The 68571-nt window shown below is 55.2% G+C and overlaps 3 protein-coding genes across 8 annotated transcripts; 2 read left to right on the top strand and 1 right to left on the bottom strand.

Moving 5' to 3' along the window:
- The first annotated feature begins 12731 nt into the window (after positions 1 to 12731).
- GIPC1 (GIPC PDZ domain containing family member 1) lies at positions 12732 to 22306 on the top strand. Of its 2 annotated transcripts, none has more exons than XM_038772452.1 (7): positions 12732 to 12771; positions 16234 to 16567; positions 16948 to 17133; positions 17541 to 17721; positions 20465 to 20577; positions 20668 to 20749; positions 20979 to 22306. In XM_038772452.1, the coding sequence occupies exons 2-7, from the start codon at positions 16280 to 16282 to the stop codon at positions 21128 to 21130; spliced, it is 1002 nt and encodes a 333-aa protein (XP_038628380.1). In that variant the 5' UTR covers positions 12732 to 12771; positions 16234 to 16279; the 3' UTR covers positions 21131 to 22306. The 2 variants fall into 2 exon arrangements, with proteins under 2 accessions (XP_038628380.1, XP_038628379.1); XM_038772451.1 differs by lacking the exon at positions 12732 to 12771 and adding an exon at positions 14592 to 14612.
- An 11005-nt stretch (positions 22307 to 33311) lies between these two features.
- On the top strand, positions 33312 to 37182 carry PTGER1 (prostaglandin E receptor 1). Its single transcript, XM_038739988.1, has 3 exons — positions 33312 to 33422; positions 35040 to 35934; positions 36257 to 37182. The coding sequence occupies exons 2-3, from the start codon at positions 35056 to 35058 to the stop codon at positions 36506 to 36508; spliced, it is 1131 nt and encodes a 376-aa protein (XP_038595916.1). The 5' UTR covers positions 33312 to 33422; positions 35040 to 35055; the 3' UTR covers positions 36509 to 37182.
- A 1842-nt stretch (positions 37183 to 39024) lies between these two features.
- Positions 39025 to 65087, bottom strand: PKN1 (protein kinase N1). 5 transcript variants are annotated; one of them, XM_038772316.1, is made up of 23 exons: positions 64790 to 65087; positions 56738 to 57035; positions 50938 to 51238; positions 49965 to 50110; positions 48945 to 49080; positions 48557 to 48702; positions 48120 to 48333; positions 46432 to 46623; positions 45542 to 45651; positions 45195 to 45338; positions 44909 to 44984; positions 44531 to 44672; positions 44244 to 44337; positions 44012 to 44091; positions 43809 to 43884; positions 43514 to 43605; positions 43247 to 43423; positions 42452 to 42514; positions 42294 to 42370; positions 40735 to 40877; positions 40399 to 40506; positions 39944 to 40024; positions 39025 to 39455 (listed from the first exon to the last, which is right to left on the bottom strand). In XM_038772316.1, exons 2-23 carry the CDS (start codon positions 56900 to 56902, stop codon positions 39252 to 39254), a joined length of 2967 nt encoding a protein of 988 aa, XP_038628244.1. In that variant the 5' UTR covers positions 56903 to 57035; positions 64790 to 65087; the 3' UTR covers positions 39025 to 39251. The 5 variants fall into 5 exon arrangements, with proteins under 5 accessions (XP_038628244.1, XP_038628245.1, XP_038628248.1 ...); XM_038772317.1 differs by lacking the exon at positions 56738 to 57035 and adding an exon at positions 62484 to 62569 and having other exon boundaries at positions 64790 to 65086; XM_038772320.1 differs by lacking the exon at positions 56738 to 57035 and having other exon boundaries at positions 64790 to 65086.
- Positions 65088 to 68571: the final 3484 nt, after the last annotated feature.

Here is a 68571-nt window from a genome sequence, read left to right as displayed (position 1 = left end):
GCAAGTGGCAGAGACAGGATTAGAACCCATGACCTTCTGACTGCTAGGCCCATGCTCTGTCCACTACACCATGCTGCTTCTCTATCATAAGCGCAAGCCTATGATGCCCCTTGCCCGCTATGTGACCTTTGGCAAGTCACTTTACTTCTCTGTGCCTCAGTTTCCTCATTGGTAAAATGGGGACTAATACTTGCCCTCCCTCCTACTTAATCTGTGACCCCCATGTGGGACAGGGACTGTGTCCAACCTGATTATCTTGTGTCTACCCCTGCACCTGATATACGGCTTGGTACATGGTAAGCGCTTAATATACACCACAGTTATTTATACCATAGCAGGGTGGCTCAGGAGAAAAGAGCACGGGCTTTGGAGTCAGAGGTCATGGGTTCAAATCCTCACTCCACCAATTGTCAGCTGTGTGACTTTGGGCAAGTCACTTAACTTCTCTGTGCCTCAGTTACCTCATCTGTAAAATGGGGATGAAGACTGAGCCCCACATGGGACAATGTGATCACCTTGTAACCTCCCCAGCGCTTAGAACAGTGCTTTGCACATAGTAAGTGCTTAATAAATGCCATTATTACTATAATTCGATAGTTTTAAGTGCCCATTTCTAACCCTTGAGTCTTCAATTTGAGGTGCTCCTCCTCATCTGCTGATCTGACAGAATTTAACCTGGTGAAGAGCCAACTTTACCTGTCCCAGAACTGGAGTGGGGCTAGTACTTAATAAATGCCATTATTATTATTATTCGATAGTTTTAAGTGCCCATTTCTAACCCTTGAGTCTTCAATTTGAGGTGCTCCTCCTCATCTGCTGATCTGACGGAATTTAACCTGGTGAAGAGCCAACTTTACCTGTCCCAGAGCTGGAGTGGGGCTAGTACCTTAGAACTGGCCACTACATTTTTATTTATGCTATATGGGAAATATAGGCAGCACCAGCCTAGGAAAGGCTTTGCCCTGTTCCTCATATCCTGCTTTGCTCCCTGGGTCTCATTGCCTTAGTACCTTAATCAATCAATCAATCGTATTTATTGAGCGCTTACTGTGTGCAGAGCACTGTACTAAGCGCTTGGGAAGTACAAGTTGGCAACATATAGAGACAGTCCCTACCCAAATTAGTGCCTAAGCGCTTAGTACAGTGCTCTGCACACAGTAAGTGCTCAATAAATACGATTGATTGATTGCCTGTAACCTGCTGCTCATCAATTCCCAAAGGAGCATGTGATGATATGATGATAATGATAATACTAGTGTTAAGTGCTTTCTATAGCAGCATGGCTTAATGGAAAGAGCACGGGCTTGGGAGTCAGAGGTCGTGGGTTTGAATTCCGGCTCCGCCACTTGTCAGCTGTGTGACTTCGGGCAAGTCTCTTAACTTCTCTGTGCCTGTTAACTCATCTGTAAAATGGGGATGAAGACTGTGAGCCCCACGTGGGACAACCTGATGACCTTGTATCTACCCTAGCGCTTAGAACAGTGCTTCGCACATAGTAAGTGCTTAACAAATACCATCATCATTATTATCATAGGCTAAATTCATTCATTCAATCATATTTGAGTGCTGTGTGCAAAGCACTGTACTAAGTACTTGGGAGAGTACAATATAATAGACATATTCCTGCCCACAATGAGCTCACAGTCTAGAGGGGGAGATGGACACTAATAAAAATATATTGATAAATTACAGGTTTATACATATGTGCTGGGGGATGGGAGGGAGGATGAATGAAGGAGCAAGTAAGAGCGCAGAAGGAAGTGGTAGAAGAGGAGGGCTTCTTTCAATCATTTGAGTGCTTACTGTGTGCAGAGCACTGTACTAAGCATTTGGGAAAGTACAAAACAACAACAGAGGGAGACAGTCTCTGCCCACAACGAGCTCACAGTCTAAAGTGGGGGAGACAGACATCAATCCAAGTAAACAGACATCAATATAAATAAGTGGGCTTAGTCAAGGAAGGCTTCTCGGAGGAGATATGCTTTTAATAACTCAAATAGACACATTCCTTGGCCCACATGGGACTCACAGTTGAAGTTACACCAGGTATTTAATCCCCATTTTACAGATGAGGAAACTGGCACAGAGCAATGACTTGCCCAAGGTTACACAGCATGCAAGTGGTGGAGCCACCAACCCTAACCCAATAGTAATAGTGTTTAGCAAGCAATTACCATGTGCTAAGCATGGGGGAAGCAATATAAGGATGAGGTATAGATGGGGGATCACAATCTAAGAATAATAGGGAGAGGGGGTTGATGACAAATGAGGAAAGGTGAATCCAGATCTCCTAACTCTTTCCTCTAGGTTCATTAGACGATCTACCCTGGTTTTCTTTCAATTACACCTCCAAGAGCTAATTTTCCCTGTAAGGTGGCCAAGGCAGCATCTAAATCTAAAAACCTCAGGTGTTGGGCCAAACTGACACTTAGTTTTTGGCCCCAGATCATAATTCCATTTCAGACTGTCACCTAGCTTTACCCACGGCCCATTCAAACCTTTCCTCTGCGGTTGACAGAGCTGATTTCACAGAGGGGGTTTATGCCCTTTTGGTCTTTTGTCTCACACCAGCAGGAAGGCACTCCCTCTTGAATCAGTCACCACTTCCTGCCTTACCCTGGATTTCCTTTCCCCGACCAGCGTTGCCCAGCCCGATCCTGTTCAGCTGGTAGGGTGAGCCTGTGCCTGCAGAGTAACAAAGAACAGGGCGAGGACCAAGGTTCAGAAATGCAGATCAAATTGAAATGTCATCCTTGCCCTTCCTCCTGTTTTCGCCCCGTCAGATTGAGACCATCTTTATTCTGTCCCCTGATCTTCTCCTTTCTCCCCCCTCAGCTTTCCTGGCTGACACTTCTCTAGTACGACTCTTACTTCTGGGGAAATCCACCAGAAGTTACTGTGAAAAGCATCTTCCTTTTCCCTCCAAGATGACCAGAATGGAATCAGTGCCCCTGGTCTCCACCTTATGCTGTTTCCCTTTCTCCTTGAATCTCTTTCCTAGCCTGGGTCTGTCTGGTTGAGATGGAGTCTGTTTCCATTTTCCATCCTTTCAGGGTACTGTTGGCCTCTTTGGTATTGTGCTTCCTCAGGATTCTTGGAACAGCCAAGGAAATCAGATTGCTCCGAAGAAGATGGCAGAAGCTACCAGAAAGGCCACAAGGGAAGGACAATAACACCGTTGTTGCTGTCTGCCTTACACACAAGATTGATTTGTTTGCAAGTGGGGGTGGGGCAGATGGGACAACTAGTCTCTTGAGCTGGCCCTAAATGCCTCACAAGGCCTGCATTTTCCTTTGCTCTTGGGATTTTTCTCCAATTTACCTCACTTGCTCTAGCTCATCCTCAGGGCCTCTTTTCAGTCAAACCCCAGCGGTGGAATCTGGGGGTGGTTTCCGGTCTCGCTTCTGCCTTGGGAACTGCAGAAATAAATTCTCACAGAGGAAAAGGGATAAACAAACACAACCCTGCTGGTTTCCTTGGCCCAAGCTGGAAGTTTAAAGAGAACTACACTTCCCAAGTTGCTGAGGGAACTAATTTGCCCAGCCCTCTTCAGGATGGTAGCTTACAGTTTCTCCCACAGTTCTAGCAACCAGGAAGCCCTGAGGATATCTTCACTGCAGGGCAAAGGCAGGGTTTTTGTCGTGTCTCGACCCCCCGCACTGCCCCCCCCACACACAAAAAAAGTGGTATTTAAGTGCTTACTATGTGCCAGGCATTGTACTAAGTGCTGGGGTAGATAAGAGAAAATCAGGTTGGACACAGTTCCTGTCCCAAGTGGGGCTCATAGTCTAAGTCAGAAGGAGGATCTAATCCCCATTTTACAGTTGAAGTAACTGAGGCACAGATAAATCAAATGACTTGCCCCATGTCACACAGCAGAAAGTGACAGAGCTGGGATTAGAACCCAGGACCTCTGACTCCCAGGCCCATGTTCTTTCTGCTAGGCCGTACTGGTCCTCAAGTAGGATTCTGGGGATTTTTTTTTTTTTTTACTCTGGTATTTGCTAAACTAGGCACTGTACTAAATGCTGGATAGATACAACTAATCAGGTTGGTTGTAGCTCAAGTCCCACATGGGGCTCACAGTCTTAATCCCCATTTTACAGATGTGGTCACTGAGGCACAGAGGAAGTTAATTGAGTTGCTCGAGGTCCCACACCAGGCAAGTGTTGGAGTCAGGATTAGAACCCAGATCCTTCTGGCTCCCAGGCCTGTGTTCTATCCACTAGACCATGCTGCTTCACCATTTCTATTTGGGGGGGACCACAATGGCAGCTTATCCCAAACACCATCCCACCAGCCTCCCTGTCACTTCACCCATCTCCAGGTCCTCCCCAACATAATAATAATGATAGCATTTATAAGCGCTTACTATGTGCAAAGCACTGTTCTAAGCACTGAGGAGGTTAAGGCAATCAGGTTGTCCCACAGGGGGCTCACCATCATCATCATCAATCGTATTTATTGAGCGCTTACTGTGTGCAGAGCACTGTACTAATTGCTTGGGAAGTACAAGTTGGCAACGTATAGAGACAGTCCCTACCCAACAGTGGGCTCACAGTCTAAAAGGGGGAGACAGAGAACAAAACCAAACATACTAACAAAATAAAATAGAATAGATATGTACAAGTAAAATAAATAGAGTAACAAATATGTACAAACATATATACAGGTGCAGTGGGGAAGGGAAGGAGGTAAGATGGGGGGGATGGAGAGGGGGACAAGGGGGAGAGGAAGGAAGGGGCTCAGTCTGGGAAGGCCTCCTGGAGTAGGTGAGCTCTCAGTAGGGCCTTGGGCTCACAGTCTTCAGCCCCATTTTACAGATGAGGTAACTGAGGCCCAGAGAAGTTAAGTGACTTGCCCAAAGTCACGCAGCTAATAAGTGGTGGAGCCGGGATTTGAACCCGTGACCTCTGACTCCAAAGCCCAGGCTCTTTCCACTGAGCCACGCTGCTTCTCCATGCTGCCAAGCATAATAATCCTACCACAACTGAGGACCCATTGAAGAGTGTTAAAGGGGCAATTAACTAAAATGTAGAGACTCACTAAAATGGCCAGTTTGGGGGAGCCATTTTATTAGGACAGTCCTCAGAATGCCTCAGGGGAAGCGCTGTGGCGAAGCTGCAGGGTGCCGATTTAGAAGCCGGAGGACCTGGCTTCCAGTCCTAGCTGTTAGCCTGTCGTGTGACAGTGGGTGAATCGCTTACCTTCTCTGTACCTCAGTTTCCCCATCTGTAAAATGGTGATAATAGTACCTGCCTTATCACCTTACCTCACAGGGTTGTCGTAAGGGTTGAAATGAAGTGATTAATGTGAGAGTGCTTTGGTAATAAACGTGCTATGGAAACACAAGCAGCATGGCTTAGTGGATAACAATAATAATAATGATGATGGTATTTGTTAAGCGCTTACTATTTGCCAAGCACTGTTCTAAACTCTGGAGTAGATATAAGGTAATCAGGTTGTCCCACGTGGGGCTCACAGCCTTAATCCCCATTTTACAGATGAGGTAACTGAGGCACAGAGAAGTTAAGTGACTTGCCCAAAGCCACAGAGCTGATGAGTGGCGGAGCCGGGATTAGAGCACGGGCCTGGGAGTCACAGAAAGATCTGAGTTCTAATCCCGGATCTGCCACAAGTCTGCTGTGTGACCTTGGGCAAGTCACTTCGCTTCTCTGTGCCTCAGTTACCTCATATGTAAAATAGGGATAAGAGTGTGAGCCCCATGTGGGACAGGGATTGTGTCTGACCTGATTAACTCGTATCTAACCCAGCGCTTAGAACAGTGCTTGGCACATAATAAGCACTTAACAAATACTATGATTATTATTAATTATGAATGTCATGTTTTCTGAAGTGAGAGTTTAATGCTGCCCATGTGGGAAAGGGACTGCGTCCAACCCGATTTGCTTGTATCCACCCCAGGGCTTAGAACAGTGCCTGGCACGTAGTAAGTGCTTAGCAAATACCACAGTTATTATTATTATTGATTGATTGATTTCTCCTCTTTCTCTTTTGAGTTGCTGGGCTGGGGGCTGCTGCTGAGGTAGGCAGCCCAGGTAGGGGTGTTGATTTGGGTGGGGGGAATAGAAGGAGGGTGGCAGGGCCCGTGTAGAGGCAGAGTAGACTTTAGGCTCTAGCACTGGGGACGGCGGAAACAGAGGTATGGCCGAGGGTGGCGGGGGGTGGGTTCGGGATGTGCACAAGCCCCTGGCCACTGGAATTTTGGGGCAGTACCTCCAGGCAGGCCTGAGTAGCAGGAACCTCAAAGGGATTTCCCGTGGCTGACAGTAGCTGGCTGCTCGGGACAGGGTAGGGTCCGGGCGGAGAGTCTGGAAGCTGGCAGGGGTGGCTGCCTTGTAGTATGGAGAGATGACTTGCCCATGGACAGGGAAGGGGTGGAAAGGTTGAGGTAGACCAGCACTGGCCAGGCAACGGCCATGGTCCTGCTTGCGGACCCACGCGCTCTCCGGATCTCAGCCCCGTTGAGGCAATCTGGCTGTCGATGGCCTCCAGGCCCAGGGAGGTGGGTTGGGAGAGGGAAGGAAAGGAGGGAAATTAGCAATCCTGCAGTGCTGAAAAGGAAAACAAGCCCTTAGAAGACATGCTTTTATTTCAGGGAACGGCAGGAGGGATGTGAGCCCGTTGTTGGGTAGGGACCGTCTCTATGTGTTGCCAACTTGTACTTCCCAAGCGCTTAGTACAGTGCTCTGCACAGAGTAAGCGCTCAATAAATACGATTGAATGAATATAAGGGGAGGAAGGATCGCTGTCAAAATGTAACTTCTCAGGATGGTTGCCATGCAGGCATGCCATCAGAGGAAGCAGGGGCTGGGGCAGAGGGGACTCTATGCTTATGTGGCAGTCATTCATTCAGTCGTATTTATTGAGCACTTACTGTGTGCAGAGCACTGTACTAAACGCTTGGGAAGTACAGTTCATCAATAGAGACAATCCCTGCCCACACCAGGCTCATCTTTAGGTCTGGTTTATGGCATTATCTTCTTGATGCCCCAAGCAGCAGCCATCTTGGGAGGATCAGGAGGCGGACAGCCATCCCTGATATGTCCTCTCTTGAGACAACTGTTTACCTTACTTATTGAATCCGATCCTGCGCTCTGGGCCTGAAAGCCAGAAGGAGGAAGTTGTTTTGGGGTAGTACGGCTTAGTAACTTTATGCTGAGACTCCTTGGCGGGCCTGGAAGACAGGACTCCTGTCTCCTATTCCCAGATTCAGGAGTGTTTTCTTGGCCACGAGCACTAAAGACCGAGTGTTCTGGGCCCTTCCAACCTTAACATGGAATGATTTTGTCTCTCTGGGCCTGTTACCCAGCTCCCACCCAGAAAAATCTCAGGTGACAGCTGGCTAGATTCAAACCGGGGCATATTAAACCCCCTCCCGTGAATGAGTCAGTCAGATTAGCCACCCGCAGTTACCCCCCATTTTATCCCTGTGGAAACTTTAAGCTGATTAAATAATGCCACTCACTCCGAGCCTCTGCATGCCACATCGTATTGTTTCCTGTTGTGCTTTTCAGGGAAAGCGTAGATGAACTAGGAGATACTGAATCTGTCCACCAAAATAGTTTTACTCTCCTCCCTGGAGATGTCGCTATTTGTTCTGGTTTAATTCAGAGAAAGCCTCTTTAAGCTAACAATATCTCTCCTGGAGGGAACAGAAGACAATGTTTAGAGGGAGAGTGTGAATGGAGAAGACAGGAGCATGGCATATATGTATATATGTTTGTACATATTTTTTTACTCTATTTATTTAATTTATTTGTACATATCTATTCTATTTATTTTATTTTGTTAGTATGTTTGGTCTCTGTCTCCCCCTTTTAGACTGTGAGCCCACTGTTGGGTAGGGACTGTCTCTATATGTTGCCAATTTGTACTTCCCAAGCGCTTAGTACAGTGCTCTGCACATAGTAAACGCTCAATAAATACGATTGATGATGATGATGATGATGATGGCAGAGTGGACAGAGCACAGGCCTGGGACTCAGAAGGCCATGGGTTTTAATCTTGACTCCACCACTTGTCTGTTGCGTGACCTCGGGCACACACTTCTCTGTGCCTCTGTTTTCTGTAAAATGGGGATTGAGACTGTGAGCCCCACAGGGGACAAGGACTGTGTCCAGTCTGATTTGCTTGTATCCACCCCAGCACTTAGTACAGTGCCTGGCACATAGTAAGTGCTTAACGAATACCCCAATTATTATTATTAAGACAGGAGGTTGGGGAGAGGACCGTGGGGGACTTTTTTATGGTATTTGTTGAACGCTTACTGTGTATTAAGCAGTGTTCTAAGCACTGGGGTAGGTACCAGTAATTCAGGCCGGACACAGTCCCCGTCTCACATGGGGTTCACAGTCTAAGTAGGAGCTAGAACAGGTATTGAACCCCCATTTTATAGTTGAAGAAACTGAGGCACGGAGAAGAGAAGCGAGGTGCCCAAGGTCTCACAGCAAGCGATTGGCAGAGTCGGGATTAGAACCCAGGTTCTCTGACTCCTAGGGCCATGCTTTTCCCACTAGATCACGCTGAGTCTTCCTTTTTTTAAAATGGTATATGTTAAGCACTTACTACGTGCCAGACACTGTACTGACTACTGGGATAGAATCAAGATAATCAAGTTGGACATGGTCCAGGTCCTGCATGGGGCTCACAGCTTTAATCCCCATTTTACAGCTGAGGTAACTGTGCTACAGAGAAGTGACTTGTCCAAGGTCACACAGCAGACAAGTGGTGGAGCTGGGATTTCCAGCCATTAGGCCATGCTGCTTCTCACTTGCTCTTCCTTGGAAAGAAATAGTAGCGGAAAGACCAAGATGTTTTCCCAAGAGATCACTGTGGGGATTACCCTTTGCTGAGGTTTCCCCTGACCTTTCCCACCCTCGTTTTTGTGTAGCAACGCTGTCCTCAAAACTTCCCAATTCCTCAGAGGTTACACTTTGTTGCCTTTATGTACTCTCCCAAGCACTTATTACGGTGCTCTGCACATAGTAAGCACTCAAGAAATACCACTGATTGATTGATTTACAGTTCCACATGAGCTTCATACTCCGTTCCTTCTGCTCCACTAGGGAAATCCAAGCCTAATAGGCAAAATTCAGGCAGTGGCTCACCTAAGTCTTCACTTAGAGGGGCACCTGATCCATGGCCCCCTTTAATGTCTGATAGCTGATTGTAGATGCAGAACATCATTCCAGTCTCTGGGCATCAGGAAAAAGCATCAGCTGTTGGAGGTAAAGATGAATTTGCTGGTTCTCCTTCAGATGATTTTTACAAACGAGAACAATGAAATATGCATTTAGCCCTCTTTCTGTTTATCTCTGCAGTGGGGCAGGCAGCGGGGGAAAGAAGCAGGGTGAGAGGAAAGATAAGGGGAGGCCTGTCAGAACACAGCGTAACTAGGCCGAGTGTAGTTTTGAGCAGCCTGCCCCAGCTCAAGGTCGTGATGTAGCCAAACCAAGAAAGTCAGCAAGTTCTTTGTAAAGCTGATAAAATGTGGCAAGAAGTTTCACACCAAACTGAAGATAATCAAAGCTGCGGCCTTCGATCTTGCTTCTCTAGGCAGCCCAAACACTGGGGAGGCATCAATGACAGACCGACCATCCTGACACGCAACAATCAGGAGAGCGGTGGCTCTTCTCAAGTAGAAGCTTCTAGAAGATTATGATATTAAGAAGAAGAATTTCAAAAAAACAGTGATGTATACTGCAGCAGCTCAGCAAAAGGATTTTTTTTTTTTACTTGAGCGCAGAATAGACAGTACCCGTGGTGGCCTATTGTTTGTTCTGACCTCACTTGCTCATGTGGATTAGGTATCATGGCCAGGATCCTTCTTCAAACACGAAGGTCAATCAATCAGTCAATCAATCATAGTTATTGAGTGTTTACAGTGTGAAGAGCACAGAACTAAGCACTTGGGAGAGTAAAATACAAAACAATTGATAAACACATTACCTGCCCACAAGGAGCTTACAGTCTAGAGGGGGAGAGAGAACTGAAAAGAAATTACGGATATGGACATAAGTGCTTTGGGGCTTAGGGTGGGGTGAATATTGAGTGATTAAAAGGATACCGCTCCTAGTACATAGGTGATGCAGAAGGGATAGGGAGTATGGGGAATGTGGGCTTAGTTGGAACACAGTAAGTGCTCAATAAATACAATTGAATGAATGAATGAGGAGCAGCATGGCGTACTGGATAGAGCACAGGCCTGGGAGCCAGAAGGTCATGGGTTCTAATCCTAGCTCCTCCTCTTTTCTGCTGTGTGGCCTTGGGCAAGCCATTTCACTTCTCTGTGCCTCAGTTACCTCATCTGTAAAACAGGGATGAAGAATGTGAGCCCTGTGTGGGACACGGATTGTACCCAACTGGATTTGCTTGTATCCACCCTGGCGCTTAGGACAGTGCCTGGCACAATGTAAGCGCTTAAAAATACCATTATTATTATTATGAGGATGTCTGTCTACTTGTTTTGTTTTGTCGTCTGTCTCCCCCTTCTAGACTGTGAGCCCATTGTTGGGTTGGGACCATCTCTGTGGCCAAATTGTACTTTCCAAGTGCTTAGTACAGTGCTCTGCACACAGTAAGTGCTTCACTGATGCAGTAGTCAAGGTGGGATAGAAGTGCTTGGATCAGCATAGTAGCCATTTGGATGGTGAGGAACGGGCAGATTTTAGTATTGTACCCTCCCAAGTGCTTACTATAGTGCTCTGCACACAGTGAGCACTCAATAAATACCATTGATTGATTGGTTGGTTTAGGGATGTTGTGTGGGTAGCGCTGACAAGATTTGCTGACACTGAATGTGGTGAGTTGAATGAGAGAGATGAGGCGAGGATAATGACAAGGTTACAGGTTTGTGAGACAGGGAGGATAATGGTGTTGTCTACAGTAATGGGAAAGATGGGGGAGGACAGGGTTTGGGTGGGAAGTTGAAGATGAAGAGGAAGCCAACCGTATATATAATATAAATTCCTCTAGGATACACTCTGCCAGTGACTACAGTTACCAGAGGCCTCCGCACTTCCTGCACTTCACTTTACTGTATGGGGCATTCAATCGATGGTATTTATTGAGCACTTCATCATCATCATCAATCGTATTTATTGAGCACTTACTATGTGCAGAGCACTGTACTAAGCGCTTGGGAAGCACAAATTGGCAACATATAGAGACAGTCCCTACCCAACAGTGGGCTCACAGTCTAAAAGGGGGAGACAGAGAATAAAACCAAACATACTAACAAAATAAAATAAATACAATAGGTATGTACAAATAAAATAAATAAATAAATAAATAAATAAATAGCACTTACTTTCATTCATCCATTCAATCGTATTTATTGAGCACTTACTTTCATTCATCCAATTGTATTTATTGAGCGCTTACTATGTGCACAGCACTGTACTAAGCGCTTGGGAGAGTACCACACAACGGAATTAGCAGACAAGTCTCCTGCTCATAACGAGCTTGCAGTCTAGAGGACTAGAGTCTTTTCCCGTCCCCAATCTACCTGATTTACAGTCCAGAGATATGAGCCCCTCTGACGGAGACTGTGAGCCCACTGTTGGGTAGGGACTGTCTCTATATGTTGCCAACTTGGACTTCCCAAGCGCTTAGTCCAGTGCCCTGCACACAGTAAGTGCTCACTAAATACGATTGATTGATTGATTGATATTAGACTGTGAGCCCACTGTTGGGTAGGGACTGTCTCTATATGTTGCCAACTTGGACTTCCCAAGCGCTTAGTCCAGTGCCCTGCACACAGTAAGCGCTCACTAAATACGATTGACTGATTGATTGATTTTAGACTGTGAGCCCACTGTTGGGTAGGGACTGTCTCTATATGTTGCCAACTTGGCCTTCCCAAGCGCTTAGTCCAGTGCTCTGCACACAGTAAGCGCTCACTAAATACGATTGATTGATTGATTGATATTAGACTGTGAGCCCACTGTTGGGTAGGGACTGTCTCTATATGCTGCCAACTTGGCCTTCCCAAGCGCTTAGTCCAGTGCTCTGCACACAGTAAGCGCTCACTAAATACAATTGATTGATTGATTGATTTTAGACTGTGAGCCCACTGTTGGGTAGGGACTGTCTCTATATGTTGCCAACTTGGCCTTCCCAAGCGCTTAGTCCAGTGCCCTGCACACAGTAAGCGCTTACTAAATACGATTGATTGATTGATTGATATTAGACTGTGAGCCCACTGTTGGGTAGGGACTGTATATGTTGCCAACTTGGACTTCCCAGGCGCTTAGTCCAGTGCTCTGCACACAGTAAGTGCTCAATAAATACGATTGATTGATTGATTGATTGACTGATCACAGACACGCACCCCGACCCCCAGATACCCCAGCACGTGGGACAGCGACCCATGTTTCTGCAAGGCCCTTCCCCCGGCTCCCACCTCCCCCCTGGCGTTCCGCCGGGTGGTACAGCCCACCACGCTTTGGACGGGTGGGACGGTCCATTATGGAGAGGCTCGGGGGGGGGTGGGAGAGGCGAAGACTAAGCGGGGAGAGGCGGAGGGATCCCTCTGGAATGTTTCCGCCGGCCGCACCCGCCGCGTCTCGGCGCTGATTCGCTAAGGTGCCCGGGAGCTGGCCCGTGATTGGTCGGTGCGTGGAGCTGACCCCGCCCCCCTCCGCGGACGCGGCTGCGGGAGAGAGGCGGCTGGAGTTTGCGGAGGGGCGAGCCGAGGCGGTGGCAGTGGCGCTGGGAGCAGCGACGACGCGGCGGCGGGAGGAACAGGTGACTATTCCCCGGGGGCTGGAATTTATTTCTTTTATTTAATTTATTCTATTTTGTTAGTATGTTTGGTTTTGTTCCCTGTCTCCCCCTTCTAGACCGTGAGCCCACTGTTGGGTAGGGACTGGCTCTAGATGTTGCCAATTTGTACTTCCCAAGCGCTTAGTACAGTGCTCTGCACATAGTAAGCGCTCAATAAATACGATTGATGATGATGATGACTGTTTATGTTGCCAGCTTGGACTTCCCAAGCGCTTAGTACAGTGCTCTGCACACAGTAAGCGCTCAATAAATACGATTGATTGATTGATTGAACCCTACGCCCCGTCCTTCCTCCCTCTCCCCCTGCCCCCACGGGGGACCCGGACACGCCCACTGTTGGGTAGGGACTGTCTCTATGTGATGCCAATTTGTACTTCCCAAGCGCTTAGTACAGTGCTCTGCACATAGTAAGCGCTCAATAAATACGATTGATTGATTGATTGAGGGCCACGGTCGTGGGGACAGACCCGGGTCGTTCAGAGGTGGGACCGGGCTCCCCGGGGGAGAGGGGCCACGGGCCCAGTGGGCTTGCGGAGCGAGGATAGGGCCGGGGCCCACGCCACGAAACGGGTGGGAACGAACACGTAGGAGCTCCGGGGTACTTATGCCAATATATGTTGCCAATTTGTACTTCCCAAGCGCTTAGTACAGTGCTCTGCGCATAGTAAGCGCTCAATAAATACGATTGATGATGATGATGATGATGAATGCCAACGTGCCGCGGGGAGGAGATGCGTCTCCAAGACAGTGGGAGCGAGGATGGGCCGGTGTAGATATCCAAGGGACTGAGTCCCACGAGGGCCGTGGAATTGGCAAGGTCGCCGGTGGAACCCACTGTGCCTGGAGTTTGGAGGCAGTGCTGACGCCCCCCACCCTCCCCCCAAGCGGGGAGGTCTGCGTGGTCCGGGCTTAGACCTGGAATCCGAGTGGTTAATGTAGGGAACGGGAGCCATAACATCTGGGTTCTCTTTCTGGCTACCCTCCAGCAGACTTAACCCTTCCCGCCTCCTGGTCAGTTTCCCTTTCCAACTTGGGGAGCCCCAACCCAGGCGGGAAGGAGCCAGGTAACCGCCGACCCCCATCTTATCCCAGGAGATGGAAACCTCAGACGCCACAGTCCTAGAGGGAAAATCTGAAAGCTTATTCCTCTCTCGCGGTCCTATTAAAGGATTCCCTGGGAGTTCACTTCACCACCCCCTCCCCCGCCAGCCTACCCATAAGCTAAGGGGATGGGGGGCGGGGGGGGATAGGGTTTCATTTTGTTTCTGGAGACCCCACCCATTTGGTTCCCCTGAAGGCCAGGGGTCCTGTGGCCCCCCTCAGTTCTGGGAATCTAGAAGGCAGAGGTTTGGCAGCCTTCTCCCATCTTCAGGGCAGCTGCCTTTATGTGCCACTTTGGAATTGGCTGCCTTCGAATGACATCACGATGTGTGGATGCTAAGCAAATGGGGAGGGCTTCTCCTTGAGATGGGCCGCTCTCGTACCAATCCTCCCCTACCTGCTTCACCTGTGTGGTTTGTGAACAGTAGAAAAGCCCACTAACAAGTGGGGCTGGGAACCTGGATGTCTGGGTTCTTTTCTCATTTTGCTCTGAAGATGCATTTCAGCCACCCTCCTCTCCCCTCCCTGTTCCTTCTCGAGAGGAAATGAGGTTGCTAGCGGCTCCTCTCCTTCCCATAGTACAGCCTTCACGTTGCTATCCGAAAGCACCCGGCTCCAGCCCCTCCCACCTGCTCCCTTCCTTGGAGATTACCCTGCCGAGTGAACTTCCGTGCTTGGTAGCAAATGCAGCCACCTCTGAGGTAGGTGTGTTAGCCCCACAGCAGTGCTGGAAGCTGTTCGGAGTAATGGTATTTATTGAATTCATTCATTCGATCGTATTTATTGAGCGCTTACTGTGTGCAGAGCACTGTACTGAGCGTGTGATATCTCCCGGGTGTGATTCACTGTACTAAGCGCTTGGAAGTGAATACACAAATGGATGCTTTTTATAGAGATCTGAACTGGGGGCCGGGAGGCCCGGCTCTTGGGTTCTGGAAAAAGTTCTGGGCAGGATCTGGTGAGTGGGGTGGGGGGGAGAGGGGAGGAGTAGGAAACTGGAGGTGAGGCACGAGGGGTCTAGGAGGGGAAGACCCAGGGTCTGGGAACCAGAGCAGTTGGAGGCTTGTGGGAGGGGCGGCTAGTAGGGAAAATGGGGGCTGGGAGAGAAGGGTCTGTTCCTTTCTATCATCAAACCTTAGCTTCCCCCTCTGTGCCAGCCCCTCCCTCTGGCCAACACTGGCAGGAGCTGGGCCAGCCGTCCCTCCCCCTTTTCTGCTCTCCTTCCTTGGGAAACACCCAGTAGCCGGTTTGGCTGGACTGAATCAGAGCTGCCCCACCCTCATTCCGGAGGGACCTACGCCTCATTGGAGGGACCTCGGGGGGGGGGCGGGGGGGGGGTGCCGTCATCCCCAAAGAAGGAACTCTCACCAGCCCCAGAGTCAACCCCCGCCCCCCCCACTCTCCCCCCCCCCCCCCCCCCCCCCCAGATCCTCTTCTTCCTGCCTGCTTTCATTCTCACTATCTACTTTCATCCTCCGGTGACTAGGAACTGCTCCTTTTCAGAACTCTGGAGCTAAAAACCTGGAGTCCTGACTTTCCCTTGTCCAGGCACCCCAGATCTCCTACCAGATTCCTGCTTTCCAATTCCCAGTCCACCACCACTTTCTTCCCAGAGCCCCTGTTCTCTTCCAAGCTGGAGACTCAGCCCAGGGAGACCTATCTCCTACTCCCCTGTCTAGCCCCCAGACTGCACTACAGAATGTTGATTGGACCAGGGCCAAAAGTGGTCCAGGCTTGCTTTTGGGACTGCTACCACTGGGTAACATGCAGTTGGGAGCTTCTGGGAATTGAGGTCCCAGGAGACAACCATGAGTGGGGAGAACTACTGCCACAGTTTAGGGCCCCCTTCTCTCCCCCCCCCCAACCATATCATCATCATCATCAATCGTATTGAGCGCTTACTGTGTGCAGAGCACTGTACTAAGCGCTTGGGAAGTACAAGTTGGCAACATATAGAGACAGTCCCGGGCTCACAGATCGGAGGCCCACGTGAGAGACGGGCCAAACCAACCAGGCTTGTCTTGCACCAGTCCAACCTAGCCCCTGAGGCTTGTGGCTCCCAGGTCAGGCTTGGCTGGGCAGGCCTCTACCATGTTGCTCCCAGAGAAACTAAGGAGGATCAAGAGGTGCTGGGAAGGGGTGGGATGTGGAGAGAAAGCTTCTCTGCCAAGAAAGTTTCGCTCACACCCACCGGGACGCTCCTCAAGGAGAAAGAGGAGCCTGGCCTCAGTCCTCCCAGGGATCCGTCGGCTGAAATCTGGCGCCGTGGCCCACGTGAGGTCCCCTCCTCCAGCTCAAAATCTCTCTTTTCCACTCCTGCAGATCTCCCAGGAGTTCCTCGAAGGCGCTGCTCCCCTCTCCCGCTCATATGCCGCTGGGACTAGGGCGTCGGAAGAAGGCCCCACCGTTGGTGGAGAATGAGGAGGCAGAGCCCGGACGAAGCGGGCTGGGTGTCGGGGAGGTGGGGTCCTTGGGTGGAGGTGGGGCCGTGGGGGCCCAACTGGGCCTGCCTCCCCCCCCACCAGCCCTGCGACCCCGCCTCGTCTTCCACACTCAGCTGGCCCACGGCAGCCCCACTGGCCGCATCGAGGGCTTCACCAACGTCAAGGAGCTGTACGGCAAGATCGCGGAGGCCTTCCACCTGCCCCCTGCCGAGGTGCTGGGAGTCAGAAGCCTGCGTTTCATTCTCGGGGCAGGGGAGGGGGAGGAAGCTGGATGTCCGGCTCACCAAGGGGGTCCGGGAGGCAGAAGGCCTGGGGGCCGGGCAACCCTCTCTGCCTCCCGAAGCGTTCGGCTTTTAATGTCCGGGAATGGGGTCCAGGCGTCTGACGTGGCTCCAGGATGGTGGACTGGGCGGCAGGAGGCCTGAGACCTTCTTCCCCTGGAGACTCCAGCTGGCACTTAACCAGCCCTGCCCTTGGGGAGGGACAGAGGGCATTCTCCTCTGAAGCTGGGGCTTTTGGGCTGCCCTCTGGAAGGGCTTCTGGCCTGCTGCCCGGGATGCCCCTCCTGCTCCTCATCCTCCTCCTCCTCCAGGTGATGTTCTGCACGCTCAACACCCACAAGGTGGATATGGAAAAGCTCCTGGGGGGGCAGATTGGACTAGAGGACTTCATCTTCGCCCACATCAAGGGGCAGCGCAAAGAAGTGGAGGTGTTCAAGTCAGAGGAGGCCTTGGGGCTGACTATCACCGACAATGGGGCCGGCTACGCGTTCATTAAGGTACCGGGGGGGGGGGGGGGCAGGTGTCGAACCTCCTCCTGAACCTCCTCCTCTCTTCTGTTTTCCTGCCTTTGGAGCCACCTGGCACCTTCCCTCTGGGGAGACAGCAGCCCCCCCTTCCCCTCCCCCGCGAGCCCCCCAGGGCTCTACCATCTTTGGTGAGCGGATGGTCAATCGGGTGCCAGACGGCATTCTGGTGAACCCCGGGGCCAAGCACGGGACCCAATGTGTCCCGCCTTCCAGCAGGGAGACCCAGGGTGGAGCTGGGGATTCCAGGATTCCCAAGGAGACAGGGAAGGAGCCAGAGAGCTGAGCTGCCCTTCTCTGGGGGCTCAGGCTGCGGGAACGGCAGGGTGGGGAGGGAGCCGGCCTGTCGGAGCTAAGCGTGGAGATGTATGTGCTGACAGCGGATCAAGGAGGGGAGCGTGATTGACCGGATCCAGGTGATCAACGTGGGGGATATGATCGAGTCCATCAACGGGCAGAGCCTGCTAGGCTGCCGGCACTATGAGGTGGCCAAGATGCTCAAGGATCTGCCCAAGGGGCGCACCTTCGCTCTCAAACTCACAGAGCCCCGCAAGGCCTTTGGTGAGGGGGTGGGGCTTGTGCAGCTAGAGGTCTCGGTTGGGAGGCTGGGCCCAGGCCACTGGGGCCCCGGGGCCTGATACCAGGGACGTAAAGGGGCACTCTGTTCCCGGGTTTGCGGAGGAAGGGGAGCCGCAGGGGTGGAGGAGCCGCAGGGTTCCCCTATCATGTCAGCCCCAGGGTTGGGGGCTGGCTGCTAAGTAGGGACATATGCAGCGTGGCTCAGTGGAAAGAGCCCGGGCTTGGGAGTCCGAGGTCATGGGTTCTAATCCCGGCTCCGCCACTTGACAGCTGTGTGACTTGGGGCAAGTCACGTAACTTCTCTGGGCCTCAGTTCCCTCATCTATGAAGTGGGGATGAAGACTGTGAGCCCCATGTGGGACAACCTGATGACCTTGTATCCCTTCCAGCGCTGAGAACAGCGCCTGGCACATAGTAGGCGCTTACCAAATGCCGTCATTATTATGATTATTATTATAATATGGCCAGCCTCCCCCTCCCCACTCTTCTACACCTTCCTCTGTTCCTCATTGTCCTGCTGCCAAGTGTCCGGCAGGTGGCGCCCCAACCCCACCACAGGACTCCTTGGGGAGCCCCCCCCCCCCCCCCCCCCCCGCCCCCCTTTCCTATTGCACTATTGCCCCTCCCTGAAGTGGGGCCCGGGAAGGAGTACTGGAAACTTGGATTCCAGTTTCGAGTGGCCTGTGATCAGCCCCGGGAGTTGACTGACAGCTCCCCTTAGCCCACTGGACTCCTCTGACCGGCTGTGAGTCATGCTCCATGCGCACCAGTCACCCCGGAGCTCCAAGCAGTCATTAAGCTGGCAGTTTGTCTCAGGTGGCAGCTCTGAGCAGCTTCTGATCTCCCGGCCTCTCTCCTTCTTGCCCCCTAACTTGGGGGAGTGAGGTTTGGGGCAGTCTCTGCATATACACACAGCCGCAGACACCGACCACCTGCCCTGCCCACCTCGGACCCTGTGCCCTCCGATCTGTCCTCCCAGTTGCTGCTCTCCAGGCGGCCTTGTGCCCCCTGTCATCTGCCTCAGCCTCCCTCCCTGGTTCCCCCATGGCTCCATCCCCTGTTTTTCTGCTTCTCCGGCACTCTGCCCGACGTTCTGCAGTTCTCCTGCCCCCCAGCTCTCCTTCCAGCCCCCCATTCCTGACCTGGGGAAGGCGAGTTGGCCTCCCGCCCACTGTTGGGTAGGGACTGTCTCTATATGTTGCCAACTTGTACTTCCCAAGCGCTTAGTACAGTGCTCCGCACACAGTAAGCGCTCAGTAAATACGATTGATTGATTTTGCTGTCCCAGAGTGAGGGGTGGAGGTGGGGGCTGGGGTGTCCCATATGGATCTGAGCTTTTCCTCCCCACCCAGGGTGCTGCTCCCCCCGTTTGCAGAAGGGCCCCCCGTCCCAGGCCGTGGGGAGCCCTTCCCTGGCGTTTTGCCGCAATAACTCCTGTTACCGGCTGTCTGGCTCCAGTGCCTCTCCGGAATGGCCCCTCTCCCTCAGCTGGCTGCAGCCCAGGCCTGGGGGGAGAGAGTAGCAACCGGGAAGCCAGCTGCTTCCCCAAGCTCAGACAGATTGTGCCAAGGGCTGGCTGGCTGGAAGCCAGGGGTGCTGCTCCCGGCTCTGGAATTGAGGGGGCTGCGGGAACCAGAGCAAGAGGTAAAGAAGGACCCAGGCATCTTTACCTCCCAGTCTTCTCTCAAACCACTGTACCTCACTCCCTTCCCAGCCAGAGAATTGGGACATCCTGCTGCCAGCCCTACTCCTGGAGTGGCGGAGTCTAGGAATCTTGACTGCCCTGCTACACACCTCTTCTCTCTGCCCAGCCTTTTCCCACCCTCTTAGATTCCAGGTGCCTTAGTCCCCATCTCCCAGAACCCAGCCATCTTGTTGTCTACACCCTCCCCCACCTCGCCGCTCTCCCCACTCTTGGAAAAATGAACCCAGAAATGCCCGTCCCCAACTGGCTCCCCTCCTCGCTCATTTCCCGTCCATCCTGTGAGTTCTCTCCATCTTGGGAATAGAAGAAGCTCCCCTGCCCCTTCTGCCGGGAGCCCTACTCCAGCTGTCCCCCACCCCCGAACTCTGTTCCCATTTGGGAATATCCCGCTGAATCCCCCAGGGTCCCAACCGAAGGCAGTTGAGGTCAAGGGAAAGGGTTTGGCTTGCCTGCTCTGGCAGGACTCCTGGACTCAGGGAGGGGAGCCGAGGCTCACTGGAGGAACTGGAGGGCAGGACAGTGGGTTCTTGAAGGGGAGAGGAGGAAGGAACATATGGATTCTTGCAGAGGGTCAGAGACTCCAGAAGAGAGCTGATAGGTCAATTCCCTTGCCAGTTCTAGCTGGCCCATCTCTGGCCTCTGTCTGGAGGACAGAACCCTTTCCTTACAGGGGAGGGAACTCAGTCTGTTCAGTGGGATATGTTGGGGAGGTCTGGACTGGACTCAAAGGCCCGTGACTCCTGCCCTCAGGGTGGAAACACGGTCTAGGAAGGAAGATCTCAAAAGGCTGTGTGTCCCCGGGGAATGCCCTAGGGGTGCAGGAGAAGTGGTTGGGGGGGGGGGGGGGGGGAGAGAGAGAGAGAGAGAGAGAGAGAGAGAGAGAGAGAGAGAGTGTGTGTGTGTGTGTGTGTGTGTGTGTGTGTGTGTGTGTTGGGCGGGGGGAAGGGGGGAACCAGACTAACACCATTAGGAGGAGAGGGCTACCCTCAGCCTTTGACCTCTCCTCCTTGCCTTTGGCAGACATGATAAGCCAGCGATCCGGAGGAGCTCGCTTTGGCCCAGGCTCCCAGCTGGGCACTGGTCGGGGAACACTGCGCCTCCGCTCCAAGGGCCCTGCTACTGTGGAGGAGCTGGTGAGTGACACTTCTCCCTGACTGCTCCCCTCATCCATTCCCCCCCCCCTCTGTTCCCCAGCCTCATCTCTTCCCTCTCGCCCTCCCCAGCCCTCTGCATTTGAGGAGAAAGCCATCGAGAAGGTGGATGACTTGCTGGAGAGTTACATGGGCATCCGGGACACTGAGCTAGGTGAGGGAGGGTACTCGGGTTCTCTGGGGGGAGACGGGGGGAGGGCAGGGGGGCCAGGTTCCCCGCCTAGGATGCTTGGCCCTCTCGGAGGGAGCTGGGAGGAATGTTACCCAGCCACCGAGAGCTGGTGGGGTTTGCAGGACTGGGTGGTGGGACGCAGGGCGTTCTGGCCCTCAGCATTCCCTTCCTTCCTTCCTCAACCTCCCCTCCTACCCCGCCCCCCTTTCAGCGGCCACTATGGTAGAGCTGGGCAAGGACAAGAGGAACCCGGATGAGCTGGCCGAAGCTCTGGATGAGCGGCTGGGAGACTTTGCCTTCCCCGATGAGTTTGTCTTTGATGTCTGGGGGGCAATCGGGGATGCCAAGGTCGGACGCTACTAGACCCTAGCGCTGGACTCTGGGGAGTACGAGTTAACCCTGGGCCAAGAAGGCGGGTCTTGTGGAGGGTATGGGGTCCAGAGCTCTCTCTTCCCCTCTTCCCCCTCCCTTTCCAAGGAGATGGTGGCATAGTGGCTTTCCTCTTCTGTTCCCCACTAGAGCAGGGGCCTAGGCTCATTAGTCCCTGCAAGGAGAAAGAGTTTCCTCTTCTGTTCCCCACTAGAGCAGGGGCCTAGGCTCATTATTCCTTGCAAGGAGAAAGAGAGGAGGCCTGTAGAGCAAGGCCGCACAGAGGCATTAGAGGACCGCGGCGTTCCCTTCCCAGCCGGCCCCGCAGCCCCTCCGAGTCCTTCGGGCTTGGGCCGCCGGGCCCGATGAGTTGCAGGATTTCAGGTGCTGACAGGGAGAGGGGAGGAGCCCTTCCACCTTCCTTCTCCACCGGCCCGGGCCTCGGCATCGGGGAGCGGAGCTGTTAGAAGACCCAGGCAGCCAGGGTTTTCCGGTCAATCTCAGCCCCTTAGAGCCAGCGGGGTGAGGGGTGGTTGGTGGTGGTCAGCCCCACCCTGCCCCCACCAAGCGCAAGCCAATCGGTACCTACCAGAGCTGTCCCCTCTTTCCCCAAGCTGCACCCCCCCCGCCCCCCCCTTCCCACCTACCTCAGCAGGCAGACGGGAGGAATGGGCCCTGAGGGAGGAGGGAAGGGGGAAAAGTGAGCCCAGGGCCGCCCCCTCTCCCTCTTCTTTCCGCAGCAGCTGCCAAACAACCTCCTTGGCCCGAATCACCCCTCCCCGGAGCGCTTGGCTCTGTGTGGTGGGGGGGGGTCGTGACCTCCCATTTCCCTGATGCAGAGAAGGAGGAGGTGGGGGGAACAGGCATTCGCTTCTCCCCTCACCCAGTCCTTGCCTGTCCCTGACCTATCCCCCACCCCCTTCGACTCGGATCAAAAGCAATAATAACTCCCCATCAAACCGAGAGCCTCACCCTTCATCCTGACTGCTCCCTTCTCTCCCCCCCCCCACCCCGACTAAAAGCCCCTCTCCCCAGAACTATTACCTCTGTGTGTGAACTTTGCTGCTGTGAACTGCCTCCCTCCCACCCTGACTTGTCCCCTACTGTCTCTTTCCCCCATCCTCTGTTCTCCCTAACTTGTGGGGGAGAGCCTGGGGAGCTGGGATGGGAGGCGGGGTGGGGGGGAGGGGGGGGGGACCGTCCGATTTTTGTATTTTATGTGTCAGCGTCTTTAACATAAAGAGAATCTTTATCGACCAAAACTGTGGAGACTTGGAAATGTGGGGGAGGGCGGCGAACTGGCAGGGACGAGGGGTACCCGGGCTCTGCCCTCCGGGTCCAGCCAATCTATGGGAAAGAATGTGACAGTCGCAATCCACCCTCCTCCCACCCCACCCCCCCCCGCACGCCGCCACCGTTCCCCAAATCAAATTAGGAGGTCCTGGCTGGGCCTCTCGGTTCCCCCCACGTCCCGCCCGCGGTTCCACCCGATTAGCATCCCGGCTGCGGCTCCTGGCAGCGCTTGGCCTCTGCCCCTGGCTCCTTCATCTCCCTCACAGGACCCCAGGGAACTCCTTGATTCTCTCGCCCTCCCCGTCTCACAGCCAACCCCGGCCCCCACCCTCACCGGTGGAGATGAGGGGAACAGATTTCCCTTCTCGGAGCAACCGGGGCGGTCCTGTTCGCTTCCGGAGTCCAAGCCTGGGTCCGGTCCGCCGTGTCCTGTTCTCCTGCCCCCACCCCAGCCCCCCTCCCCACTAAGCCCCTCAACCCCACACGTACACACTGGGGAGTGCCGGAGCCTTTAAGCAGCCTCCACCCCCGTTCGCTCCATGATGGGACCGATACGGAGCCAGCGGCGGGAGCCAAGAGCGGGACCGGGAGGCAGGGGGTGGGCCATGCGTCCCAAGGCAGCAACCCCAACACAGGACGGGAAGAGGTCAACGGCCCCCGCCTTGGCCCTCCTGACTCAACACATATGTTCCGGCACATGCCAACACATACAACCGCAGCTGGCTGTGGAGGTTCAGATGGGGGGTAGGGGGGAGAGGGGAAGTGAGGAGAGGCTTGCCATTCCAATACTGTAGAGGAATGGGGACAGGAAGAGAGAGCCGGGAACTGGAAAGCAAGATTCCTGGGCCCTAATGCTAGCTCTCTGAGGGAGGAGGCCAGGAAATCTGGTGGGAACTGGGCTTGGGACTGGAAGGCCCACAGGCTTTGAAGAGCTAGTAGGCCAGAAAAATTAAATGCGCAGAAACTTGCGGGTCTGTCGGAGACCCGGGAGAAGTGGGAAACAGCATGGTCTAGTGGAAAGAGCATGGGCTTGGGAGCCAAGAGGACCTGGGTCTGATCCCGGCTCCCCCACATACCCGCCGAGTGACCTTGGGCAAGTCACTTCATTTCTCGGGGCCTCAGTTCCCTCATCTGCAAAATGGGGATTCAGTATCTGTTCTTCCCTTTACTGAGACTGTAAACCCCTGTGGGACTTGATGATCTTGTTTCTACCCCAGCGCTTCGTACAGTGCTTGGCACATAGTAAGCACTTAACACATATTATTATTATTATTGTTACTGTTATTATTACTATGTGAATCAGGGAGTCCTGCATCAACCCCCAAACAGCAGCTTTGCCCCAGTGGTTGGAACAATAACAATAGTTACGGTATTTGTTAAGCACTTATGTGCCCAACAAGATAATCAGGTTGGACACAGTCCCTGTCCCACATGGGGCTCACGCTTAATCCCCATTTTACAGATGAGGTAACTGAGGCCCAGAGAAGTTAAGTGACTTGCCCAAGGTCACACGGCAGATGTGGATCTGGGATTAGGTACCCAGGTCTGTGCTCTATCTTCTAAGCGACGCTACTAGAAGTCCCTGGGGGTCTGGCCCTCATCACTGCATGGAACTGGCACCTATGGGCTTGCGGGGCTGGCCTGCTCAACTAACTTCCCAGCCCCCAGGTCATGTCTAGGATGTGCTTGAGCCAGCTGGGAAGATGGGAAGGAAAGGGGCTGGCAGTCCCGCCGCCACCGAGGGTGACACCTTTGTTTTGACAGCCGGATCCATCCTGGGAGATTTCCCCATGTCGGCCCTCGATGGGAAGAGTGGGGGAGTCGGGCCGTGGGGAATAAAAGGTTAGGGGGACAAAAGGCCAAGAAGAGGAGTGGGAAGGGGGAAGCAGGAGCTGAGTGCGTTGAGGAGCCAGAATTGGAGGCAGGAATGTTTCCTGGGAACGTCAAGGGACAGAGGGACAGTGTCCCAAGAAATGAGCTTATTCACTTGCCCCGTGCTGCTTGGGCCTAGTAGCGGTAGTATTTAATGAGCACCCACAGTGCTTGGCACATAGCGCTTAACAAACGCCATCATTACTAGTATTATTATTAATCCATCAATCAGTACAAGGCACTGTACTCAGCACTTGGAAAGTACAAAACGAAGTGACACGATCCCGGCTTACGCTTTAATGAGGAGACTGGCATAAAAATATTTACAACTAGAGTCTCTAGACTGTAAATTTGTTGTGGACAGGAAGCATGTCTACAAACTCTGTTATATCGTACTGTCCCAAGCGCTTAGTACAATGCTGTGTACACAGTAAGCTCTCAGTAAATACCATTGATTAATCAAGATAAATAATTGAATCAACATATATCCCCAAGCGCCGAGAGTGCGTATAAATCGGTTCAGATGGACCTGCTGGGGTGCGTCTGCTTAGGGCTGTAGGCGTTGTGTACCCACGTGTGTGAGTATGTGTATGGGTGTGTCGGTGTGAATGTTCTGCACATTTGAGTGGGAGGTGCCGGGTTCTAGACCTTGGGATAAAAAGTTCAGGACGAGCTTGGTCCTGTAAGTAACTGTAGCAGGGGCTGAGAGGCCAGGTCCCCGAAGGGCCTCTCTGTTCCTCCTCACTGGCCCTGACCCCGCAGCTCCAGCCTCTGGGAATTACATTTCGGCCTTGGGGCGGGGAACAGTAGCCCCTGTCCTTTGTGCTAAGCTCCATTAGTTTTAAGTCCCCTGAAGAGCGGGGACTGACTCTTTCACTTCTGTAGGTGCTCCGTGAACCTTATTAAACTATCGCAGAATGGAAAAATAGAGCCAAAAGGCCTGCTCCCCACCCCTATCCCACGTTAACCTTCCGGCATCTGACCAGAGTAGGCACGGCCTGGGACGAGGAGCTGCCCATCACCCCCACTGCCCACCCCCGCCTCCTCCGCCGTTCAAAGGCATCCCGCTTCCTGTTCCCTGAACACCTCTGTTCCGTCGTCAGTCAGCATCATCAGTGGTACCTATTGAGCGCTGACGGTGGGCTGTACCTGTATTAAGCGCTTTGGGAGAGTACAACAGAATTGGTAGTCACGTTTCCTGCTTACGACGTGCTTACAACCTAGAGGGGGAGATGGACATTAATATAGGTAAATAATTTATAATTTGTAACACAGATATGAACATAAGTACTGTGGGGCTGAGGATGAAGCGACTATCAAATATCCAATGGTCACGGATCCAGGTGCGTAGTCGATGGAGAAGGAGCCGGGGGGAATGGGCTTAACTGGGGAAGGCTTCTTGGAGAGGTGACCTTAATAAGGCTTGGAAGGTGGGAAGAGTGGTGGTCTGGTGTATATGGAGCGGGAGGACGTGGGAAAGGAGTCGCCGGTGAGGTAGACGAGATCGGGGCACGGTGAACAGGCTGGCACTAGAGGGGTGACGTGTGTGGGCCGGGCTGTTAGGGGAAGATATGAGGTAAGGTAGGTAGGTGAGTTTCCCTTCTACTCAGCTGGGCTGTGTGACCTCGGGCAAATCACCTAACCACCCTGTGCCTTGGTTCCCTTATCTGTAAAATGGGATTAAATAACTGTTCTCCCTCCCCCTTAGACTGTGAGCCCCATGTGGGAAAGGGGCTGACTGTGTCTGACCTGATGATTTTGTATCTGCCCCAATCAAGCAATTGTACTTCCGTAAATAGTATTTATTGAACGCTTACTGTGTGCAGAGCACTGTACTAGGCGCTTGGGAGAGTACAGTGTAACAGAGTTGGTAGACATGATTCCTGCCCACAACGAGCTTACCCTGGTGCTTAGTACAGTGCTCGGTGCAGAGTAAGCACTTAAATACAATTGTATTTGTACCCTTTGTACCTTATCAAGGTACTTGCCCTCTTCCTTCTTCTGTCCCTGACTGCCATCTTCAACTGTTCATCATCATCATCATCAATCGTATTTATTGAGCGCTTACTATGTGCAGAGCACTGTACTAAGCGCTTGGGAAGTACAAATTGGCAACATAAGTACAAATGTCATCAACTGTTCATTCTCCAATGGCTTTTTCCCCACTGCTTTCAAACATGCTCGTGTCCCCTCTATCCTAAAAAGACCCTTCCCTTGACCCCCATGGCTCCCTCCCGTTACTGCTCCATCTCCTTCCTACCATTTCTCTCAAACTCCTAGAGCAGGTTGTCTACACCCACCGTCTCCAGTTCCTCTCCTCCAATTCTCTCCTTGACCCCCTCCAATCTGGCTTCCGTCCCCTTCACTCCACAGAAACTGCCCTCTCCAAGGTCACCAATGATCTCCTCCTTTCCAAATCCAGCGGCCTCTACTCCATCCTAATCCTTGACCTCTCTGGTAGGTTCGACCCTTTCAACCTCCCCCTTCTCCTGGAAATGTTATCCTCTCCTGGTTCTCCTCCTATCTCTCTGGACGCTACTTCTCAGTCTCTTTTGCGGGCTCTGCCTCCCAACCCCTAACTGGGGGGGTCCCCTCAAGGTTCAGCTCTGGTTCTCCTTCCATTCTCCATCGACACCGACTCCCTGGGAGAACTCATGCTCTCCCATGGTTTCAACTACCGTCTCTTTTTGGATGATTGAGAAGCATGACCTAATGAATAAAGCACGAGTCTGGGAGTCAGAAGGACCTGGGTTCTAATCCCTGCCCCGCCGCTTGTCTGCTGTGTGACCATGGGCAAGTCACTTTACTTCTCTGTGCCTCAGTTACCTCATCTGTAAAATGGGAATTAATACTGTGAAGCCCTATATGGGACATGGACTGTGTCCAACCTGATTAGCTTGTATTTACCCCAGGGCTTAGTACAGTACCTGGCACATAGTAAGCACTTAACAAATATCATTAAAAAAAAAAATCTACATCTCCAGCCCTTATCTCTATCCTCTGCAGTCTCGTATTTCCTCCTGCCATCTGAACATCTGTACTTGGATGTCCTGCCGACACCTCAAGCGTAACACGTCCGAAACAGAACTCCTTAGCTTCCCACCCACACCCTGTCCTCCCCCAATTTACCTGTCAGTGTAGAGAGCACCACCATCCTCCCTGTCTCACAAGCCCATAACCTTGGCATTATCCTTGACTTATCTCTCTCATTCTACCCACATATTCAATCTATCACTAAATCTTTTCGGTTCAACCTTCACAACCTCCCTAAAATTAGCCCTTTCCTCTCCACCCAAACTGCTATCACGTTATTCCACGCATTTATCCTATCCTGCCTTGATTACTGCATCAGCCTCCTTGTTGACCTCCCTGCCTCCTGTCTCTCCCCACTCCACTGCGTACTTCACTCAGCTGCCCGGATCATTTTTCTGCAGAAAAGTTCAGTCCATGTTTCCCTACTCCTCAAGAACCTCCAATCGTTGCCTATCCACCTCTGCATCAAATAGAAACTCCATAAAATTGACTTTAAAGCACTCGATCGCCTTGCCTCTCCCCCTACCCCCAATCCCCGACCTGTTCACTGCACCTCGATCTCTGTCTATCCAGCCACTGACCTCTGGCCCACGTCCTGCCTCTGGCCTGGAACACCCTCCCTCTTCATATTCAACAGATAATCACTCTGCCCACCTTCAAAGCCTTATCGAAGGCACATCTCCTCCAATCAATCAATCATATTTATTGAGCGCTTTTTGTGTGCGGAGCACTGTAGTAAGTGCTTGAGAGAGTACAATATAACTGACACTTTCCCTACCCACAATGAGCTTACAGTCTAGAGGGGGAGATAGACATTAATATATATTAGGTATGGACGAAAGTGCTGTGGGGCTGGGAGGGGGGATGAATAAAGGGAGCAAGAAGGGAGTTGAAGAAAAGGAAAATAAGGCTTAGGGAAGGTCTCTTGAAGGAAATGTACCTTCAATAAGGCTTTGAAGTGGGGGGGAGTAATTGTCTTATTGGATATGAGGAGGGAGGGCGTCCAGGCCAGAGGCAGGACGTGGGCAGGAGGTCAGTGATGGTGGTAAACAAGATTGAGGTACAGGGACAAGGTTAGCATTAGAGGAGCAAAGTGTGGGCTGGGTTGTAGAAGGAGAGTAATGAGGTAGGAGGGTTCAAGGTGATCGAATGTTTTAAAGCCAATGGTGAGGAGTTTCTGTTGATGCGGAGGTGGATGGGCAACCACTGGAGGTTCTTAAGTGGGGAAACGTGGCCTGAGCATTTCTGTAGAAAAATGATTCGGACGGCCGAGTGAAGTATGGACTGGAGAGGGGACAGATAGGAAGCTGGGAGGTCAGCAAGGAGAAGGCCTTCCCTGACTCGGCCCTCATTCCCTCTTCTTTCACTCCCTTCTGTGTCATCCTTGTACTTGGATTTGCATCCTTTATTCACCTCTCAGCCCCACAGCACTCATAGTAATGTCTGACTTCCCCTCTAGACTGTAAGCTTATTGTGCGCAGGGAACATGTCTACCGTTATATTGTACCCTCCCAAGCGCTTAGAACAGTGCTCTGCACACAGTAAGTGTTCAATAAATATGATCGATTGATTGGTTTATTATGATTCCTCCCTTTATGGGCAGCACCCCCTGCACTGGAAGGTAATGGGTAGGCCTCCTCCTGAAGTACTGTATTTATCAGTGCTCCCATCAGCCGGGGAGAGCCCTTGAGTGGGCAGCCCATAAATCCTAGACTTATTGCTACGGCACCGTGTCAGCAGCTGGCGGGAGACCAGTGGGCACAGCGGGCAGCTCTGGGGACCTGTCAGGCCTCCACCCCTGTGTTGAGCAGGTAATCTGAAGCCCTTGAGGAAAAGAAATAGGGTTTGAGGGAGATGGGTGGGGGCATGGGGATACTTAGGTCCAGGGCTGCAGGCAGTTTGTCCAGGTGCTGAGCGTGGAGATAGAGGCCAGGCCCAAGAGAGAGAAGATGCCACCCTCAGCCTGGCTTGTTCCCACTCGGGACACCCCCCACCAACTAGGCGCCGCATCCTAGAGGGTCTAAGAGAGTGACGGAGACCACTCCATCCCCTACCCCTTGGCTAGAGGAGCAGCCTCTCCCTCTGTCCTTACCCAGGGGGCAGAGAAACAAGGGACCCCAAACCTCCAGACTCCTCCTGGGCAGATGAGGAACAAGGGGGTGGTAGGAGGAGAGTGGAATGCAATGGCTGTGATGCTCAGATTTTCCAGTGTTTAGATTTTTTCAGTATTATTATTGTTATTAACAAGAGAACTATGAGAGGCGGGGGTGGGACAAGGAGGAGGTGCTGGACGCCTGGGTTCTATTTTGGGACCGGGGAAGTGATCTGGGCTCTTTTTTGGGGGGTTGGGAAGATAACTAGGTGTGAGATGGAGGCCTGAGAACCCAGGAATCCTGTTCCCCAGGTCCCCTTCTGCAGGTAGGGGAAGGTGGGCTTGCCACCGCTTACTATTATTATCATCATTATTAAATGTCCCAGGCACCGTACCTAGGGCTGGTGCGGTTGCAAGCAAATCGGGATGGACACAGTCCCCTGTCCCACGTGGGGTTCACAGTCTCAATCCCCATTTTCCAGATGAGACACAGAGAAGTGGAGTGACTGGCCCAAAGTCACACAGCAGACAAGTGGCAGATCCGGGATTAGAACCTATGACCTCCGTGCTCTCGCCACTACACCGTGCTGCTTCTGGGTGGATTGAAAGGCAGGATTCCTGGGTTTCCTAGCCGTCCCTCGCTAGCCCCCTCTCCCTCTTGCTCCTGAGCCAATCTGTCCGATGGGGTTGTTAGCTCTCAGGGCCCCAGCCTCTCCTGATACTCATCCCCCCCCTACCCCGGCCAGGGAAGGATCTGGAAGGGAGGGAGGCCTCACGGTCCGGTCCGGGTCCGCTGTCCCAGCAGCTCCCCCTGTTCGGCCCCCCTGATGTGGGAACCTGATCGAAGGCCTCAGGGCCTCTGGCTAGGAGCCCCTCTCCTCCCACATTCTTCACGCTCCCACCCCTTTCCGTTCCCTCTGCCCCGCTGCCTGAAAACTCTGCCTCTTGGGGGAGGGGGTAGCCATTGGAGGGGGCACTCTGGCCCCTGGACTGGTAGCCCAGCCCAGCTGTATGCTCCGGGCCCCCGAGCCTCCAGTCTCCTCTGGCCTTCTGGCCACCGGCCTCTCCCGTCGGCAGCCCCGGTTGGATGAGGTGTCGGTTGGGGTTGGGGGGGAAATGGTGGGCTGAAGCCTACGGGCCCCCAGTCCTTTTCGGGCTGGGGGCCGGGAGGAGGTCTGAGGCCTAGGGTGGGGGAGCTGGCGCAGGAGGAGGAGGAGGAGGAGCATGGAGCTGGGGTAGAGTGCTGAGCCTGCAGTGCCGGAACCGGCCTCCCTTCCGCCCCGTCCGTCCCCGGGGATGCGGCTGCAGACGAGCTGAGCTCCTCAGCCACCGCAGCCCCATTAACTCTCCCCAGCCCCCGCCCCATTATTACCATGGCCCGGTGCCTGCTGCCCTGGGGAGGGTGCAATCCCACCCCCGCTGACGGGAAATCGGCTGCCGGCGGGCCCTTGGGGCCGCTTCTAGCCAGGCCCTGCCTCCCAAGGTGTTCTCTCCTCTGGCGGGGACCCAGGGTGAAGCTGGGGCGGCGGGACACCTGGGTCCGGAGCTGGGGGCGAAAGCAAAGGAAGGGGTGAGAGGCTGGGAGGGCAGGACACCTGCCTTCTGCACTCCCATAAGCTCCTTCTGCTTATGAGAAGCAGCGTGGCTCAGTGGAAAGAGCCCGGGCTTGGGAGTCGGGGGTCGTGGGTTCTAAGCCCGGCTCCGCCACATGTCTGTTGTGTGACCTTGGGCAAGTCACTTCACTTCTTTTTGGACTGTGAGCCCACTGTTGGGTAGGGACTGTCTCTATATGTTGCCAACTTGTACTTCCCAAGCGCTTAGTACAGTGCTCTGCACACAGTAAGCGCTCAATAAATACGATTGATTGATTCTCTGAGCCTCAGTGACCTCATCTGGCAAATGGGGATGAAGACTGGGAGCCCCACGTGGGACAACCTGATCGCCTTGAAGCCCCCCAGCGCTTAGAACAGTGCTTTGCACACAGTAAGCGCTCAATAAATACGATTGATTGATTCTCTGAGCCTCAGTGACCTCATCTGGCAAATGGGGATGAAGACTGGGAGCCCCACGTGGGACAATCTGATCGCCTTGTAGCCCCCCAGCGCTTAGAACAGTGCTTCGCACACAGTAAGCGCTCAATAAATACGATTGATTGATTCTCTGAGCCTCAGTGATCTCATCTGGCAAATGGGGATGAAGACTGGGAGCCCCACGTGGGACAACCTGATCACCTTGTAGGCCCCCAGCACTTAGAACAGTGGTTCGTACATAGTAAGCGCTTAACAAAGGCCATCATTACTATTATTATTATTATTATTATTCTGGGAGGGGAAACCGGTGGGCGAGAAGCCCGGGTTCCGAGGAGGGCCGCAGAGCCGGGCAGAGGCTTTCCAACACCTCACCGAGAATAATAATAATAATAATAATAATAATAATAATAATAATAATAATGGCATTTGTTAAGCGCTTACTATGTGCAAAGCACTGTTCTAAGCGCTGGGGGGGGATGCAAGGTGATCAGGTTGTCCCACGTGGGGCTCGCAGTCTTAATCCCCATTTTCCAGATGAGGCAACTGAGGCGCAGAGAAGTGAAGTGACTTGCCCAAGGTCACACAGCAGACCCGTGGAGGAGCTGGGATTCGAACTCCAGCTCTTTCCACTGAGCCCCGCTGCTTCTCTGAGAAGGGGCCGGCTCTATCCTGCCGACTTGTCCTTCCCAAGCGCCTAGCCCAGGGCTGTGCGCACAGTAAGCGCTCAATCATCATCATCATCATCAATCGTATTGAGCGCTTACTATGTGCAGAGCACTGTACTAAGTGATGGTGTTTATTAAGCGCTTAACTATGTGTAAAGCCCTGTTCTAAGCGCTGGGGAGGTTACAAGGTGATCAGGTTGTCCCTCGGGGGGCTCACAGTCTTCATCCCCATTTTACAGCTGAGGGAACTGAGGCCCAGAGAAGTGAAGTGACTTGCCCAAAGTCACACAGCTGACAATTGGTGGAGCCGGGATTTGAACCCATGACCTCCGACTCCAAAGCCCGGGCTCTTTCCAGTGAGCCACGCTGCTTCTCTAAGCGCTTGGGAAGTACAAATTGGCAACATAAATAAATAATAATAATAATAATAATAATGATGGCATTTAGTAAGCGCTTACTATGTGCAAAGCACTGTTCTAAGCGCTGGGGAGGTTACAAGGTGATCAGGTTGTCCCACGGGGGGCTCACAGTCTTAATCCCCATTTTACAGATGAGGTCACTGAGGCTCAGAGAAGTTAAGTGACTTGCCCAAAGTCACACAGCTGACAATTGGCAGAGCCGGGATTTGAACCCATGACCTCTGACTCCAGAGCCCGTGGTCTTTCCCACTGAGCCACGCTGCTTCTCTATAAATAAAGAGAAGCAGTGTGGCTCAGTGGCTCGGCGTGGCTCAGCGGAAAGAGCCCGGGCTTTGGAGTCAGAGGTCATGGGTTCAAATCCCGGCTCCACCACTCGTCAGCTGTGTGACTTTGGGGAAGTCACTTCACTTCTCTGGGCCTCAGTTCCCTCCTCTGGAAAATGGGGATTAAGACGGTGAGCCCCACCTGGGGCAACCTGATCACCTTGTAAATTCCCCAGCGCTTCTTAATAAATGCCGTTATTATTCTAAATACGGGTGAAGGAGAAGAGGCAGGCCCCGGGGGTTCCCGCGGCCGCTTCGAGATCAGTCAACCGGTTGTATTTAGTGGGTGCTCACTGGGGGCAGAGCACTGTACTAAGCGCTTTGGGCTGGCGGCGGCGGCGAAGGGAGGCGGGCCCGCCGGGCGGGAGGGGCCGGCGGCGGGGAGGGGAGGGGAGGGGACGCCGGAGAAAGCCAGCTGACGACAGCCGGGAAGAGGGAGAACCACCGGGGCCGGAGCCGAGAGGAAAGCCCAACCGGCCCACGGCAACGATGAAACTCTAGGAGGCCCCAGCCCGGGGCCCGGGGCGAGGGAATGGACCCCGGGGGACCGGGGCAGCCGGTAAGAGGGGCAGGGAACGGCAGGAGGGGCGGGGGGAGGCAAATGGGACGCCCCAGAACTGACAGGGCCAAGGGGTCCCTGACAGGACATGCCAAACACAGCGCTTCCTCGCCCCTCCACTCACTCACCTCCTCATCTCCCCCCAAATTCGGCCGCCCAGATCCCCTTTCCCTCCCCACACCCCCTATTCCATCGCCCCGTCCCCAGGTGTCCAGCCTGGCTTCGCACTTCCCCTGGACGTGACTCCCCCAAGCCCCAACAGAGACTCAGCTGCCCTCCATCATCATCATCATCATCAATCGTATTTATTGAGCGCTTACTATGTGCAGAGCACTGTACTAAGCGCTTGGGAAGTACAAGTCGGCAACATATAGAGACAGTCCCTACCCAACAGTGGGCTCACAGGCTAAAAGAGAAAGGGGGAAGGAGGGTCTTCAGAGCCGGTTAAATTGGGTTCCCTCCCCAGCGCCAGCTCTGCCCCTGTTCAGAAAGTTGTCCTGGGGGGGCTGGGCCTCACGGTGGGATGCAGGTTGGAGTAGAGAGAGTGTGGACGGAGAAGGAGTCAGTTGGAGGGGGGGTGGCCTAGAGAAGCTGGAAGCGGTGGAGAGGGTGGGCCACCGTGGGAGGGAGATTGAACCAGTAATAATGGAGGGGGTGGACAGTAAGCGATGGGTTCGACAGAGGGGATAAGGACGGTGGAAAGGAGAGAGGTAGTAGTGACTAGGTAGGAGATGGGGACAGTAGCTGGTGGGGGGGGGGGGCGGGTTGGAGACAATGATTGGGATGGATGGGGTTTGTGTGGGAAGCCAAAGCAGAGGCAGAACGGGGACGGAGACAGTGGAGAGGATGCAGAGAGCATGGGAGGTCAGGAACGGCGGGGCCCATGTTGGGAATGGAAGGGCGGGAGAAACAGTGACAGTAGTGTTGGACCGACACTGGATGAGGGAAAGGGTTGGATGGGAGATGGGCTGGGGTGAAGGGGGGGGGGTATGTGAAAATCGGAGCAGCGGGGCTGATGGAGACAGCCAGCGCGATGAGGACGGGGCGGTGGTGGAGTTGGACAATGCGTGGGTGGGGAAGGGGACTCTTGGGAAGTCAGGAATAACGTTGAAGAAGGGAGCCGGGCCAGCGTGGGAACGGATGGGGACAGTGCATGTGAAGGGGACAGTGGGGAAGGGGCAGGGACTGTCTCTATGTGTTGCCAATTTGTACTTCCCAAGCGCTTAGTACAGTGCTCTGCACATAGTAAGCGCTCAGTAAATACGATTGATGACGATGGTGTAGGGGACGGGAGACGGGATTGGGGACTGCAAACTCGTTATGGTCAGGGAAGGTGTCTGCTAATTCTATTGTATTGTACACTCCCAAGCGCTTAGTACAGTGTTCCGAACATAGTAAATGCTCAATAAATACGATGGATTGATGGAGAATGAGGACTGTATGTACGGAGGGTGGGGTCAGGCTCAGGGAGCGGGGGTGGGTCACAGGGACGGTGCGGACTACGCCTTTTTGGCAGGGCAGGGGGGTCGGGGAGGGAGAGGATTTCCTTGGGGCAGGCACCCTTCTCTGATGTCTGACCGCCCCCCCCCCCCCCCCCCCACATCTCCTCTTCCCCAGACACCCGCAGCTTGACATGTCCCCCTGTCCGGTGCTCAACGCCACATTGGGGGAGCACGCTCCCTGCCCGGGGGCCAATGCCTCGGAGTCCCCTGGCCCGGGCCACCCCGTCTCGGTTCAGACAAGGCGCCCGACCACCTCGCCTGCTATGCCCATCTTCTCCATGACACTGGGCACCGTCTCCAACGTGCTGGCCCTGGCCATCCTGATCAAGGCCTACGCCCGCCTGCGCCGCCGGTCCAAGGCTACCTTCCTCCTCTTCGCCAGCAGCCTGGTGGCCACGGACTTTGCGGGCCACGTCATCCCGGGAGCCCTGGTCCTGCGGCTCTACGCCACGGGCCTGGACCCCGCCGGCCCCGCCTGCCAGTTCTTCGGCGCCTGCATGGTCTTTTTTGGCTTGTGCCCGTTGCTGCTGGGCTGCGGCATGGCCATAGAGCGCTGTGTGGGGGTCACCCGGCCCCTACTTCACGCCGCCCTGGTTTCGGCCGCACGGGCCCGTCTGGTGCTGCTGGCGCTGGGAGGCACCGCCTTGGGCATCGCCCTCCTGCCCCTGCTGCATGTTGGGCATTACGAGCCTCAGTACCCAGCCACCTGGTGCTTCATCCGCCTCTGGGAGCCGGCGGGCTGGGGTGAACGGGTCCTGCCTGTGCTTTTCTCAGGCCTGGGCCTGTCCTCTCTGCTGGCCGCACTGGCCTGCAACACGGTCAGCGGGCTGGCCTTGGTGCGGGCGCGACTGCGGCGGAACCGGGGAAGCAGCCGCTGGGGCCGGGGTGGGGTGGGCGGGGGCGGGGGCTCCTCCCCGCCTCAGCGGCGGGCCCGGGCCCACGATGTGGAGATGGTGGGGCAACTGGTGGGCATCATGGTGGTGTCCTGCATCTGCTGGAGCCCCCTCTTGGTGAGTTTGGGGGGGGGGGGGGGGGGGGGACTCGGGCACCCTGACCTCTCCACCCAAGTCCTACTGCCCTCTCCCGTCCCATGCCTCAAGCCCCCCAACCTTCATTCGCCGCCGCAGGGCCCGCCTTCGGCCTCCCCAGACCCGGGTCTTCCGTGCCGGCCATTTGCCTTCCAGTGCCCTCCCGTCTCTCCCATCCCTCTTCCTTCCACGCTTCCCAGACCCCGGGGCAGCCAGCCTCTAGCCGGTTCCCCGTCCCCACTTCAGTGTCCCTCTATCCCCTCCATCCATCCCTTCTCCGTCTCTCCCCTCCCATTCCGTGCAGGTGCTGGTGGTGCTGGCAGTGGCGGGCTGGAGTCGGGTCTCTTTGGAACGCCCCCTCTTTCTGGCCGTGCGCCTGGCCTCCTGGAACCAGATTCTCGACCCCTGGGTCTACATCCTGCTGCGCCAGGCAGTGATGCGCAAGCTGCTGCACTTGCTGTCGCCCAGGGCCAGAGCCAAGGGAGGTCCCCTCCCCTGCGGGGCCTGGGACAGTTCCCTGCGCGACTCCCGGAACAGTGGGCTCAGCCGCTTCTAAGGATTCGCCCAGAGGGGCGAGGAGGGCAACGAACCCTGAGGGGGAGCTGCCAAACCCCAGGGGGCTCAGTGCCCCGGCTTGGAGCCAAGGGAGAAGCAACCCCTCTTCCCTGCCCCATCTCCAGGCGGGGCAGGGAAGAGAGGAAGACGGGGCTGGGAACATCTGCTGAGCAGAGGGCCCGTGGCGAAATAAAGAGATTTTGCGACTTAACTGGGCAGGGGAGAGCGTGGCTGGCAGTCACTGTGGGGGGTGGGTGTCCAGCCCTCCTCAAAGATGGAGGCTGCACCGCTTCTCTCCAAGATGGCTGCACTGTTGTCCTTCTCTCCGTTGGCAGGACTGCTCCGTGCGAGCCGGGATCTGGGAGCCAAAGCCGCCTGCCTGAGAGGGGGCCGCGGAGAAATGATCTCCCGTAAAATATTCCACCTCATGCCGCTATGTTCCGTTGTGCCGGTGCGGTGCGGTTAGGTGCCACGCGGGACTTGGGGAGTGAGTGACTCGGGGTGCCGTTGGGCCTGGGGGAAAGAGGGCCATGTTGGTTTACTGCCCGTTGCTTGAAAACTGTCGGAACGGAGGGCGGCTGGGGCAACGTGGAACTGAAGGGGCTCGGTACGGGGGCAGGTGGGTTTGGAGAAGCAGCGTGGCTCAGTGGAAAGAGCACAGGCTTTGGAGTCAGAGGTCAGGGGTCAAATCCCAGCTCCGCCACATGTCTGCTGTGTGACCTCGGGCAAGTCACTTAACTTCTCTGAGCCTCAGTTGCCTCATCTGTAAAATGGGGATTAAGAGTGTGAGCCCCATGTGGGACAACCTGATCACTTTGTATCCCCCCCCCCCCAAGCGCTTAGAACAGTGCTTTGCACATAGTAAGCGCTTAACAAATGCCAACATTATTATTATTATTATTTGGAGGGGAAAGGAGGCAGCGCGTCGATCGTAGCAGGGGGATGAGCAGCGTGGCCCAGTGGAACGAGCCCGGGCTTTGGAGTCAGAGGTCATGGGTTCCAATCCCGGCTCTGCACATCGGCAGCTGTGTGACGTTGGGCAAGCCACTTCTCTGTGCCTCAGTTACCTCGTCTGGAAAATGGGGATGAAAACTGTGAGCCCCCCCGTGGGCCAAACCTGCTCACCTTGTAACCTCCCCAGCGCTTAGAACAGTGCTTTGCACATAGTAAGCGCTTAATAAATGCCATTATTATTATGAGCAGCGCTGCAGGGGCCGCTGGAGTCACGGTACAGTGGGGGGGGGGGGGGGGGGGGGCGTATCCAGAGCTGCGGTTCCGCCAGAAGCCACACGGCGGCAGCAGAGAAGCGCCTTGAGGCGGAAGCTCAGAAGGCCGGGCCTTTGGCCTAAGGGCGCTTCCTCCTTTCTGCTTTGTGACTACTAGGGCCAGTGGGTGCCGGGTCTGCGAGTTGGCCTATCATCCTCATCAATCGTATTTATTGAGCGCTTACTGTGTGCAGAGCACTGTACTAATTGCTTAATAGGGGAGGCCTATTCAGCTGTGGAGCTCGGGACCCAGAGCTGAGGGTCGGGGGCGAAGCGGATCAAACCTCTCACTCCGCGGTGGGCCAATTCTGTACCGCTCTCCTGGTTGCGCCCCATTGGCCTTACAGGGTCAGGGAGGTGAGGCAGGCCTGAAGCACGGCCCTTTGGACTGCCGTCTCGAAGCCCCACAGACAACACCCAGGGGCCTGTTCCACCCTGAGCCCCAAGCTCAAGAGCTGAAATGGAAGAGGTGTTTGCCAGGGTGGGGAAAATGTCACCGCTTGAACGTGGGCAAGTTGCTTGGGTGCCGGTATCCGAGACCTTTGGCATCAGGCCTCTCCTCTCCCAGCTCAAGGAGGAGCAGCTTGGCTCAGTGGAAAGAGCACGGGCTTTGGAGTCGGAGGTCATGGGTTCGAATCCCTGCTCCGCCACATGTCTGCTGTGTGACCTTGGGCAAGTCACTTAACTTCTCTGAGCCTCAGTTCCCTCATCTGTAAAATGGGGATTAAGACTGTGAGCCCCACGTGGGACAACCTCATCACCTTGTATCCCCCCCCAGTGCTTAGAACAGTGCTTTGCACATAGTAAGCACTTAACAAATGCCATCATCATCATCATCATCACCAGCGCCGGGCAGGCCCTGAGCCAAGATGGAGGACAGAGCAGGACAGCGCCCCCTGGTGGACTTTAAGGGATGAGGTAAGGAGAAGGCAGCATCTCCAACTTCCCAGCTCCAGCTCGGAACAGGGTTGGGATCTCAGGAAGGGACAGGGATTGAACTAGGGAGAAGGGGGAAGAGAGCAAACCAGGGTACACATACCTGAACGTTCCCTCCCCTGATGATCTCTGAGAGCTCCTGCCCCTCCTCCTGACTCTGCTCCGGTTTGGGGGAACCACGGTCTGTCCCTCCTCCCAACCCAAGAGGCCCCATCCTCTGCCATCCCTGGCCCCCCCCCGCCCTCATCCCCCATCCCATCCCACCCTGTCCCACCCCCGAGCCAGAAGGCCGAAGAAGTAGACTGAAGGGATATGATTAGAGGGCAAACCCAGAAGGTCTTTTAAAAACTACAAATGGCAGAGAACTAGGTTGAGTGAAGGAGCAGAGAAGTTCATTGTCCTTTCAAGGGAAGGAGGGGCGGAGGGGTGGGGGGCACAGGCCCCAAGGCAGAGAAGGTTCCAGATTACCTTCCTCCTGGGATCCCATGGGTAACAGGAAGTGTCCCCCCATTCCCACAGGCGGCACCCCAAGCCAGAGGAGGGCTAGCAGCCCCCTGAGACGAAGTCGAAGTCCGCAAAGGCATCCTGCTCAGCTGGAGTGAGCACCCGGGGCTCCCGGGGTGGAGTCAGGGTGGGTGCCTCCCCTGTGAACTCCTCATCAAAGTTGCTGACGTCAGTGCGCCCTGTGATCACCGGCACAAACGGGGGAGGCAGGCGCCGGGCTAGCAGTGCCTCCCAGTCCAGAGTCTAGAAAGGGTGGGAGGGAAAGGGATGGAGAATCAGCCCCAGAAATCGCCCCCCAGAGACGGATGTCACACAGCTTCCCCCCGACCACTTCTCCGGGAAGGTACAAGAGTGGAGGGATTTAGGGATAACGCAAAACTCAAGAATTATGCTTTTGCTTCTCCCCGCCCCGGCCAACCCCTTCCCACCACAGAAAGCCCTGTTCCCTTCCCCTTTTGGGGAAGACACCCTTTTGGGGTGTCTTGGGAGCAAGGGGGTTGAGTTATGGTTAAGGCCTGGAGGAAGGGGACTGTTGCCTCTCTCCGTCTCCTCCTGAGGCTCCTCCTGAGGCTACCTTTTCCTTTCCAAGAGGCTGGTGGGTGTGGGGATGAGGCATGACAGGAGGTAGCCAGGAGGGAGATTTGGGCTGGGGGTTTGTGGGTCCCCCCTGGGCTGGGGATATACACTTGTTTGTGTGTGCGCATGTACACACACCCAATCTGGGGTCTCACCCGGAAGAACGGCTGCTTCTTCACATCCTCAGCATCTCGTTCACTTGAGCCCAGACGCCGTTCTGGGTTCCGTCGTAACAGCTAGCGGGGGTGGGGAGGTGTGAGAAAGTGAGGGGAGAGATTAGGGAAGATCGGGGGCAGCTGGACCTTGGAATCCTGGCCCCCCCAAACCTGACTCTGAAGCCCCGTTTCCTTCCCCCCGGAATTGGCACAAGTAACAGGAGGCAGGGCAGTTGCTTAGAATCAAAGTCACATCCTCCCCTTGCAAAAAAACCCAACTGAGTAAGGGCACCCTCCACCCCCCATCTTGGTCTCGAAGGAAGTCAACCCCATGGAAAAAGGCAGGTCCAGAGAGGAAGGGGTCTGGGGCCTTGAGGGTTGCTACTCCGGGTGGTGGTGCCTGGGGCAGGGCAGGAAGTGGCTCGTGCCTTAGGAGTTGTAAGGGAATTTCTTACCCTGCGCATGATGCCAATGGCCTCAGTGGACAGGAAGCGAGGGTAGCGCACTTCATCATTGACAATGCTGTCAAAAACCTCCTCCTCATCATCCCCTGGGAAAGGGGACTGAGAGGCAGAGGGAAGGCCATTAGCCTGGGCTCCAGCCTGCTACTTTCCACCCAGTCCCCCACTGCGATTCCGGGACCTCTCCCCACCCTCACTCTCCTGTTTTGGAGAAACCCTGGTGTGAATCACTAGGGACCATAGGATCAGAGGAGATCACACCGCAGGGGAGGGGTTCCTAAGAGGAGGCGAAGATCCAGGGTTTGGGGCTACTAGGGACAGAGGTCTCACCTCTCCCACCAACATCTCGTAGAGCAGCACGCCTAGCCCCCACCAGTCCACAGCCCTGGTGTAAGATGTATCTGTCAGCACCTCGGGTGCCAGGAATTCCGGGGTCCCACAGAATGTGCTGGTCCGATCTCCGAAGCCCATCCCTGTGGTGAGAGCATCATGCGCAATAAACAGGAATTGGGGAGTGGATCCCCAGTTCACAGATGAGGAAACTGAGGTTCAGAAAAGTGAAGTGATTTGCTCGAGATCTCACAGCAGGCCTAGAAGCATCCTAGCCTAGAGGAAAGGGCCCGTGGCTCTGGGACTCAGAGGGGTTCTAATCCTGGCTCTGCTGTTTGTCTGCTGTGTGACCTTGGGCAAGTCACTTCACTTCTCTGTGCCTCAGTTTCCTCAACTGTAGAATGGGGATTAAATACCTGTTCTCTCTCCTACTTAGACTGTGAGCCCCATGTGGGACAGAGGCTGTGTCCAACCCGATTATCTTGTAGCTACCCCAGGCTTTAGAACAGTCTTGACACATAGTAAGTGCTTAACAAGTACCATTCTCTGTCTCCCCCTTTTAGACTGTGAGCCCACTGTTGGGTAGGGACTGTCTCTATATGTTGCCAATTTGTACTTCCCAAGCGCTTAGTACAGTGCTCTGCACATAGTAAGCGCTCAATAAATACGATTGATGATGATGATGATTTAAAAAAAGGGGTGGGGGTGGGATTAGAACCCAGGTCCCCTGACTCTCAGGCCTGTGCTCTTTCTCTTCTAGACTGTGAGCCCACTGTTGGGTAGGGACCGTCTCTATATGTTGCCAACTTGTACTTCCCAAGCGCTTAGTACAGTGCTCTGCACACAGTAAGCGCTCAATAAATACGATTGATTGACTGATCTAGACTGTAGGCTCGTTGTGGGCAGGGAATGCGTTCATTATACTGTACTCTCCCATGCGCTTAGTACAGTAAGTGCTCAATAAATACGATTGACTCTTTCCGCAAGGCCTGTGGCTTCCCAGCATGGCTCAGTGGAAAAAGCCTGGGCTTGGGAGTCAGAGGTCATGGGTTCGAATCTCAGCTCCACCACTTGTCAGCTGTGTGACTTTGGGCAAGTCATTTAACTTCTCTGTGCCTCAGTTCCCTCATCTGTAAAATGGGGATTAAGACCGTGAGCCCCACGTGGGACAACCTTGATTACCCTGTATCCCCTTCAGTGCTTAGAACAGTGCTTGGCACATAGTAAGCGCTTAACAAGTACCAACATCATTATTATTATTATTCCCAATTAGTGGTGCCTTCTTGCTTCCTCTCTTCCACCCCAGGTCCCGGTACTCAGTTCCAAGATTCCAAGTCAGGGGCCAGGAGGGTGGGAGTCATGTCACTTGGGTCCTGTCCCTGCTTGCTAAGGCGGCTGCCCTGGCAGGGGCCTTGAGTTTCCCTGCTACATAGTATGTGAGGAGGTTGCTTCCACCCCAGGAGAATTCCAGTCATGTGCCCCACGTCCCCCCCATCCCCACCCAGTCAGATCCTGGCTCCCAGCCCTCCCCCCATCCAGACCACGGCCTCTTTCCTCACCCTCCTTGCAGAGTCCGAAATCAGCGATCTTAACGTAACCCTCGGTGTCCAGCAACAGGTTGTCCAATTTCAAATCTCTGTGTAAGGAGACCAGGATTAGAGCAACCCAACCACCAAGAGAACTACCTCCAGGGTTCTGCTCCCCTCCCGCCCGATACCTGTAGACAATCTTGTGGTCGTGCAGGAACTGAAGCCCCAACACCACGCAGGCCGAGTAAAACCTGTGGGAGAGCAAAGTCGTTTCAGCTCTGGGATCTCCTGCCCATTGACAGACCCTGTGATCAAGGAAGGCTGGGGGTGGGGGGGGGGTCCTGGCGCAGTGAGAGGCCGGGGAAGCCCGGATCAAAGTTTGCCCCCTCCTGCTTGCCCAGGAGCACAGGCCTGCCCTTCCTTCTGAGCGCTGGCTTTTCCAGCAGACGCTGCTGGTCCTATTTTTAGTGCAGCGGCAGCTGCGGCAAATGGATGTGTGTGCGTGTGTGTTGGCGGGGTGTTGCCAGGATGGCCGTTGTACAGTCGTCCGATGGTTAAAAGAGGCTCTCCGGGGGATCCTTGGGACCCACGCACCCCTCCACCCCCTAGTCAATTCAGGGGACTTGGGAACCTCATTTCTTAGGGATTTCTGGGGCCAGCCTAGACTCCAACCCAGCCAGGAAGAGAGCGTTCTCTCCCATTCCCAGCTGCGTCTCCCCTTTCAGTTCCCCAAACCCAGAAACCCAGGAAGGAGGCCACTGCTGCTCAGATAAGCGCTGCGCTCCCAGGGGGCTCCTGGGTTGGGGAGCTCTCCAGCGGCAGACAGGGGTCCTGGGATGGGTCTGCAAACAGCAGGGAAGAGCCAACCCCATTAGGAATCCCGGGGGGGGGGGGGGGGGGGGGGTTAGGGTCTGCAGGAGTCCGATCCGTGGATACGGGGTGGGGGTGGGGGGTGGAAATCCAGAGGTGTCCACGGAACTCACACGGCACGGGGCTCGGAGAAGACATCACTGTGGATATGTAGCATGAGGTCACCCCCTGCCGTGTACTCCATGACAAAACAAACATGCTCTGGGGTCTGGAAGCAGCCGAACAGATTCACCAGGAAGGGGTGGCCCGCGCCCGTCACTGCTGCCAGGATCCGCTTCTCACACATTAAGCTAGGCAGGGGTCAGGGGGCCAAGGTCAGAAGGCACGCCATCCCCGCGGCACCAGCTCCCTTCCCTCCTCCTCCGCCCCTCCCCGCTCACCTCTCCACCTCATCCCGGGCCACAATGTCGCCTTTCTTCAGGGCCTTGATGGCAAATAACTCCCCAGTGCGCAGGAATTCAGAGAGCAGCACCTGGAGAGGGGCAACTTGGGCATGCAGGCCGCCAGCGCCTCTCGACTGCCCGCCTCCCCCGGGAGGCAGAGAGCTCGGGAGAAGGGCCCGGGGAAGTTAGTGGGGATGGACCTTGGGAACTCTCCTCCCTGAAGCTAGAGTGCTGGCTCCCACCCCAGCTGCCCTGCGCGAGAGAAGGCTCTCGCATCCAGGCCGTAGCTTACTTTCCCGAAATGTCCTCGACCCAAAACTGCCAGGAATTTGAAGTCCTCCAGGCTCAGCGGAGACTTCCTCAGGGGGCTGTGGGGAGAGAAGGGCTTGTGGGAACCCGGGTCCGCAGGGCAGGGCCTGCGCAGAGGAGGGGAGTAGTGACAGACGGGACCCAGGAGGGTCCGGGGAGCCCAGACACATCCTGGCAGAGAGTTACCTGCATTGACTGGAGCTGGGGGGTCCCTTGGCATCAGGTGTCAGCTCGGGAGAATGGTCAGCATCCTGGCTCCCAGGACCCTGGTGGGAACAAATCGCGGGGCGGAACGACAAGTTCAGCCCCCGAAACTGCTGCCTTCCTACCCGCCTTCCCCGCCCCCACTAACCCCGTTCCATCACAGGAGCCGGTCTACTTTCTGAACCTCTGAGGGCCAGGGGAGGCAGGGTCTCACCGGGCTGGAGGGGAGGTTGAGTGGGGGCTCGTCCGGGGGACTCTTCTGCGAGGCGCTGTCAGACTCCAGGTTCAACTTCTCAATGGAGATGTCGCTGAAGGAAGAGGGGAGGGTGAGAGGCTTGGGAGGGGTGGGAGAGGAAGGGAGACCTGGGAGAGGCTGGGAGGCAGGACGCCTGGGTTCTGTTTCCAGCTCTGGGAGAAAGAGGTTAGCACGGAAGAATTCCTGCAACTGGAATGCTGGAGGGGTAGGAGAAGAGGGACATCCTGGAAGCCTGGGGCCTTTACCCTGCGCGCCGGGGCTCGGCAGGGGGAGGGGCTCCGGGGCTGAATGTGCCCGTGGTGTTGGCATTGGGGATGAGACGCCGCAGCAACCGAACCCAGGTGGCGATGTCGATGTTCATCTGGCGGGCCCGCAGGAATGCCTTCCCTGAGGGTGAAACCAAGAGGGGGGAGGTCGGAGGTCAAGAAGGAGGGGGGCTGGGGGAGTTAGGGGGTGGGGAGGTGGTGGCCTGAATGCCCGAGCTGCCCCTCTTTCCTCGCCCTCCGCCTCCTGCCCTGTTGGGAGCCCCTGGACCCGAATCCGGATTCCACCCCTCCTCCCCGCCACGAGCCGCGGGCCCTGGATCGGGGAGCCCCACCCACCGACAAGCCCCCCGGACTCACCCTGCTGCTTGGAGAAGATTTTCTTTTGCCTCCGGAGCCGGGGAATCCGCTCAATTACGGGGTTGAAGAAGGTGACCTGTCCGGGGGGGAGGGGTGAGGCCACAGGGAGGAGGGGGGGGACCATGGGGAAACTGGGGCGAGACCCCCAGGAGGGCTCGGTTCTGAGCCTCAGCTTTGCCCTCTCCCCGGCCTTGCTCCCTGAAGCTCTGGCCTGTTTGGGGGGAGATGAAGACGGAAGGAGGGAGGTAGGAGCCGAGAGGAAATGGGAGATTGGAGGAACGTGTACCTCCGCCAGTAGCGTGCCCTGCGGCTCTAGCTCCAGATGCACCTCGTGCCGTTGGTTGTCCAGAAAGTCCTCCAGCTTGAGAAACTTGAGGGCACAGAGGCCCCGCTGATCCCGCCAGAAGAGAGAGATTTCCAGCTCACGGGCCTGTGGGGCAGGGAGGAGCTGACACTGGGGCCTCGGAGACCCCAGCAGATGGTGGACTGGTCCCTTGCCCCCCGCCAGCCCCCACCAGGCCTCGCTGCCCCACCCCAGCTCCAAGCCCCGCTGACCCTCCCCAGCTCCAAGCCCCGCTGACCCTCCCCAGCTCCAAGCCCCACTGACCCTCCCCAGCCCCAAGCCCCGCTGACCCTCTCCAGCTCCAGGGTGAAGCTCTGATCCCAGGCATTTGGGCCCCAAGGCTTCCAGGACGTCTGCCCCACGGTTGTGTTGTCCAGCTTCAGCACAGCGCTGACCTCGTCTGCAGAGAGCTAGCTGAGTCAGCCCCGCCCCCCGGGAGAGAGACCATCCCCAGAAGGAAGCCACCGACCCCCTCCCCCGACCCTGGAAGAGACCCTCTGCTCCCTGAAAGGTCCAGCCCTCTATTTCTACCCCCTTCACCAACATCCCTTAACCGCTCTCGGGCTTCGGCTGCCCCAGGCTGGGCCCCACAAGCCTGGTGGAGCCCATCGTGGCTTAGCGGGGAAGGAGGGAGGTGGTTCAGGGTCACTCACTTATAGGAGGCCCAAAACGGGCAGGGTGCACTGCCCTACCCTAGCCCACTTTTCCACCACCCAGTCCGGGGTCTACTCTGCCTCTCCTTCTAACCTTCTCACTGTACCTCGATCTCATCAGTCTCGCCGCCGACCTCTTGCCCAAGTACTTCCCCTGGCCTGGCACGCCCTCCCTCCTCATCTCCGACAGACCACCACTCTCCCCCGCTTCAAAGCCTTTCAGAAGGCCCATCTCCTCCAAGAGGCCTTCCCTGACCAAGCCCTCCTTTCCTCTCCTCCCACTCCCCTCTGTGTCGCCCTGACCTGCTCCCCGCTCCCAGCCCCACAACACTTATGTACATATCTGTAATTTATTTATGTATATTATGTCTCTCTCCCCCTCTAGACTGTAAGCTCGTTGTGGGCGGGGAGTGTGTCTGTTACACTGTACTCTCCCAAGTACTTAGTACAGTGCCCTGCACACAGTAAGTGCTCAATAAATACGACTGACTGACTGACTCTCCCCAGGGCCCTGGCAGATACTCAGCTGGTGGGCTCGTCAGTCTTGAAGTTACTTCTCCCACTGAGGCTTCCGCTGCGGCTGTAGAGGCCCCGGGCTGGGCGGCTCAAAAAGGAGGTGCGGGTGTCAGAGGCCCCAGGGCCCGCTGTGGCAGGGGGTGGGCTCCAGGGAATACTCTCGGGCAGCCCCCTGCAGCCCAACACCCGGACTTCCAAGGTCCCTGAGGAAAGAGAGGGAGGATCAATGGGACTGACCAGTTGGGCCAGGCTACCTGAGGTCTGAGGGAGAGAGAAGGGGCTAATAATAATAATAATTATTATGGTACAGCGCAAGGCACTACTAGGCGCTGGGGTGGATACAAGCAAAGCGGGTTGGACCCAGTCCCCGTCCCACATGGGGCTTACAGTCTCAAATCCCCATTTTACACATGAGGGAACTAAGGCCCAGAGAAGTGAAGTGACTTGCCCAAGGTCACCCAGCCGACAGGTGACGGAGCCGGGATTAGAACTCACGCCCTTCTGATTCCCGGGCCTGCGCTCTATCCGCTACGCCGTGCCGCTTGTCTAAAGGACAGGGCATTGAGAGTTTGGGAGGGAGCGGATTCTGTAGAGAGACCCAGGGGCTGGCGGGGCAGGAGGCCTGGCCTTTGGAAAGGGAGTGGGGCCTAAAACTACTGACCCGTCCTGAGCCAAAGGTACCAGCCCAAAAAGGATCCAAAGAAATAGTCACAGTATCTAAAAGAGATAAACAGGGCTACCTCCTCTGCTGCTGTCCCTCGGGTTAGGTCTGAGCCTCTAACGAGAAGTAACTTAATAGAATATCAGACATCTTATACCGATAGGTAGGAAGAAGCAGTGTGGCGTAGAGTACAGGGCAGGGAGTCGGAAGACCTGAGTTCTAATCCCAGCCCTGTCAATTGCCTGCTGTGTGGCCTTGGGCAAGTCACTGAATTTTTCTGGGCTATTTCCTCAATTGGGGATTAAATACCCGTTTTCCCCGCTACTTAGACTGTGAGCCCCATGTGGGATAGGGACTGTGTTCAACCCCAGCCCTTAACAGATACCGTAAAAAAGGGAGAAAAACAAACTAAAATCATAATAAATGTATTTGTTGAGTACTTATGTGCTGCGCACTGTACTAAGAGCTAGGGTAGATACAAGATAATTAGGTCCCGTGCGGTGCTCACAGTCCAAGTAAGAGATAGAACAGGTTACTTAGACTGTGAGCCTCTGCTTAGATTATGGCTCCAGGTGGGACAGGGACTGTGTCCAATCTGATGAACTTGTATCTGCTCCGGGGCTTAGAACAGTGCTTGGCACGTAGAAGGGCTTAACAAGTACCCTACTAATACTGACAGGTATTGAATCCCCATTTTGAAGAAGAGGGAACTGAGGCCCAGAGAAGTGAAGTGATTGCCCAAGGTCACACAGCAGGTAGGTAGCGGAGCCGGGATTAGAACCCAGGTCCTCAGACTCCTAGGTCTGCTAGGGCACAGTGCAAACAGCAGAGATCTGGCATGGCTCGGGGCGGGTGGGTGGGGAGGGATTGAAGAAGGGAGAGGATGGTCTCTGGGAGATGAGGAAAGTAAGTTTGGTAGTCAGGAGCCAGAAGGTCAAAGTGAGCCACCTGGCTTCTGGGAGAGGAGAGCAGGCTCAGGGAAGAGATGGGGCAGGGGCAGGAGGTTGAGGGGGGGCCCAGACACCAGGATCCCGGCACCTGTGAGCGGTGAAGGCTTGCACAGAGTGCTGTAGTGGGTGGAGGGGAAGGGGCCACTGTGCCGAGCACTGAAGGCTGGAGATGTAGCCATGGCCAGCTCTTCCCTTAGCAGTCGTCCCTTGGGGTGTTCCTGGGGGAGCTCACTCAGACGCCGCTCCAGCGCCTCCCGCAGCAGCTCCAGCTTCTGACTTGACTCTGTCAGTTTCGCCTGGGCCTGAGGGGGGATGGGGAGAGAGCAGGGAAATCAGGGATCGACCGGCCAGCTCAGACACCCATCCCAAGGGAGCCCTGCCCCCCTGCGCTTCAACCAAGTTCCTGGCCCCTGCACCTCGGCATCCCCCCCTCCCCCCACCCACAGCCTGGTGAATCGCCAACTCTCACCCCTTCCATGAGGCTCCATCCCCTCCCTTCTCTCAGCAAGGCCCTGCCCCAGTCACCTCAGAGAGCGCCCGCCGGTCGGAGCCCTTGCCAGTGCTCAGCAGCCGCAGGACATTCTTGGCACCTTCAGCCACGGCGTGCTCCACCCGAAAATGGTGCCGCAGCTCCTCAATGCGCAGCTCCACCGCTCCCAGGTCGGGGCCTCCTGTGGGCGGAAAAGGGTTAACCAGACAGCAAGCAGACAGGCTGTAGGGGGGGAAGAGGGGAAGTCCGGCTCTCCCCCCACCCCACATCCCACTGGAAGAACTAAAAGTCTGGGTTTCTCTCACTGCCACCTTCCAACTGCCTGCATCAGACAGGGGCAGGGTGGGGGGACCAGGGATCAGACAAGGGCAGGGTGGGGGGCCTCTGGGTGCCAGGGTAGTGGGGGTAGAAGGTCCCTCTCACCCTGGCCCTCCTCCGTCGGGCCCTGACTCTCCAGCTGTCCAGCTTGCAGGGCCTTGCGGATCTGCATACGGATGATGTCAATCTTGGTCTTGCTGTCCTGCAGCATCTGCTGAGCCGTCAGCAGCAGCTTTCGGTCCTGGGGTGGAACGAGGGGACAGTGGGGTACGCCATTCCTGACCTCAGGTAGCTCCCCTCTCTTCTCCTTGGGTTTCCACCAGAGGCAGGCAAAGCATGTGTGTGTCTGTGTGCCTCTGGGTGTCTGTATCCATCGGTAGTTGCCTCTGCACCCTCCCAGATCTCAGGGAATATGTCCCGCCGTTCTCCGCATGTCTATATTGATCTGTCTGCTTGTCTACCTGGGTGTCCAAAGACTCTCGGCTTCCTCTGCTCTTTTCCTCCCCATTTACGGTACAGGCAAAAAGGCTAAGTCTAGGCATTCCAGTCCCATCCACAATTCTAGCCAGAAAGGGGAAAGCTGGTTGGCTCCACAAATCCCCGGGAGGGTTAGAGAGGGAAAAGAGAACGAGAGATTGGGGAAGGGAATGGGTGATGTGGAAAAGAAACCGGAGAGGAGGGAGTGGAGGGGAGAGGAATGGAGCAGGAGAGAGGGAAGAAAGTGGGGGACAGGAGGAGAGAGGAGAGAAAGGAGAGGGTTAAGTAATCGGGACAGTTATAAATAGCCAGGGCTCGGGCCGCTCCCAACCACGGCTGCCAGAAATAGCCATAACCTTCCCCGCTCCCCGGAGCCCCTGGCAACAGGGTCCGCCCTGCAGCCTCCCTCACTCTCTCTCTCTCTCTCCCCTCCCGCCCCCCACTTCTTCTTCTCCTCCTCTGGCCTAGCACTCCCTTCCTCCTCCTCCCCATTCTCCAGACCACTACTGAGGCCCAGGACCCTAGAGGGCTCAGGGAGGAAACAGAGGCAGGAGGCAAGGGAAGGAGGCAGTTTAGGAGAACCTAGGAGTGACCTAAGGCTCCTGTCCCCTGTGCTGATGCTCCGCCTCGGACTCCTGGGTTCCTCACCTTGGTGCTGCCGTTGCTGTACATGTGGATCATGTTCTCAGCCCCTTGTTTCACCTTGAGCTCGATGTTCAACTGCTTCTCCAGCCCAGCCACCCGGTTCAGGCTGGCGGTCGAACAGCTCAGGCTGCCGGGAGACTGCGGGGCATCTGAAGGAGTGAGGGACAGGAAGGAGAGGGTGTCAAGGCCAGGACTCGCTCCCCTCCCCTCTCTCATGACTGCCTGGAAGCTTTCCTGCTCCCAGACCAACTCCCTCCCAAGGCCCTGGCAGTTCCGGACCCTCTCAGGACCTGACCGATGGTTGGGGACATCCCCCGCCCCCCGCCCCATCTCCTCACATCTTTACCCTTCCTCTGTTCTCAACCATCTGGGGGAGTCCAGCTTTCCCAGGGTGGAGGGAAATGGGGCCCAGAGCTCAGCCTCTGAGATGGGACCCAGATATCGTCTGTCTCTCAGAAACGCCTGCTCTTCCTCCCCCAACCCGAGTCCCCTTCCGAAGCCAGAGGGAGGACTCTGGGCTCCCTTCCCCTTCAGCTCTGCAGGGACTCAATGGCTCTGAATATTTCATGAAGTCGCTGTAAGGGGATATCTGCCAGTGTCACTTCCATTCTCTGAGCCAGGCCCGTGGCGGGGGGTAGGGGGAGGTGACCAGAAGCGAGGAGGTAGGATCCTGGCCTCCACTACTTAGCAGTCCCTTTCCTCGTTGCCCCCTTGCTTTTTAGAGTTGGAGACCAAACGCAGGAATCGGGCACCCAGCCCCCTGCGTGCCACCCTTGGGCCTGCTGCTCTCCCACCTCACTCCCACGTCCAGAATGAGAGCCCAGGCAACCAGCCTGCCCCCCCCCCCCCCCCGCTTCCCCTCGCCTTCCCCAAACATGAGGCCACCACATCTTCCCTTGCCCCAGCCCAGGGGATACAAGGGCACCCGTCTGGGCAAGCCCCTCTCCAAAAGGTCCCTGGGATCAAGACACCTCACCTTCAGGTTGGTCAGGCTCGCGCAGTACCACATGGGCATGCAGTTCCTGCAGCTGACGATGCAGCAGGTCCAGGCGGCGGGCCGAGCCCCTGAGCAGCAGCTCCACAGGGCCCAGGCTGTGGCCCAAATCCGTGGTCGCCCGCCTCAGGTTTTCTGCCCCCTCCTTCAGCTTCAGTTCTTTGCGTATCTCCCGCCTCAGCCGCTCCACCTCCGCCTCCAGCCGCTGCTGTACCCCGGGGGCCGCCAGGTCAGCTCCTGCCAGGCCCAGCTGCTCCAGCACTGACCAATTCCCTGGCTCGCTCTGTGGGAGAAGGATAGGGAGAAATGGGCAGTTGTCAGTATGCTGGGGTCCTGGAGGCGGAGGAGGGGGTGAGACCGGCAAGATTGGGGCTGGGAGGGGGGATTTTGGAAAGAGAAAGTGATGGGATGCCTGCCTTCTGGAAGTGCGGTGGAGTTGGGGGACAGGGGGCAGAGTGCCTGGGTTAGGGACGGAAGATTGGAAAGACGGCTCCCAATCCAGGTGTCGGTAGCCTCTCCTAGATCCCCATCCAGACCCGGAGTGCCCGGAGTACATATTTATTACTCTATTTATATATTTATTTATTTATTTATTTTACTTGTACATTTCTATCCTACTTATTTTATTTTGTTGGTATGTTTGGTTCTGTTCTCTGTCTCCCCCTTTTAGACTGTGAGCCCACTGTTGGGTAGGGACTGTCTCTATGTGATGCCAATTTGTACTTCCCAAGCGCTTAGTACAGTGCTCTGCACATAGTAAGCGCTCAATAAATACGATTGATTGATTGATTGATTGATTCTCCTCCTCCTCATCGTGATAATAATTACGGTACTTGTTAAGCACTTACTGTGTGCCCAGCACCGTTCTAAGCCCTGAGGTAGACAAAAGTTAATCAGATTGGACACAGTCCCTGTCCCACAAGGGGCTCACAATCTTTAACCCCCATTTTCCAGATGAGGTAACTGAGGCCCAGAGAAGTGAAGTGACTTGCCCCAGGTCACACAGCAGACATGTGGCAGAGCCAGGATTAGAACCCAGGTCCTTCTGACCCCCAGGCCCGTGCTCTATCCACTAAGCCAAGCTCTCCTCCCTCTCCCCCAGTGGGAACAAGTGGGAGGGATGGCCAGAGGAGCTGATGCAGTGAGAACAGGAAAGGCTAAGAAATGTCATTTCTGGGGCAGAACAATGGTCCATCCAGCCCCAGTATTCACGCAGTGGGGCCTTGTGAGTGCAGACACAGCTGCTCTGGCCACGGCTTCCGGGGCGCTGACCCCCGGCGGGAACTCCGGGGCACCTGCCAGTAGGGAAGAGCAGCCCTTTCCACTATACCACACCGCGTTCCCCTCCTCCCCGAACCTCTGCTTGAAAAGGGGGGGACTGAGCTGAAGTGATGGGAAGCAGAGTGAATAGAGCATGGGCCCGGGACTCAGAAGGACCTGGGTTCTCATTCCGGCTCCGCCACTTGTCGGATGCTCATCCCCTAGACTGTAAGCTTGTTGTGGGCCGGGACTGTGTCCGTGTACTGTTATTTTGTACTCTCCCAAGCGCTTAGTTAAAGTGCTCTGCACATAGTAAATACGATACAATATATATGATTGAATGACTGGTGGACTGGGTGACCTTGGGCAGGTTATGTCAGTTCTCTGGGCCTCAGTTCCCTCATCTGTAAAATGGGGATTAAGACTGTGAGCCCCATGTGGGATAGAGACTGGGTCCAACCTAATTAGCTTGTATCTACTCCAGTGCTTAGTACAGCACATAGTAAGCGCTCAATAAATGCAACAAATAAATAAATAGTGGAAAAAGCACAGACCCAGGAGTCAGAGGACCTAGGTTCTAATCCCAACTCTGCCATTTACCTGCTGTGTGACCTTGGGCAAGTCACTTCACTTCTCTGGGCCTCAGTTCCCTCATCTGCAAAATGGGGACTCAATACTGGTTCTCCTTCCTGCTTAGACTGTGAGCCCCATCATCGGCCTGATTATCTGCTATCTACCCCAGCACTTAGTCCAGTGCTTTGCACAAAGTAAGTGCTCAACAGACACCACAATTATTATTAGTATTATTATTACTGTTACTGGCCACTGGATACTTGGAGGAACCACGCGATGGTTACTCTCCTTGACATAATAATAATAATAATAATGATGGCATTTATTAAGCGCTTACAAAGCACTGTTCTAAGCACTGGGAAGGTTACAAGGAGATCAGGTTGTCCCACGGGGGGCTCACAGTCTTAATCCCCATTTTACAGATGAGGTAATTGAAGCCCAGAGAAGTTAAGTGACTTGCCCAAAGTCACACAGCTGACAAGTGGTGGAGCCGGGATTTGAACCCATGACCTCTGACTCCAACGCCCGTGCTCTTTCCACTGAGCCACGCTGCTTCTCTATCCATCCTAATATTTAGGACTGGATCAGCCAACACCCCTAACTTTTTCCTCAACCTTCCCAGCCCACCTCGGAGCAAAGCCACCATGGCAGCATCCCTCCCACCCCCCGGCCCCCACCAAGTTGAGCCCCCCGTGCTAACTGTCTTAGCTGCCATACCCTGGACGTGGCCTCCGCTGTTTTCTTCTCACATTTTGATTTTGAAATGGAAGTTTTGTTCAGCTGGATTAAGGGACTGGCTGGGGCAGGGGGAGTGGAGAGTAGCCATAGTGGTGGGGGGGATTGTGGGGAATGCTCTTCACTCCCGTTCCCCCCCACCCACCCACCCTAGCTCCAACTCTGCTGCCAGAATGGCTCATAAACACATTCCTTCCCCATTAGCTCAAAGCCCCAGCTCCAGCCCCAGCCGGCGTGGGCCCAGTGCCCTCTGGCTTGGGGGACCTGGGCCTCTAGCCTTATGAGGGGGAGTTGGGGGGTCCCTCCCATGGACTCTTTCTTTGGATGAGAATCATTCCCACATCACACACAACACTCCAGCCTCCCCAGTCACCAGGAATCCTGCCCGGGGCAGACCCCAGGTCACCCAGAATTCTGCCCAGGAACGGCACTGGGCCACCTGGAAATTTGGTCCTTGGCTATGCCCCTCGGGTGTTCATTCTCCCTTCGCCAAGGAGCTGCTGCAGTTCTGCCCAGCCCCTCAGACACAAGGCTTCTCCTCCTCCCCTCGGGGTCACCCCCTTGCTCTTTCCTAGCTGATGAGGACAGCCCAGCGCAGTCCCCTTACCCCAACCCAGAGCAGCAGCGCCGGGTGGGGAAGGGTGGGGAGAGGCCTGTCCCAGCTGCTACATCCGGAGTCGGGGGAACCACAGAGAGGGGCCCTCCCCCCATCATCCCCGCCCAGCAGGGATGGGAGCCCCAGGTCCCTCCACCCCATTTTGCCCCCACCTCCAGGTCCTGTTCGGCGGGGGGCTCCGCTTCTGCCATCCTGAGTCCCTGGGGGGGGGTCTCTGGACTGTGCTTCGGGCTCCGCCCTCTTCCTGCACCCCGGGCCCCCGCACTACATCTGCTACTTCCTCTTTCCTATCATCTCCCAGCCAACCTTGCGCAGAGACAGGGGTGAGGGGGAAGGGAGGAAGGGGAGGGCAGTAGAGGGGGCAAGGGGGAGGAGCCAGAGGCCCTGGAAACCTACAAGTGAGTTTTGGGGGGTTTTGGGTTTTTCTTGGGGTTTGGGGAGTAGAGTCTACAGTCCTGGGGCACCTTCCAGAGGCTCAGCGAGGACTTCGAGTGGTCCAGTTCCACCCCAGAACTCTTTCATCCTCCCATCCGCTCATCCCTTGTAGGTCTGGATAGCAAAGGCTGCCACATGCGAACCAAACTGGCCCAGATACCCACCCCTTTTCTCCCCTGCACATGCACCCTACCATGAGCCCACCCCCTATGACGAGCAAACCCGCTCTGACATGTGTCAACACTTTCAACCATGTACAGGAGGCTGAGCAGATCCTGACACCCCCAACTCCTCCAACTTTCCCTTTCGATGGATGTGGACCTGCTTTGGGGAGCCTTTGCCTCCAACTCTTTCTAGAACCTCCACCACCAGCCCCCGATTCCAGGCTTCCTGTGTTTCCTGGCTGCCCCTCCCCACCCCCACCTCCAGAGCAGCCACTTCCTGAAGTCACATGTAACCGGAAGATGCGGGGGGGGGGGGGGGGCGGAGGGAGAGCCTTCCCCCTCCCCACACCCCAGTTGTCAGCCCCATCTCTGACCAGAACTCCTTACCCTCGAGGCTAACCCACTCCCCAGGCAGTAGTTCTGTATATACGGGGAGCTATTTGATGTGATATCTTTCTACCTGCTAGAAGCAGAAAAGTAGCCCCTCTCAAACTCATCTCCAAATTCAGTGTCTTGGGCCCATTTACATTTTCCAGGGGTCCAGAGCCAAAAGCCACTGCCACCGAGATGATTAAATTTTAGAAATGTCTCTCCTGCTGGCCCACTCCATCAGGGGCTGCTGAGTAGGCCCCCCCACTTCACAGGGAACTGGGGAGCAGTCTTCCCCACAGCTGTTTGAGCTAGACCCCCGCCCCCCGCCAGCCTCACTCATCCCAGGTCTCTGCAAGATGGTGTAGTGAATAGAGCACAGGCCTAGGAGTCAGAAGGTCAGGGGTTCTAATCCTGACTCCCCCACTTGTCTGCTGTGTGGCCTTGGGCAAGTCACTTCACTTCTCTGTGCCTCAGTACCCCGTCTGTAAAATAGGGATTAAGACTGTGAACTCCCTGCAGGACAGGGACTGTGCCTAACCCAATAGAGAAGCAGGGTGGCGCAGTGGAAAGAACATGGGCTTTGGAGTCAGAGGTCATTGGTTCAAATCCCGGCTCCGCCAATTGTCAGCTGTGTGACTTTGGGCAAGTCACTTGACTTCTCTGTGCCTCAGTTACCTCATCTGGAAAATGGGGATTAAGACTGCGAGCCCCCCGTGGGACAACCTGATCACCTTGTAACCTCCCCAGCGCTTAGAACGGTGCTCTGCACATAGTAAGCGCTTAATAAATGCCATAATTATTAATACCTTTGCATCCACTCCAGTGCTTAGTACAGTATCTGGCAGATAAGACCTTAGAGTTTCCAATTAGGGCTGAAAAGATCCAAAATGATAGCTTTTTAAAAATGGAACTTGTACTAAGCACTGGGGTAAATCCGAGATAATTAGGACTGTGTCCCTGCCCCACACAGGTTTCACAGATTAAGGGGGAGGGAGGACAGGTATTTCATCCCCACTTTTCAGATGAGGAAATTGAGGCCCAGAAAAGCTAAATGATTTGCCCAACATAACACAGCAGGCCAGTGGCAGAGTTGGAATTAGAGCCCAGGTCCCCTGACTCCCAGGCTGGGCTCTTTCCACTAGGCCACACTGCTTCCTATGGGCTTATTAGCTCTTTGAAAGCAACCCCGTTCCTCAAATCTCTACCCTATTTTGTCCCCTCACTCACAATAAAAAGTTGGCACCTCTGCTGCCCGCTGTTCCAGAACCAAGCCAAGAAATTGATTTCTGATTATCCTGGTTCTGCCAATTCTCTCTCTCCCCGCCCCCCGACATCATTTCAAAAGCCAGATCTGAAGGAAGCACTCCCTGCCCGCCCGCCCGCCCGCCAACCCCAATAACCCAAAGAAACGAGGCTGGGGAGAAACTAGGCTAAACTTAAGATAACCAAAAAAATCTGGTCACTTTGGGTGGAACGAGAGAGGAAGGAAAGGACCCAGTGGAAAAGAGGGAAGAGTGAGGAAGGAAGGGGGGGGGGGGGGGGGGGAGGGAGAGAGGGCCAGCCAGGGGAAAACACAGAGGGAAAGGAAAGGGGGGAGAGAAAGAAATGGAGGCAGGAAAAGACTTACCTCCTCCATTGCTGCTGCCACTGCTGCCGATGACAACCTCCACTGTCCTTCGGGCCCCTGCAGTTCTGCTGGGGCCGAGCTGCCACCCTCTGCCACCTGACCTGGGTAGTGGCGGCAACAGGCAGCAGCATATGGCGGTGGCAGCCGGAGGCAAGCGGCAACCATGGCTGGGCCAGAGCTGGCCCTACGAGGCTGCCGTCGGCAGTTTCTGGCACAATCATATGAGGCATTTCCAGCTGTGCCAGAAACTCCCCGTCAACGATGCCGAAGGGCCAGCTCAGCCATGGTGGTGATGGCACTGAAGAAGAGGAGGAAGCCGCTGCTGCCATCATCACCCTCAAAGCTAAGGGCTTCTCTCCTGCCACCCAGGCCTAAAGCGGGATCCTGATGGGTCCTGCCTTTGGCCTTTCGGGTGGCAGGACAGAGGTCTCAAAGCAAGACGATCCAGCCCATTTTGAGGCATTAATCGCCTTACCTCAATACGACCGCATGGTGTTTGGGGAGCATGGAAGGCCGAGAAGGCTGGGAGATGTGGGAAGAGGTCGGGGTCACAAGGGAATTAACAGGATTCCTCTGTCAAAATTCTGTTTAGGGAGGGTCCTTCTGTGGTGGAGGGGTGGGGAACTCCCCTCAGGTATGGTTCAGCAGGGCCTATTAAGAGCCTGATCTTGTGGGGGAACATAGAGGTCCCTTCATCTGCAGTTCTCGCGGAGGGCAATGAGGAGGTTCTATTTAGAAACGGAGCAGGTCCTTGTGGGGAAGCAGGCCCTTGGGGTGGCTCAGAGTCCTTGCAATGGAGCGGTATACCCCTTCTCTGACCAGGAAACAGCCTGGTATAGGACCCAGAGGATCCAGAAGCCTTTGGCTCTCAGCACCCCAGAGCCTGCTCCCCACGACTGGGCCAGGAGCAGAACCCAGGCGCCCCACTGCCTGGCATGGAATGTGACCCTCTTCTTCTCCCAGCTGCCTGTCATTCAATCCCCCCTTCTAAAGCGGGGTGGGGCAGCTGAGTTTCTCCCACACAAAGAGACTATTCACCCCCCCACACCACACACACACTTCTAGGGGCCAGCTGGGGGCCGGTGGGGTGGTGGTGATCAGGTGCCCAAAGAGAGGACAGACAAGTGCCATATCCCTCCCGCCCCTTCCTTCCAGTTCTTTCCCCTTTCTTCCAGACAAGAGGCAATGGTTCTGCTCCTTGTTTGGAGAAACTGAGGCTCAGCGAGGGAGCAATATTAGGTAGGAGGTCCTGGGAATTCCCCGCACCTCAGTTTCCACCTCTAGATAGTGGAAAGAAAAATATTAACACTGACCTTGGGAGAGTCTTTTGCTGATCAGGTTTTCTGACCTTTCCTACGTCAAACCCCACAGGAGAAAAAGACCCAAGAGTCCTGGCTCGATCCAGTACTCTACACACAGTAAGTGCTCAATAAATAATAATAATTATTATTGTGGTATTTGTTATGCACTTACTATTGTCAAGCACTGTTCTAAGCGCTGGGGATGATACAAGGTATTCAGGTCAGACACAGCCCCTGTCCCACACAGGTCTCATGATCTACGTAGGAAAAAGAACAGGTATCGAATCCCCATTTTACAGATGAGGTAACGGAGGCACAGAGAAGTTAAGTGACTTTCCCAAGGTCACACAGCAGATATGTGGCAGGAGCAGAATCTAGGTCCTCTGACTCCCAGGACCATGCTCTTTCTACTAGGCCATGCTGGTCTAATTGATTGACTACCCCGGGGGCCCAAGATCACCATGGCCTGTCACGGGTCAGGCCTTGCCGGGGCCCAGGAACAGGCTGTCTACTAGATATGAGGGGGCTCTCCCAGATAGAACTCCGCTGCCTGGCTACTTTGTGTGTGTTTTGTAGCTTGAAGCAGATTCAGAATAGTAAAGCTGGGGAAGAGAAGTTCCTCTACTCCTTCACAAGTATCCAGTCTCTTTCCTTTATCTGACCTTCCTCCCCTGAAACGCGGCCAGCTCTTGAGTGGAGTTGGATAACCAAGCCACAAGGAAAGGCCCCAAAGACTCACAAACTGAAAGGATTGGGGAGCCGAGTGGAGCTGGGAAGAGGGTGGGGGGACGTGGGGGCTCAGCTGCAGAGTCCTCATCCTCTCCCCTCCCCTCAGGTCCCCCTTGCAGTTGGCCGAGGAGGGTCCCAGAGGTCGGGGGGCAGGAACGAACCAGGGTCACATCAAGCAGAGATGGGGGGGGGGGGGGGGCGAGGGACCTTTTATTCCAATTTCAGTTTAGACTCTCAGTCTGATCAAGTGGCATTCCACCCCACCCCACTTCACCTCCGGGTGGGAGGAGAGACTGAAGTCCAGGATTTGGGGGAGCGTGCGGGGTGTGGGGAGGAACCTTTGGGCTGCAAAATAATCTGCATCCTGTTCCTGCTCAGAACATCTTAATCAGTGTTGCCGAAATGTGGCTCGGGCAGCCTTTCCTGCCAACCGGTGGCATGATGCCCTCTGTCCTCTTCTTCAGCCACCCCTGCCTCCTGGGCAAGAGCTGCCGTTTGATCTCCCCCGGCTGCTTGATTTTACGGGGCCTCTCGGCTAGCCCTTTCTTCCTTCCCTCTCCTTCTCGGCTCCCTCTCTCTGCGGCCAGCCCGGCCAGGCCTTATAGAGGCAGCAGAGTAGAACTCTGTGACCTCGTCAACTAGGAATGTAGGGAGATTGGGTGGGAACAAGGAAGAAGCCCGGGTTGAGAGAGGTGGCTTGGGCACCACCCCTAACCAGGACTCCTGGGTTCATCCAGCTCCTCCCTCTGCTGAGTCACTCCCCGACTATTCGGTTTGGTGGACTGGGTCTGCAGCTGTCGCTTGCCTCTCGGGTCAGTAGGTGAGCGGGGCATCCTAGCCGCCCCACCTCCCCACATTACCAGCAGGAAATCTTAGCAGGACCCAGATGTCCAATCGCTGGCAAGGCCCGGTTCCTTCTAAGGGAATTCCTTCCTTTCTCTTCGTCTCTCGGCAGGGTCCATGGGAGCCAAGGCTTGGTTTCCTGTCTCCCAGTCCTCTGTTGTCAGCCCAGGAGACTGCCCCCTTCCCTGGACGGGGCTCTGAACAGAGCCCGGCAACCTGCCTTCCAAGCCCTGCCTCCCTTCCTCCTGGCTCCCACCACCTCCCTCCACATCCGGCTATTGGAATGATCTTTATGTTTACTGAGTCCCGACCGGACGGACGGACGGTCGAGAAAGACACAAATCCCTGCTCCGGACACGGGACAGACAGACGGGCAAGCTCCCAGACACACAGAGACAGACAGGCAGGACCAAGGGTGGCAGAGGGTAGATGTTAAGAAGGGATACAGAAAGAAGGGACAGGGGTAACAGGGGAGTGACCTTGGTCCAGAATCTTGGTTCCCTGGGTGTGGGGGAGGATGCAGCTGGTCATGGGCTGGAGCTCACATGCCAAACACACGCACATTTGTGTTTATTTTTCCACTACTAGACAGTCCCCACAGCACCTCACAACCGCTAATTAACCCCTGGACTGCATGAGTCACCGTGGGGCCGGCCTCTTCCTCCCCCCAGAACGCAGGCGTCCTGTCCCCCAGCCATTCTCACCACCAACTCACACACTCCCTTGCAGGAGGAACCCTGGCGTCCAGACGCTCTGCTCCCTCCTCCAGCCCACAAACTTCCCCTTCCTAGTGTGGGAGGAAAGATCTCAGGTGTCTAACTCCCAGAGAGTTCAGGGGGTGGGTTTGGGGAGCCCAGGAAGGAGGAAGCCCCCCTCCTCTTTGTTTCTCCTGGGGGACAAGAAACACCCACAGCCATCCGCTCCCCCTCCCCCCAAACCCTCCCTGCAGCCATTTCCTGGCCCTGCTCTCAGGCCAGAGAAAATGAAGCAAAATATTGGCAGGCAATATTGGGTCCTATGTGTGTATCTCTTGAGTCAGCCATCTGCTCCTGGCCAGATGGGCTGGGGGGAATGGACCGAGGGTGGGAAGAGAGGAGTGCAGGGTAAGGAGGGAAGGTGGGGGGGGGGGCAGAGGAGGGAGGGAGGGGATCCTGCTTTCGAGGTCTGGGCTCCAGAGCTGGGTCATCAGTGTTATGCAGGGCCCTGGCACACTTGGCACAGGGACGAAATCACGGCAGTGTTTGGCTCGGCCCGGATTTCTGGCTTTGGGAAGGCCCAGGAAGCGGATCATTAGAAGAGGGGGGGCGGTGGGGGGCTGGGTAGCTGGAAGAGTGGAGGGTAGGGAAGAAGAAAGGAAAAGAGGTCCAGGAGGGGTGGGAGGGACTGTAAGGACTTGGGGAGAATGCACAAGGATCGTTCCTCCTTGCTAACCTCAACCCCCGCACCCGCTACAGCATTCATCTCCAGCCAGGGACACTTCAACAACTGGAAAAAAGGAGCTGCCCTAGGCCCGCTGCCCTCAGGAGGGGCCTCCACAGCCCTTAGAAGGGCCTGCAGTGGCCATCCCATCCAATACCAATCCCCCTGCTCCTCCTCCATGCTTCCATCTACTGCAGCGCCACTGGACTAAACAGAGTCCCAACAGAACCGAGGAGGAGAGTGCTGTGCGGAGGTAGGGTGCGTGCACAATCTGAGGAGGACAGAAGGGGGTGGCTTTTAACTCAGGGGCCCACCAGGCTTCCCCTGCATCGGGTCTTCTGGAACCTTAACCTGCCCTGCCTCTGGCAATAGAGATAGATTAGGCGGGTAGGGCCAGGGCCAGAGTTTGCTCTCTGCCAGTAACTGGTGAGTCCAAAGTGTGTGTGGGGAGAAAAAGATGGCCCAGAGGTACAGAAGCTCATTATTACTAACCAAAGTTGGGTTCTGGAGTCCAACACCTCGCCCTAGGCAGCCAAACATGAGATCAGCAGGATCGTAGCTCTGGGCATAAGGATCTCAGATTGAGTTGCTCCACCGTGGGGAGAGGAGGCAACGGGATGGCGATTCCGGCCCAAGGGAGCAGGTCCTGGGATCTAGAATCTCCCCCAGAGTAGTAACAGGAGATCGCTGGGCCAGCTGGATTTTCGCGTGGCTGGCAAGAGGGCCAGTTTCTAACCTGATGCCAGTTGACAATGTCTCTAACTCTCTTCTGGGTCCCCCTCCCTCAGGCACTCACTGAATACAGGAAGCTGTTTGCTAAGTCAGAGCCAGAGTCACAATGGTCTCCCGGACAACCAGCTAGGCCCAGTGCCCCACCTCCCCGAGGGACTCTTCCTCCTCCCCTCCCCCTGGGGCTCCAGCAAAGGGAAGAGCAGGGAAGGGATCCAGGCTCTGGAGCAGTTCGGCTCCCCAGCAGAAGAAGATCATTCCCCTCACTCCTGGAGGCCATTAACCCCAGGTCTTCTGGATTCCCACTCCAGCTCCAGGGTCTGGCCCCTGACTCCTCAGGCACACTGCTCTCATGTATCTGGGACTGGTGACTCCCAGGAGCATTACAAACTGGTTTCCGCCTACCTGCTGCTTACCCAGAGGGCAAAACCGATACGGGGAGATGGAACCCGGGAGACCCAGGGCATCCTACCCTTCAGATCTTCTGCTACAAATCATCAGGCCACGCTGCCCTCCGGGGGATTAGGCTGAAAACCAGACATTGGGGTGCTCTCCTTTCCCCATGTGCTCTTCTCTGAAAGGAGGAACTCGCCAGCCAGAAGTCCAGCTCCCCAAACCCATGCTTTGACAACCAGGCCAGGCTCCACTCCGAGAGCTGGAAACAGAACCCAGGAGTCCTGGCCCCCCTCCTCCCTACCCCCCACCCGAGGGAAATCAGTGTCTACCTTGAAGGCTCTGCAACACCAGACTCGGCCGGCTCCTCTGCACGATTCCCCTGCCATCAGCGTGGCCGTGGGGTGCTCCCTCTGGGCTGGGGGGCCGCCGAGGAGGGAGGAGGAGGGGAGACACAGAGGGGGAGAGGGTACAGGATGGGGTGGGGGGGTGCAGAATGAGATGAAAACCCAGTTACAAAGCAACAGTGGAACAGCCTTGCAAGAGTGTCTGGACGGGGCAGGATGGAGGAAGTTTGGGGAACAGGACACCTGGGTCCTGGGAGAAGAGGGAAAGCCAGGAGGGAAGGGGGAAAGGAGAGTTGGGGGCTAGGCTCCATCCTAGCTCTGAGAGAGCGAGATCCAGTGTGAAGAGCTGAGGCAAGGGAGGGGGGTGGGGTGGGGTGGGGTAGGGGGAACAGAAGGCAGCCCAGCTAAATTCTCCTCTCCAGATCTGGAGTGGACTCTAGAGAGAAGTAGGAAGGCGAGTGGCCCGTTGGTTAGCGTGGAATGGTGACGATGGACGTGGAAAGCCGGGACTCAGGACTCCTGGTTCTGCTCCACCAACCAATTAATCCCCCCTCACCTCTCTGCCGGGGTGAAGGGCACGGAGAGAATTAATCAGGGCCTCTTTGGCCTCTCTTGATTGGCGTCAATCACTGTGTTTATGATGATATTAATCATAGTAAACTCTCCACCAGGGCGTGCGGTCGCTCCTGGAGAGAGTTACGGTTGGCCCAGGGTTGGGTGCGGGTCTCCACTACGGTCTCCAGAGAGCCTGTTCACGGAATCCAAGCAACCCATCGGTACGAGAACCCTTTGGGACCCTAGGAATGGGTCCAGAAGCTGAGGCGTAGGCTTTGGGGCAGAGAGACTTGAGCCGGTATGCCAATTTTACGATCCCTGGGCTTGCAAGACACCCACTGACCTAGCTGGAAACAGACCCAGAGGGGAGGGAAGGGTTCCCAGCCCAGGAGAGGCTCGGACTGGCCGACACCAGGCAGGTCATGGGTTTGGCAAAACGTGTGAGGGCTGGGTTAGCGGTTGGGTGGGGCTTTCCCTGTTCTGAGAGATGGAGTCGGGAAGGGAAAGACAAAGAGGGAAAGCAGCACCCAGAACAAAAAGGTGGGCAGGCGGGGTGGGCTGGCCCAGTTCGGGGGCCGTGCTAAGCGTGTGAGGGGAGTATCGCAGAGAACAAGGAGCACCCAGACGCTTCTACTCCCAGATATTCCCCTGCCACAGATAGGCAGACAGACACTTGCAGGCATAGATAGAAACGGACACAGACACACAATCACACTTCTCCAAAGAGCAAAACAGCTCCCCATCTCCGAGCAAGATATTGCCCCAGCCTATCCCCGGTCCTCCAGGCTGAAGGTGACTCCTTCAGCTTGGAGTTAGGGGCCTGGCCCCCCCGTTTAACTCACTCCTCAGACACCAAAGGGCCAGTAGTAGATATGCAGACAAAGGAGGCTGCGTTACCTCCCCATACCAAATTGGGCAGAGAATCAGGGGTGTGAGGGAAACACTACCCCCATCCCTTTTCCCTCTTGCTAGGGCTGTCTGCAGGGCCAGCAGAGGAGAGATTAAATAGGACAGGAAATAATACGAGTAAAGGAGAATGCAAGGGGTGACCCCCTTACTTGAGGACCTAAGCAAAAGGCTGTCCCTGCGGCTACTTACTCCCCGTATTCCTGGTGCCCACCGAGGGGCACCTCAGCCAGGGACGTGGCGGTGAATGAGGGAGTAAGGGTGGATTTGGAGGAAGACCCCCCCTCTGATTCAGAATAAATTCCCAGAGGAGGAAGTGCAGGAGTGGCTATGCTAGGTCAGAGGAATGGTGGGGGGAGATTGGGGAACCCATCTATCTGCTTCCAGAGCTTGGATCCAGGCAACTTCCCTCATCTTTACCCCACTCCCCAGAGTGTACAGGGAGGGGGTCTGGACACAGACGGCGTTGGGGTGTCCCATGTTGGCGCTCTTCTACTCTCCACAGACGGCAAAGACTGTGTCTCTATGTTGCCAACTTGTCCTTCCCAAGCGCTTAGTCCAGTGCTCTGCACACAGTAAGCGCTCAATAACTGTGAGCCCACTGTTGGGTAGGGACTGTCTCTATGTGTTGCCAATTTGTACTTCCCAAGCGCTTAGTCCAGTGCTCTGCACATAGTAAGCGCTCGATAAATCTGATTGATGATGAGAAATACGATTGATTGATTGATTAATGGGGTACTGGGAGGGTCCTGAGATGCGCAAGGCGAGGAAAGGGGGCGGGGAATGAGGGGTGGAGGAGTTTTGGCAGGTGCACCTCCAGTTCTCTGTACCTGGAGGGAGTCGTTGGCCATCTCTCGTCTCCAGGGGTTCCTCCTCCCTTCTTCTTCTTCTTCCTCCTCCTCCTCCTGCCGCTTCGGATGCTGTCACCGGTTCTTCCAAGGGACGGAGAGAGGGTCACTCAGGGCAGGCGGGGCGGGGAGCGCGGCCTCTCCATGATATCCGGGTCCGAGGCACGATGAGGGGAGAGCGCGCGCCCCTTCACCCAAGTCGGAGCGTTCTAAGGGGGAGGGGGGGCGGCGGCGGCGCGAGCCCTCCCCGCGCGTTCCATCCGGGCCTCGCGCACGCGCGCTCGCGCTCCCACTCGCGCGCGCGCGCGCTCCTGCCGCCGCCGCCTCAGCCCCTCGTCCGAGCTGTTGCCGGACTGGTCACGTGTTAGAAGGGGAGGGGGGGCGAGGGGGGGAGGAGCACGCGCCCGGGAGCGCGCTTCGGCCTCGCAGGGGGCGGGGTTAAGAGGTCTCCCCGTCCGGGGCCTGGGCGGGGCTGGGCCCTTCAGGACTGTGACGTCATCAGAATAATGGCATTCGTTAATCGATCGATCAATCAATCAATCGTATTTATTGAGCGCTTACTATGTGCAGAGCACTGGGCCAAGCGCTTGGGAAGCCCAAGTTGGCAACATAGAGAGACAGTCCCTACCCGACAGTGGGCTCACAGGCTAAAAGGGGGAGACAGAGAACAAAACCAGACTCACAAAATAAAATAAATAGAATAGATATGCACAAGTAAAATAAATAAATAAATACAGTAATAAATGTGTACAAACATATATACAGGTGCTGTGGGGAAGGGAAGGAGGTAAGATGGGGGGGATGGAGAGGGGGACGAGGGGGAGAGGTGCCAAGCGCTGGTCGAAGCGCTGGGGAGGATACATCATCATCATCATCATCATCAATCGTATTTATTGAGCGCTTACTATGGGCAGAGCACTGGACTAAGCGCTTGGGAAGTCCAAGTTGGCAACATATAGAGACAGTCTCTACCCGACAGTGGGCTCACAGGCTAAAAGGGGGAGAAAGAGAACAAAACCAGACTCACAAAATAAAATAAATAGAATAGATATGTACAAGTAAAATAAATAAATAAATAGGGTAATAAATATGTACAAACATATATACATATATACAGGTGCTGTGGGGAAGGGAAGGAGGTAAGATGGGGGGGATGGAGAGGGGGACGAGGGGGAGAGGTGCCAAGCACTGTTCGAAGCGCTGGGGAGGATACATCATCATCATCATCAATCGTATTTATTGAGCGCTTACTATGGGCAGAGCACTGGACTAAGCGCTTGGGAAGTACAAATTGGCAGCATATAGAGACAGTCCCTACCCAACAGTGGGCTCACAGGCTAAAAGGGGGAGACAGAGAACAAAACCAAACAGACTCACAAAATAAAATAAATAGAATAGATATGTACAAGTAAAATAAATAAATAAATAAATAGAGTAATAAATATGTACAAACATATATACATATATACAGGTGCTGTGGGGAAGGGAAGGAGGTAAGATGGGGGGATGGAGAGGGGGACGAGGGGGAGAGGAAGGAAGGGGCTCAGTCTGGGAAGGCCTCCTGGAGGAGGTGAGCTCTCAGCAGGGCCTTGAAGGGAGGAAGAGAGCTAGCTTGGCGGATGGGCAGAGGGAGGGCATTACATGCCAACTTGTTGCCAACATGTTGCCAACTTGTACTTCCCAAGCGCTTAGTACAGTGCTCTGCACACAGTAAGCGCTCAATAAATACGATTGATGATGATGATGATGATACACGGTAATCAGGTTGTCCCACGTGGGGCTCACAGTCTTAATCCCCATTTTCCTGATGAGGTCACGGAGGCGCAGGGAAGTGAAGCGGCTGGCCCAAGGTCACACAGCAGACATGGGGCGGAGCCGGGGTGATGATGATGGCATTTATTAAGGGTTTACTATGTGCAAAGCACTGTTCTAAACGCTGGGGAGGTTACAAGGTGATCAGGTTGTCCCACGTGGGGCTCACAGTTTTAATCCCCATTTTCCCGATGAGGTCATGGAAGCGCAGGGAAGTGAAGCGGCTGGCCCAAGGTCACACAGCAGACATGGGGCGGAGCCGGGGTGATGATGATGGCATTTATTAAGCGTTTACTATGTGCAAAGCACTGTTCTAAGCGCTGGGGAGGATACACGGTAATCAGGTTGTCCCACGTGGGGCTCACAGTCTTAATCCCCATTTTCCAGATGAAGTCACGGAGGCACAGAGGAGTGAAGTGGCTTGCCCAAGGTCACACAGCAGACACGGGGTGGAGCCGGGATTCGAACCCATGACCTCTGACTCCCAAGCCCGGGCTTTTCCCACTGAGCCACGCTGCTTCCCACATCAATCATCTCCTGCAGTCGGCCCTACCCCACTCCCCAGAGCGTACAGGGAGGGGGGTCTGGACATCAATCAATCAATCAATCAGTCGTATTTATTGAGCGCTTACTGTGTGCAGAGCACTGGACTAAGCGCTTGGGAAGTACAAGTTGGCAACATATAGAGACAGTCCCTACCCGACAGTGGGCTCACAGTCTAAAAGGGGGAGACAGAGAACAAAAAACCAAACATACTCACAAAATAAAATAAATAGAATAGATATGTACAGGTAAAATAGAGTAATAAATATGTACAAACATATATACAGGTGCTGTGGGGAAGGGAAGGAGGTAAGATGGGGGGGATGGAGAGGGGGACGAGGGGGAGAGGAAGGAAGGGGTTCAGATGATGTTGGGGTGAGGTGCGTTTCCTGAGGTGGGAAACTCCAGGCGTTTGGATCTGCAGGCCTTGAGGCGGAGGTCTGGTGCCGTTGACCGGGGGCCAGGGCTCCTGAGTTGTTTTCTCTGTCCACGTTCTCCCCCCTGCCCCGCCTCGTTTACACCCGGTTCATGATGATGATGATGATGGCATTTATTAAGCGCTTACTATGTGCAAAGCCCTGTTCTAAGCGCCGGGGAGGTTACAAGGTGATCAGGTTGTCCCACATGGGGCTCGCCATCTTCATCCCCATTTTCCAGATGAGGGAACGGAGGCCCAGAGAAGTGACTTGCCCAAAGTCCCACAGCTGACAAGTGGCGGAGCTGGGATTTGAACCCATGACCTCTGACTCCAAAGCCCAGGCTCTTTCCCCCGAGCCACGCTGCTTCTCCTTCATCTCTCTTCTCCTTCCATTTTTCCCCCGCGAACTGGGGACAGGGTAGTAACGCCTTTGCTCCCAGATCACTGTAAATGGGGTAGCTGGAGACAAAGGAAACCACCTCGGTAAAGCCGGGCTGGCTGAAGGAGAGGCACGAGAGAAAACCCGGGCAGTCGGATGCATTTTTAGATGCAGCATAATCCCCTGTGCCAGAAGCAGAATTGGATTTCGCCTGGCATAAACGCAGCCGTTCAGCAGCCAGTTCGAGCACACCAACTCAAAGAGCGACCTTTCCTGCCTTAATCCGTTGTCTGGCCATTCGGAGGAAACAGGGAGGGGCCGGATTGCGAACAATCCCCTGCGGAATTGCCAATTTCAGCCATAAAAGCCCCCCCGAGGGGCTTAGATCCAAGAGCTGGTAGAAACGGCGGCTCCGAAGCCGAAAGCGAAAGAAAAAAAAGAGAACAAAGAGCTAAAATGGGAAGGGGGGAGTCGGGGGAAAAAAGGGAAATCAAAGGAATGAGATTTGACAAATGGGCTTTCGATTATTATTAATATATCCTCTCCTATGCTTTGAATTCCTGGATACGGGAATTTAAAATTTCGGTTTTTGTTTTTTTTTTTTATTCTGGA

The sequence above is a fragment of the Tachyglossus aculeatus genome, chromosome X1 (assembly GCF_015852505.1).
Source record: "Tachyglossus aculeatus isolate mTacAcu1 chromosome X1, mTacAcu1.pri, whole genome shotgun sequence".
In the NCBI taxonomy this organism is placed as follows: Eukaryota; Metazoa; Chordata; class Mammalia; order Monotremata; family Tachyglossidae; genus Tachyglossus; species Tachyglossus aculeatus.
Note: the sequence above shows the minus strand (reverse complement) of the source record. Positions and strands in the feature narration are given on the sequence as shown.

Coding starts and splice junctions, on each gene's coding strand:
- PTGER1 (XM_038739988.1), top strand. CDS start 35,056: ATGTCCCCCTGTCCGGTGCTCAACGCCACATTGGGGGAGCACGCTCCC. Junction 35,935..36,256: donor TCTGCTGGAGCCCCCTCTTG/GTGAGTTTGGGG, acceptor CATTCCGTGCAG/GTGCTGGTGGTGCTGGCAGT.
- GIPC1 (XM_038772451.1), top strand. Junction 17,722..20,464: donor AGAGCCCCGCAAGGCCTTTG/GTGAGGGGGTGG, acceptor TGCCTTTGGCAG/ACATGATAAGCCAGCGATCC. Junction 20,750..20,978: donor CATCCGGGACACTGAGCTAG/GTGAGGGAGGGT, acceptor CCCCCCTTTCAG/CGGCCACTATGGTAGAGCTG.
- PKN1 (XM_038772316.1), bottom strand. CDS start 56,902: ATGGTTGCCGCTTGCCTCCGGCTGCCACCGCCATATGCTGCTGCCTGT. Junction 44,092..44,243: donor TCAACCTCCCCTCCAGCCCG/GTGAGACCCTGC, acceptor TGTTCCCACCAG/GGTCCTGGGAGCCAGGATGC. Junction 43,424..43,513: donor GCCCGGGATGAGGTGGAGAG/GTGAGCGGGGAG, acceptor ACCCCTGCCTAG/CTTAATGTGTGAGAAGCGGA.